Source organism: Monodon monoceros, unplaced genomic scaffold, assembly GCF_005190385.1.
Source record: "Monodon monoceros isolate NGI ecotype Baffin Bay Population unplaced genomic scaffold, NGI_Narwhal_1 Super_Scaffold_21, whole genome shotgun sequence".
NCBI lineage: Eukaryota > Metazoa > Chordata > Mammalia > Artiodactyla > Monodontidae > Monodon > Monodon monoceros.
In genome coordinates this window covers 2,844,295-2,916,383 of record NW_021703778.1, presented here as the reverse complement: position 1 = coordinate 2,916,383, position 72,089 = coordinate 2,844,295, and positions in this window count along the sequence as shown.

Genomic DNA, 72,089 nt, shown 5'->3' with positions numbered 1-72,089 from the left:
CCACGCACACTTAGAATTGGCCTGTTGTGTATATGGTAGGGAGCGTGTTTTTCTCTAGTAGATTTTATAAAGGACTAAACCAACCCATTTTCTTTGCTGTTTCTGATTAGCTATCCTCTATAACAGACTATAAATCATGCACCCCTATCAGGAAAACACTTTAGAGCATGTGTTTCCAATATTGGCACTTTAAAAATATTGAATATTAATATCTGTATTTATTTATATTGTGCTTTAGTAGGAACATATTATGAATATGTTCCTAATATTAAAAAAAATGTTTTTAAAGGAAAAAAGTTGAAATAAGATTTAAGATTTTGATTAGTGAAATTTTTGGTTTAGTACTTTGTGATATAGTGAGATCAAAACCAATTTGTAAACAACAAAGATTTACTGTATAGCACAGGGAACTATATTCAGTATCTTGTAATAAATTATAATGGAAAATAGAAAAAGAAGAATATGTATATATGTACTACATAACCGAATCACTTGGCTGTACACCTGAAACTAACACAATATTGTAAATCAACTTCAATAAAACAAACAAGAAACAAATTTCTGATGTTGGTTTTGAATTCGCTATCTTTTATTACTTAGTTATAATAAATGAAAACATGCTTCACAAAGATACATAGATTTAAGTGGAAGAAGCGCCCTTTTTTTCTGCACTTACTAAATTATGATACTGATTTTTTAATTCCCTCCGCTAATTATCCCAAGGTTTCTTATGGGCTAGTAAATTTCCATTTTTTCTGAATGTCAAATTGATGTTGTTGAAAATTAGAAAGTGTGGCACTTTTTTACATTTCTAACAAACATATTTAAAACGTGATAAAATTCTTCATTTGGAAAAACTGGGGGCAGGTTCGAAAATTCTGTTTCCAGAATTTTCATGTTTGCAGATATGAGTTTTTACATTGTTTGTGACAGTAAAAGCCATGTAAATCAGAAACATTCTCAAACATCCAGTTTCAAAATGCTCTTTCCGTAGCATGAATTTCTTTCCAAAGTTATTCCTTCCTCACTCATTTTAACATCATTTTCGCAAATGGACAGATTAAACATATTTACTTTTTGGAAATGTCTGCCAGACTGTGTGTCAACCCCTTATAACCACACCCCAAAAAAGCCAGCACATTTGGAACGTTTGTATTTGTAAAAGAATAATGACCATTTCAAATTTAATCACGTTTTTAAGCGCTTTGCCATCAAATATCTTACAACCATCCGAGGGCACAAGAGATTTTCATGGTCATTCCCCTATTTCTTTTTTTTTATGACATCCGGTAGCATTTGGGGGGTCTCTGGTTCAGTGTTTTTGCTGCAGTGACATCCTTGTGACTGATGCTGTCAACTAACGTCCAGGGAGGGACCAGGTCTGGGCGTTTTCCTCGGTGTCCTTTCTTTTTTTTAATTCTGCCAAAGCTACCGCTCCATGAGTGATTATACTTATATGATTACCACCCCACTCCCACTTCTTTTTTTTTCTTTCTATCTTTATCTTCTCCTTCCAATTTTATTGAGATATACTTGACATACATCACTGTGTAAGCTTAAGGTGTACGGCATCATCACGTGACTTACATCCATCATGAAAGGATAATCGCAATAAGTTTAGTGAACATCCGTCATCTCCTACAGATAAAAAATCAAAGAAATAGAAAAACAATTTTTTTTCCTTGCGATGAGAACTTGTGTTAGGATTGACTCTCTTAACAAATTTCCTATATAACACACAGCAGTGTTGATTCTACTTATCATGTTGTATGTTGCATCCCTAGGACTTATTTATCTTAAAACTGGGAGTTTGTACTTTTTGACCACCTTCATCTAATTAAAGAAGCCATACTTTGATGAGCATGTATCTTTGTCTGGTGCGTCTTTTCTTTGGCAGCCCATGTGAAAGCATTTCTGCAGGTATTTCATTATTGAAACAATCCAGCCGCTCAATTATGGAGTCGTGTTAGAAGGCTCTCAACTTTCATTCTTGCGGCAATCAGCCCACAGTTTGTAATTTTTTCTAACACTTTGCTTGTGTCTTCTAAAGGGTTTTCTAACTAAAGAGAGCGTTTTCATTTTTCATTATTGCTTTATGTAAATTATTTCTCTGCTGCAGTTCCTCTAACGGTGTATTTGCTATTAGATAAGAAACCTCAAAAGTAGCTTCTAAATATTATAAAAATTTAGTAAATTATTTTAAAATCCTGGATGGAGAATCACACAACCATACACTTCAAACAAAACAAGAGGCTTAGTTTTTTATATTCTGGAATTTCGATTTTAAATTGCTTGCTAACCATGATAATTTTGTTCTGTCATCTTCTAATATAGCAAAGGAACGCTATACACTTAGGTCTGTGTTCATTGTTAACAATAATAGGTGTAAAAAGCTATATTTCAAATATACTTTTTGTAAGAACTTTTTAATTTGAGAGAATTTTAGATTTACAGAAGAATTGCTAAGATAGAATGAAGAATTCCCATATACCCTTCACTGCAACTTCCTTTAATGTGGACGTCTGATATAACCATAGTAAATCCATCAAAACTAAAAAAATTAACACTAATAAAGTATTATTAACTATAGACTTTATTTGAATTTCTCCAGTTCTTCCATTATTGCCCTTTTTTTCTGTTCCAGGATACCATGTCACCAAAAGAGTCAGCAGCCAATGCCACGTAATAGTTTTGTGAACATTTGTTTAGTTAAAACTAGATGATACTGTTTGGCATTCCAGTTCACCAAGAAGAGCTCACTGCAAGTGTTACAAGATGCTGAAAGCAGGGGTGGCTTTGTCCCTTTCTTTCCTGCTGTGGAATCAGGACTCTGTTTTCCACTGGACCGGAAATAAGGTTGGTCTAGCTTGTCAGCCGAATTAGGGGCCAGCCTTCGTATGTTTATTAAATGTTGGGGAAACTTTACTTCTTCCTTGCCTTTCCTTTTTAAAGACAAAAATTTGTATCTGTAAAAATTCTCAAATTTCCTTTCTATAGCAAATGCCCCTGCTATAAAGAGAGGGCCAGGGTCTTCTGTACCCCCTGGAGCACCCACATCCCATTTTGGGGAACACGGCTCTATATTATATTCATGCTCCTTTGGTGGTCCAGAGAATCAGCCCTAAACTCGTGCTCATATTCACAAGGGCTAAACTGGGAAAACTGGACAATTTCAGTGTCTTGTTCTGACATGTGCCTGAATTATGGTCTATAATAAACAATTATTGAGTAACCTATTAAGGCAATGAGTACACCCAAATAAATTTCTCCAGGAAGCACCTCTTAGACCATCGCTCAACAAATTGTTAAAACTTCTGGTACTTGTGGCAGGGTGGTGTGGGGAAAACCCGGGGGTGGGGGCTGAGGGCCGATAGCCCTGGGGCACCGTGTCAGTCACACCATAAACTTGTGTGACTGGAAATTGAACCCTCGATAGCTATGTCATCCTCTTACTGAAGGAACAGATAATGTCGTGGATACCGTCCTGTGCTGTCTGGTCCCCCTTCAGGAAGGAGCGACTTCTCCCGCAGCTGCTGGGGATGTACTAGAAGGCCCTTACCGTCGACCCCCTTTGGGGATTGCCTCAGCTGAAGAAAACTGCCTCAGCCCAGGCCCACCTCCTCCCAGGACCACCCAGCATCCAGTGCCCGATCCATGGGGCATGAAGGCCTGGCCCCTCCTCCCATCTTGGAGCAGCTCTGAGGGGCCATCCAGCTTCTGACTCCCCAGGGGTTGGCTTTGCTGGGAATCCATCGCAGACCAACTTCTCCCTCCATCCAATCCTGCTTCCCCCCTCCCCTCCACAGGAGCACCCCCTAACAGATGTTCTGTACACGAGTCTCACCTCAGAGAATCTGCTTCCCAGAAGACCCACCTGCCGCATAGGGAAGTCAAACAAGCCAAAACAGTGTGCAAAGGAAAATAAGCACACCTGTGCTTGCGGATGCATCCAGAGATGGTCCTGAGTGTGTGAATGTGTACGTATAAAAAAAAAATACGTGTTTTGGGACTTCCCTGGTGGCACAGTGGTTAAGACTCCGCACTCCCAATGCAGGAGGCCCAGGTTTGATCCCTGGTCAGGGAACTAGAGCCCACAGGCATGCCGCAACTAAGAGTCCGCGTGCCACAACTAAAGAGCCCACGTGCTGCAACTAAGGAGCCCGCCTGCTGCAACTAAGGAGCCCGCCTGCTGCAACCAAGACCCAGTGCAACCAAATAAATACTTTTAAAAAATGTGTGTATGTATATATGTGTTGGCCATTTTCTTAGAAAAATTGTAGCATCTTATGCTTTTTTATTTATATCATATTTTAAAATCTTAAAATCTATTTTTACATAGTGATACATAAAGTTTTAAAATCACTCGGGCTTCCCTGGCGGCGCAGTGGTTGAGAGTCCGCCTGCCGATGCAGGGGACGCGGGTTCGTGCCCCGGTCCAGGAAGATCGCACATGCCGCGGAGCGGCTGGGCCCGTGAGCCATGGCCGCTGAGCCTGCACGTCCGGAGCCTGTGCTCCGCAGCGGGAGAGGCCACAACAGTGAGAGGCCTTCGTATCACAAAAGAAAAAAAAAAAATCACTGCCTACTATGCCATTGTATGGACACACCATGTAATAGCCACCATTTGAGTGCCGACTGTTTGCTGGGCACTCTTGCACCCTCTTTGTATTTATTCAACACATATTTATGGAGAGCCTGTTATGTGCCAGACACTGTTCTAGGTGCTATTCTCTCAGGCTTCACTTCAGCCTTAAAAATTAGCTACTGTGATTATCCTGATTTTACAGAGGAGAAAACTGAAGTTTAAGTAACTTGCCCAAGGTCACAGGATTAGTGAATTCATAACCAGGCAGCTGGTCTCCGGTGCTTCAGCTTTTAACCCCCCCACTAGCCCCCTCCCCAAGCCCCCTCCTGATGGGTAGTCAGGCTACATGCAGCTGGCGGCTGCTATAAGCAATGCTGCAGTGAACATCTTTTCTCATGTGTCTTTGGGTGCCGTTTCCCCACTTGTAAAAAGCACTGAGAAAGGGAAACAGGTGAGCTCATTATCTTACCGGATATCTGTTAGCAGTCCCAGGTCATTTTATAAGGTGCCTTTCTCCAAAATTAGGGATTTAAGGAATCAAAAAATACTACGTTCCATTCTTAATATGAAAATCTTGGGTTAAGCCTTTGAAATACTTCCATGCTGGCCCTGCGTGTTGGATGCATATTTGCAGATAGGGTAATACCTGGATTACCATCGCCAGCATCCCTGGTGGGAAATGGAATGTTTTTATTAAAATTTCTCTTGTTTGCGTTTCAGGAAAGAAATGAAAGCAGATCCACAAGCCAGGTCTGGTTTTAATCAGAGTCTAATCTTTATGAGACAACACAAGGCTGAGAATTTTTTAATCTGATATTTTGAAAGAAAAATCCGTGTTCCAAAATGATACAAACCAACCAGCCTTAGAAGAACGATGGAGAAAAGAAATCTCTTGCATAAAAGAGAAGCAGGAAATTCCAGAGAAGTTTCACAGTGAGGAGGGGAAAACCCAAGGTCTGTATCGCTATTTATGGTCTTATTTCTTCGTACAGGGTAATAATCTGGTTTTGTTGAACAACCAAAATTCAGTTTAGAGGGAATCACAGCATTCTGTCTCCCTGAAGTGAGAACATAACTGAACATATTACAGACCCACTCTGTGTCCCATGATCCATTGGCCCTTTAGATAAATATTTCGTCCTCTTCAGGGACTCTTCCCATTGTGGTCATAGATCCATCTCATATTAGATGATTTAATACCTTAGTAATTTGGAGCGTCTCTGTAGACATTGCTGAACTTTTTATATTTTCATGTACATTCCACGGCTTGGGGGCAAAAGTTCTGATTGGCAGGACTTCAGGGTGAGTTGTTGAAATTTATAATCATTTTCATATAATGCTCGGCTAGAGTGGGGATAGTAAAATCTCAATCTTCCAATAAGCTGCAAAACTATTAATGGATTTCTAGGTCATGTTGTTCAGGGTTAACACTCAGTGGAATATATTTTCCATTAAATATGAAAGTGCTCCAAGTACGTTTTATACCAGGTGTGTTAACTTTACTGTTTCCTGGAGTGTGTATGATTTCAAAATTAATCAAGTCTTCTTTTATGTGCTTTTGCATGAATTCTGGCTTTCTTTTGAACAGTCATAATGACTCAAAGATGGAGACTAAAAATTGGCAAGAAAAAGCCAATAAAAGCATAAAGTCCAGAGTTTCAGAGAAATGAGATTTACCAAATGATATACAGTATAGTTCCCTCGACCAGAGCTTTCAACGTTATATTTATTTGAAAGTGCCTCATTTAGTGTTTATTTTTGCCAGTTTCATAGCAGGAATCAGATCACAAAGATTCAATGAGCAAATCAAACACCATTTTAAAATTCATCCTTGGAGCATAGGCGTGTCTCTTCTCTTATTCCATTGTCTTATCTCTTTCCAAAGCAAGACATTTAAATTTTTATGTGACTAAAATCGTCACACGTCAGGATACCGTAGGACTTAAAACTCCAAATGTTTTGGCTTACATATTTCAATTTCCTAACTCCACTGCAAAAAGAAAAAGAACACTGGATAAATTAAAATAGCTGATGTCTTCCTATCGTTAGTCTCCATTTATTCCTCTTTGCGTACATTATGCGTGTTTACTCGGATAAATACAATTGCCTTTTCTTCGGTTGCTTAAATCTCTTTGTCTACGAAAAGTAGAAAGAGCTCATCCATTATTTAAGTTACTATTTCTATAACTGAATTAATACATACATCTACCCGAGCAAAGAGGTTCCGCTTGAAGTCCCACTTGATCTCTGTATGGATACGTAATACTGAAAGCATGTTGCCAGAAATACCAGGTTTTAGTGCTATGATGATGGCGTAAATGATACTGTAAGAGGAAGAGACCCTCAAATATTTTCAGCATTTAAAAGGATGTTCTCCTAGTTTAAAAGATGCCTCTCTTACTCTCTTAATTCTCCAGGGCACAGAGCAGGAAGTCAGAGCTGTTACATTCTGCTTTGCTGAGTGTAGGTCAGGCTGATGTATATCGATTGCCCTGGATTTTTCAGTATAAAAACTTGGAGTTTGAGCTTTCCTTCAAGTTATCAGTCCAACCTCGCTATGCCACTGCTTGGGTTCCCCCAACTTCAGTTTCCTGGCTGTGACCCCCAAGATTTACACTGGCCCCAGTGGCTGCCTCTGTGAAGGGAGGACGTGAAGCGGAAGAGAATTTCAGGGCAGCCCCGGACAGGGAGTCAGGGGAAAAACGTGAAGTTTGCGGGAAAGTAGGGTCAGGCACTTGCCCCACAGGCCTCCACAGCTGAACCTGCTTTCGTGTATTTGTTTCATAGATGAATTGACATACTTTAAGAGATGTATTCTCTTCTGAAATATTGCCTTGTACATTGCAGCTCATGGAAGATGGCCCTTTGTAATGGTAAAGTGAAAGTACACACACACCTGAGCTGTTGGCAACGTGTATTTTTAAAACAAATACATGGGGCTTCCCTGGTGGCGCAGTGGTTGCGAGTCCGCCTGCCGATGCAGGGGACGCGGGTTCGTGCCCCGGTCCGGGAGGATCCCACATGCCGCGGAGCGGCTGGGCCCGTGAGCCATGGCCGCTGAGCCTGCGCGTCCGGAGCCTGCGCTCCGCAACGGGAGAGGCCACGACAGTGAGAGGCCCGCGTACCACCAAAAAACACACACACACACACACACACACACAACAAATACATGGTAGGGGGGATGTGGGAAAGAAACAGAGAACAAAAGAACTGATCGGTAACAGGTGTCCTGCTTAGAGAGGTTCATTTAAGGAATTGGCCCATGTGATTGCGGAGATGGGCAAGTACAGCATTTACAGGGCAGCAGCGGGTAGGTTAGGCTGGGGCTCAGGCAAGAGCTAAGTTGCGATCTTGAGTCCAGAAGCCACAGGGCAGGCTGGCAGGACTTGTGTGTGGAGTCTTGAGGCAAATTCCTTCTTCTCCCAGAACCCTCAGTGTCTGCTTCAACTGATCGGATGAGGCTCACCCACATTACCAAGGGTAATCTCCCTCCAAAGTCAGCCGCTCGTAAGTGTTGATCATATTGACAAAGTATCTTCACAGCAACATCTAGACTAATGTTTGACCAAACAACTGAGCCCCATAGCCAGGCTGACACATAAAATTAACCCTCGCAGTATTTCCCCCAATTATAAAGGAGGAGACTGGGGCTTGAAGAAGGTAAGAACTCGCTCGAGGTCAAACCACGAGAGTGAAGTAATACTGTGCAACCTCAATGCTTATGCTCTTAATCACAAACCCTGGCTGCCTGCTTAGATTACTTGCTAAATTAGGGAAGACGCTCTAAAAGAGAGGCACTTGAACCTGGTAGGTTTTGATTTAAGGCAAGGGTTTGAAACACAGGGCAGACAAGACAGGATAACAAGGACCAGATTTACCCTCTTGCCTGAAATGACTGGAAACAGAGATAACGTATATGAAACAAGAGTCTGAAAGACCCTGGATATCGGGTAGTAAAGGATAGCGATCCTTGAGAGACGAGAAGCAAACCGGGATTGGGGTGGGGGGCATCCAGTTGCCCCAGCCCTAAAGGAGGGTTTCCAAGCAGTGGGGCAGAGGAGGGCACCCAGGCAGGTCCCTGTGATCTCCCTAAGTTGAGGAGACAGCTGAGAGTCTGGGGAGGCCAAGGTGGCTAGAGTTAGTGGGAGAAGAGGGAGCCATGTGGAGAAAGCCTCCAGAAATGTCCAGAGTGTCTCCCCTGAGGCTTCAGCTGACAACCTATCAGCAAGCGTGTGTGAGGAAACCCTCGAGGCTGGGGAAAGAGCCACCCAAGAGATAAAAGTAAGTACTCTCCGGAGATAACACAAGGCCAGAGCAAAAGAGGCCTAATTCATGGAGATCCAAGTGTTTGCCTTGGTGGCGAGGCAAAATTAGACCTGGACCACATTCTCTGTGGTTCTGCCCAACAAACCTTCAAAGCAAACTTGAAAGGATTGAACCATTTCCAAGTAATTTAACTGTGCTCCGGAGTTCAGAGTTCAAGAATAGTTCAAGCAATACAAAAACAGGTAGTACCCAGCAAGGTAAAATTCACAGTGTCTGGCATCCAGTCTAGATTACTAGGCATGTAGAGCAACAGAAAATTTTGACCCATAATCAGAGGAAGAAATAAGCTCATGGAAACTGATACACAGATGCCATAGGTGATGGAATTAGTGGGCAAAGATATTTAATAGTTATTATATCTGTATTCAGTGTGTTCAAGAAATTGGAGGAAAGATCATGCATGATTAGCAGAGACATGGAAAATATAAGATACAAACTGAAATTCTATGAAAACTACAACATCTGAGACTAGAAACACACTGGATGGGATCAGAATAGATTAGACATGGCAGAGAAAAAGATTAGTGAATTTGAAGACTTAGCAATAGAAAGTAAATACAGTGAAACATGGAGAGAAAGACTGGAAACAATAAACTATCTGTGCACTCTGGGACAGCTTCAAGTGGTCTGATATATGTGTACTTGGAGGTCCTAGTCTCGGCAAACTAGGCATTGAAGGGAATTCTACTTGATAAATGTTATCAAACTAAAATGTATAGCTAGCCTCCTATGTATGGTGAAGGACCGAACACCTTCCCCTGAAGATTAGAAACAAGACAAGGATGTTCACTCACCACCTGTATTCAGTATCGTACTGGAGGTTCTAACCAGATCCATCGATAAGGCAAGAAAAAGAAAGAAAAGCCATCTTAATTGGAAAAGAAGTAAAACCTTTTTTATGCGTTGATGACATTATCATCTATATAGAAAATCTTATAGAATCTGCAAAAAAAAAAAAGGCCAAAAGAACCAATAAGTGGCTTTAGGAAGGTTGCAGGATGTAAAATCAATATACAAAGATCTGTTATTTCCAAATACTACTAATGAACAGTTCGCTATTGACATTTTTTTAAATTCCATTTACAATAGCATTAAAAAGTGTTATATTCCTAGGGATAAATCTGGTAAAACATGATTAAGGTCTGCACATTTAAAACCATAAAACATTGCTGAGAGAAATGAAAGGCCTAAATAAATGGAGTGATCTACAAGTTTCATGGGTCAGATAACTCAATATACCGAATATGTCAAATTTCCCCAAAATTCATCTGTAGAGAAAAAAGCATTCCCAATGAGAATCCTTTTTGTATAAACTGACAAGCTGATTCTGAAATTCATTTGGAAATATAAAGAACCTAGGGAAATCAAAACAACTTTGAAAAATAGGAGGAAAGTTTTCATACTACGTTACTTTGATATTTATTATAAAACTACAGTAATTAAGATACTGTGGTATTGGCATCAAGATAGATAAATAGATCAATGGAACAGAATAGAGTAATTAAAATAGTATGATATTGGTGTCAAGACAGACAATAAGGTCAATAGAAAAAAATGGAGAGTCCAGAAATAGACTCACATCGATAAGGTCAATTTTTTTTTTTTTTTTTTTTTTTTTTTTTACCTAATCCTTGGGTTTAAAGTTCAGGGCTGCAGGTAAGGGGCAGAGTGGCAAGGCTGGTACAAATGGTAACAGTGGCAAGGAACCCAGCTGGCATTGGCAGGAGCCTGTGCCAGGGTGTTGCAATGCCTATGTCTTGCTATCCTGGCTCTCTCTTTCTGGTTTTCTTTCTTTTGGTAGGTGTCCTGTGGGATACACCGGAGACAGGTGTCAGCAGTTCTCAAAGGTCAACTTCTCTCGTATGTCTCTTTACACAGGTGTAAAGATAATTCAGAAGAAAATACAAAGTTTTCAACTAACGCAGATGAAACAGTTGGATATTCTTATGCAAAAAATAATTCCAGTCCAATCCTGGCACTTATACGAAAAGTAAGTCAAAATAGATTGGAGATCTACCTGTAAAAACTAAAATTACAAAATTTCTAGAAGAAAACATAGGAGAAAATCTTTGTGGCCTCAGGTTAGGCAAAGATTTTTTTTTACATTCAACGGCAAAAGAATAATACACACACATACAAAATTGATATATTGGACTGCCTCAAAATTAAGAAATGTTGTTCAAAGGGCACTGTTAAAAAGTGAAAAGAGAAGCCAGAGAGTAGAAGAAAATGCTTATAAATCACATATCTGATAAAGAACTGGTATCCACAATATATTAATAACTCCCAAAACTCAGCAATGAGAAAACAAACAACTGTATTTTTTAAATGAGCCGAAGATTGGAACACACAATTCATCAGAGAAGATATACAGACAGCAAATAAACACATGAAGAGGTACTCAACATCATTATGCACTATGGAAATGTACATTAAAACCACAGTGAGATACTGTTGTGTGCCTATTTGTACGTCTATAGTTAAAAAGACTGACCCTGTGAATTGCTGGTTAGGATGCGAACGAACTAGACCTCTGACACACAATGTAAAATGGCACAAGTACCTGGAAAACAGTTTGACACTTTCTTAAATAGTTATAAACACACACTTTCCATAAGATCCAGGCTTTCTCCTTCTGGATATTTATCCAGGTGAGATAAATGCCTATGTCCATACGAAGACGTGTATACAAATATCTATAGCAGACTTGTTTGTGATAGCCTTAAGTAATGAATTAACTAATGAATTAAAAGGAAACCAAGCACAATCCAAATGGTTATATCATCAGGTGAATGGATAAACAAATTGTGGCACATCCACACAATGGAATAGTACTTAGCAATGAAAAAGGAACGAACTGTTGACACATGGAAGGACGTGGATAAAGCTCAAAATAATCATGCTGGCGAGGAAGCCAACGAAAAATCAGCACAGACTGTATGATTCCATTCATACCATAAACTGACCTCTGGGGACAGAAGGCAGGTGCGTGGTTCCCTGGATTGGGAGCAGGGGGTGGGAGAGTGATCGCAAAGGGTCAGGTGGAAAGTTTGGGAGGCTGGGCATGTTGGTCACTTTGTGGGGCGGTTTCGTGGATGTACACGTATGTCGGCATTTCAAATTGCACACTTTTTTTTTAAAGAATTATTTATTTATTATTTATTTATGGCCGCATTGGGTCCTCATGGCTGCGTTGGGTCTTCGTTGCTGCGAGCGGGCTTTCCCTAGTTGCGGCGAGCGGGGGACTACTCTTCGTTGCGGTGCGCGGGCTTCTCATTGCGGTGGCTTCCCTTGTTGTGGAGCCGGGCTCTAGGCGCGCGGGCTCGGTAGTCGTGGCTCACAGGCTCTAGATCGCAGGCTCAGTAGCTGTGGCTGGCGGCTCTAGAGCGCAGGCTCAGTAGATGTGGCGCACGGACTTAAGTTGCTCCGCGGCATGTGGGATCTTCCCGGACCAGGGATCAAACCCGTGTCCCCTGCATTGGCAGGCGGATTCTTATCCAATGCGCCACCAGGGAAGTCCCCAAATTGTACACTTTTAAAACACACCGTGTACCGTTTGTTCATTATACGTGAAGCAACGTGGTGTTGGCCCTGCGACTGGAAGAGGCGAGACTGAGGCAGGAAGACCACTCAGGAAGATGCTGAGAAATCCAAATCGTCCTTACACCCAGAACCCGCCTTACAGCAACCAGTTTTACATAAATAACTCTAATATAAGCATAAGAATCCTGGTCTGTTAGGGGTGAATTCATTTGTATGAAAATAGGAGCTAGTAATGAGTAAGCAAAGCCTAAGCCGGTACATTTGGGGCTTTGGTGCTCCTTACAAAAGGACCCCTGGTTCCTGCTGCCCTGTCACCCGTCACCTGGGTGCCTTTGTGCAGTGCACAGGCCACACAGCCACCCACGGCAGCCCTGATCCTATAGACCACGTGGTGTGATAGAAACAGCACTGACCACCAAATCTTGGCTCTGCCATTAACCATATGGCCTTTGGTGAATCACCTAAAAGTCCTCATACCTTAGCTTCTTCATCTTGGATTCTGGCCCTGTGGGGCTTGGTTGAGATAAGGACTATGGTTAGGCTTTAAAAACAGGCATGGGCCCATCAACCTGTTCTGACCAGAGGTGAGGGGAGAAAGGCTGGTCTGGAGTTCATCCAGAGAACATCGCCGGGCTCTTTATTAATCTTTATTAAGATGTGCATTAAGCTACTAAACAGGGCTGTCTTGGATCAAACTGTGAGAGACGTGTTCCCACTTCTGTCCCCACTGCTACCTTCTGGGGCCTTTTGTGATGTACAAGCATCACACCCAGTTCCCCGTGTCACCCCCTCAGCGGCCCAGGGCCCACTGGGAATTCCCTCCCAGAGAGGTTTGCTGCCCTGAATTCCCGAGTCAATCCATTCCTTGCTTCCATCTTCCCATCCTTTCGGTGTGTAGATCACAGCTGGGAGGAATGAATATTACTAAATGGAGTCACGCTCAGGTTGGTATATACGACTAGGGCTATAGCTCTTTTAACCTTAACCTTTCAAGAGACACTTATTTTAAACGAGATGCTCATTTACTCCAAAGAATGACTGTCTAATGGTGGAATTTGATATCAAGTAGCTAGCTCTTTGGGCATGGGATGGAAGGGGTGTCTCTCGAAACAAATCTTCACATTTAGTGCCGCCAAATCTCCAAAACCATCTCCAAAATGTTAAGCCACTTACGCTGACTTTTCAACAAGATAAGTTTCTTTCTGTATAATCATGTTTATATCTATTTCTATATATCTGCTACAAACTCTGCACAGGAAATAATGGAATCAAATATGGATTTTTTTTAATGTAAGAAACTGATACACTGATTGAAGGCTGCTGTCAGTGTTTCAGATGCTGCTTGTGGCTGAAGTTCAAGTTGGTATGTTCCAGTCATTTAGCTCGATACACTTGTCAGTGATCTAGAGGATGAAGTGAATGGCAGTGTGAAAGAATTTGCTGATACAAAAGTGTTTAGGTTGGTAAGAGCTAGGAGGGTTGTGAGGATCTTAAGATGGCTCTAATAAACTGGATGACGGAACAAACATGAAGACTGATAACGTTTTACAGAGAAGGCCCAAAGGCAATAGATACTGAAAGAAATCATTTCAGCTCTACATAATTTAAGCAGTACACACCGATGGACTTAGAATTTATGTTAGTTTCAAAAGGAAAAGACTTGCTGTAGGAATCAAATTAATAAAAACATTTCAGGAAAGCCATCTAATCTGCAGTGCTCCTGAAAAAAAGGCCAGAAGAGTCTAGGTATGTACTCAGAAAATGCAGGGAAAGATACAGGGAAACATGAGGTGGTTGGGACTGGGTGCCGACCTAACAAGCTCCCTTCTGCCGACTTGGTCCTGATGTGTTCCTCCTGTTACCCTCAGCCCCAGAAAATGAATCAGGACCTGTCTAAACCAATAGTCCCCAAAGTATGATCCCCAGACTGGCAGCAGTGGGATGACCTGGCAACTTATTAGAAATGCAAATTTATTAGGCCCCATCCCCAATATACGAAATCAGAAATTTTGGTGGAGGAACACAGCAATCTGTATTTTAGTAAGCCCCCCAGAAGATTCTGATTCATGCTGAAGTTTGAGAACCACTGGTCTAAACCAGTTGTGATAAAATCCCATTCCCCTTTTTTGCCAATGAGTACATTAAGGATAAGAATGAACTCCCTTCAGGTCATTGAGATACAAGTGAAAGTCTGCTGGAGGAGTTTAAGAAAGGTATTTCTCTCGGATGAAGAGAGTAAAGACATTGCAGCCTTTGGCCTTAGTTCTGTGCAGATGTGATGTCTGGAGCTTCAGCATCCATCTTGTGGCTACGAGGAGGCATGGCTGAGGACCACAGAGCAAAAAGATCATATTTTTGTGCCACTGAATTAGCCAACCTTCCCATGACTCGACATCCAGGATGTCTGGCTATGTGAGAAAATAAACCTCACTTTTGGTCAGATACGCTATTCCCTGCATCGGAAAGCATCCCCCCAAAAGCACATGCCTTTCTTCTCCACTGTGGTACAGAGGAAGCAAACCTGAAGAGGTAAATGTTCAGAAATAGTGAAAAAAAAAAAAACAACAACCCAGATCTCAGCCCTCTCACCTGAACACGAGAGAGCTACATTCCCTAACCTTCAAGCAAGTATATTTTTGAGCCTCTCTGCTCTTATATACTGTATTAATATAACAAAGATTTACTTTTCTCATAGTTATCTGTAAAGCATCTTTACTAACAGAGCTATGTGCAAACATAAAAAATCCCTCCTGGGGTCAGCATACCATCCATCCAGTTCAGGGCTGTGTGACTGAAAGATACACTGGGAGGAAAGTTGGAAGGTGTGATCGTTCTTGATCGCAACCTTGGAAAGTTAAAGTTGCACACAGTGCACTTTCATTTCCCCCACATCCCGTTATGAATGACCATTTATGAATCTGCTCAGCTCTCCACATTCTTAGCCCTACTAGGAATGAAGAGGTCACACAGTGGACACACACCTCAACCCAAGGACCGCTTTCATGGGAAATAAAATGCCAAGACAGATGTATGGGTGGAAACCTCCACTTAGAGGAGGCAGAAGGTATCTCCTGCTGACTGTGTCTTCACACCTCGGCAACACACCTGTGAGCAAAGTCACAAGGAAGAGTGCAGAGTGCGAGACTCAGCCCGATGAGTGCATCCTTTTCTGTGCCATCCAGCTTAACCTCTGACACACTCTTAACAGTGAAGCCCCTCAAATGACTAACTGCAAACACAGGTGGGATTGTCATCATGTCCTATAGGTCAGGAAGATTGGGCTTTACAGGACTGACAGCAGGAATTGTTCCAAAATCAACTGTCCTCCTCGGAGAATTCCCTGTCAGCTGTCAAAGAAGGCTGGCTCCGTTGAATTCAGCCCTTGAAGAGTGCAAAGGGGAGAGAAGAGCTCTCAGAGACGAAAAGCAGACCTCGCAGGATTTTACGGCTTAAGACCAATACCTTCCCCTGCCCTCGGAGCCATTAGGGAAGCCAGCAGCATCTGGGGCCCAGATGTTCTGAGCAGATCTCCCTCTGGGCAGAGGCTGGCCTAGTCTTCCCTGGAGCTCAGAGCAGGTCACGAGAGAAAGGAGTCTTGCCCCGGCCAGGGAAGTGGAAGTGCAGCTCCTGGCCACAGTCTTTTATCTAGGCTGGAGCCTTGAGTTCAAGGTTTCTCCCATTTCCTACCCTTGGAAGGCAAGGCAATTCCTGTTGCCTGGTGGAGTGAGGATAAAATGGGACAGGGGATGGGAAGAGCACTGATTGTGTGGCTTATAAAATCCCTGTGGCAGAAAACACTGTTGTGAACTCACCCAAAGCTATTTCTCAGACTCCTTGGTAGCCAGGTGGGGTCATGTGACCGAGTCTTGGCCAATGGGATGTAGGTGGAAGTGAGTGACGTGCATCACTTCTGCGCCTGGCCCAGAAAGCACACCTGGGCCGTCTCGCAATCCCACTCGCCAGGCTTCTGGTCACGTGCATAGGATCCGCAGACAAACCCCCAGCTGACGGGGATGGGGGCCCACCCGATGGAAGGAGCTCAGATCCCTCATCGGCTTCACAGAAGGCCACCTGCCTAGTGGTCTCAGATTGTACTGGAATGCAGACTAGAGCTCTGACTGTGCCAAACCGTCTCAGAGCTTGTCGTCCCATCAAGCACTGTTTACCCTACTTAACGCAGGCTCGGAATGTGTCCCAGAGAAAGCAACTGAGAGGGTGACTGGAACCTGGGGCAGGGGTGGGGAGCCAGGGGTAGCAAATACGTTTAGAGAGATGGCTCACAATGTCCAGGTGGCATGTGGTCTGCCGCTCACTTAACGACCCTCCCTTATCAATGCTTTTATGCTCTGGATGAACCTCTGTGAGGCTGCCCGGGTGCCCCTCACCTCTGGCTGGCTGTCAGGATCTATACAGACAGCCAAGGAGGCATATTAAACAGACCTCAGGGAGTTCAGGATCTGAAAGAAATTAGCCGAGGCAAATCACCACCGAGTACATTTTTCTTTTTCAGAAGACAACATTGGCAAACACAAGCCACACCATCTCTTGAAACCTGTGTGTTCACTGCCCTTGAATGCATCCATGGTGGATGGTTGACAAGTGTAGGGACGGCTGGTGAATGTACAGCAGGTTAATATCAATTTTCATTGGCTTGGTAATTAACCTGTGAGATTTTTTTCTATATGAGCTCTACAGTGTTCTTATTCCAGAGATGGCAATCATTTTAGATAAATTTTTTTTTTTTTTTTTGCGGTGTGTGGGCCTCTCACTGCCGTGACCTCTCCCGCTGTGGAGCATAGGCTCCGGACGCGCAGGCTCAGCGGCCATGGCTCACGGGCCCAGCCGCTCCGCGGCATGTGGGATCCTCCCGGACCGGGGCACGAACCCGCGTCCCCTGCATCGGCAGGCGGACTCTCAACCACTGCGCCACCAGAGAAGCCCTAGATAAATATTTTCATGCAAAAGATTCTGCCAGATAATTTTTATGCATGAATAACCTGATCTGAACAAATTCATTTCTGATGCTCAGATACTACCTCACTTATTTTGGTATTTTTATTGTGGCAAAATATACATAGCATAAATGTACCATTTTACCAATTCTTAAGTGTACAATTCAGTGGCATTCATTACATTCACAGTGTTGTACAGCCGTTATCACTGTATATTTCTCAAACTTTCTCATCATCCCAAATAGAACCTCTCAAAACAACTAAGTAATAATTTCCCCTTCCCCACTTTCTCCAGCCCCTAGTGAACTCTGATCTATTTTCTGTCTCTAAGAATTTTCCTGTTCTAGATATTTCATGTAAGTGGAATCAAAAATATGTGTCCTCTTGTGTCTTACGTTACTTACCATAATATTTTCAAGGTCTGTCCATGTTGTATCATACATCAGAACATCATTCCTTTTTACAGCTGCATAATTTTCCATCGTATACATACACTTTGCTTATCCATTCATTTGTTGGTGGACATTGGGTTGCTTCCACCTTTTGGCTGTTGTGAGTAATGCTGCTATGAAGATGGGTGTGTAAGTATCTTTTCCAGTTCCTACTTTCAATTCTTTTGGGTATATACCTAGGAGCAGAATTGCCGGGTCATACAGTAATTCTACACTTAGCTTTTTGAGGAACTACCAAACTGTTTTCCATAGCAAACCTGCAAGATTTAAAAAACCCAGATTAAAGAAAAAATGTAGAAGAAGGCTCTTGTTATGCCAAGGGGATGCCTGCGTGATGAGTGCCAGCTGCGTCTGGAACCCTCATTAGCACAGAGCACAGTACCTCTTGGGCCAGCTCCCTCTAGGCAATCGCATTAAAGGCTTCACACCTGAGTGACTCCTCTATACGGAGGTAAATTGCCGAGCAGCTGATAAAGCTAAGCTTCGGAGCCCCTCACTTGCCCTGACTCCTTCCAAAGCCCTGGGAAGGGCCCTTACCATATGGTAATTTGTTTTTGTTTTTGTTTATTTTAATTTGCAAAAGTAAGAGATTTGAAGCAAAATCCGTTAAGACCATTGTCTGTTTTCACTCTAACTCCCCCTTGAATTGGGTGGTGTTGGGATGCCCGTGGGCATCTGGGAGAATGTTGATTTATTCTGGAAGCCACTGGAAGAAAAGACTCCCAGTTTTTGAGTCAAGTAAGTCTCCAAATAGCTATTGAATGACACTGCAGGGAGCTGGGTTAAGAGCTTAAGATGGTTGAGACCTGGCTCCTGCACTCCGGGAGCTTCCAGACTCAACCGGGATGGGAAACACACAACACTTACAATAAAAGTCAGAACTTGCAAAATGCCATAACAGTGTGTGATGGGTCCAAAGCAGGGAGAGATGGCATTGAAAGTGTCTGTGACTGGGTCCACTTGGGATGGACCTGGAGGGTACATTTCCCCCAGCAGAGAGTGGACTAGTGGAAATCAAGGCCCTAAAGGCAGGAGTGCCCAGGCTCTAAAGACATGAAACTGCAAAAGGAAATTTGGGACCACGTTTTAGAGCAGGGGTCAGCTGATGTTCTCCGTGAAGGGATAAATCGTATTTTAGGCGTTTCAAGCCACGTGCTCTCCGTCACAACGACTCAGCTCTGCCGTCACAGCATGGACGCAGCTGTAAACAATATGTAAATGAGGGGTGTGGCTGCGTGCCAATAAAATTTTATTTACGCAAACAGGCAGCAGGGCCAGGGCACCCAGCTAAGGAAACTACAGGCCGTGAGAAGCCACTGGAAGTCTGTGAGCAGGAGAATGACACTGAAACACGACCAGAGGTGTGTATTTGTTTGGTTTTTTGTTTGTTTGTTTTTTTGCGGTACGCGGGCCTCTCACCGCTGCGGCCTCTCCCGCCGCGGCGCGCAGGCTCCAGAGGCGCAGGCTCAGCGGCCACGGCTCACGGGCCCAGCCGCTCCGCGGCATGTGGGATGTTCCCGGACCGGGGCACGAACCCGTGTCCCCTGCATCGGCAGGCGGACTCTCAACCACTGCGCCACCAGGGAAACCCCAGAGGTGTGTATTTGGAAAAGAAATTTGGTTATAGGGCAATCCTTGAATTGGAGGATGTGGAATTGAGTGTGGAGACAGTTGCTGAGAGGCTTTTAGAGTGTCTGGGGTTAGAGGCTGGCATTGGGGCGTTGAAAACAGGAACTAGAAGTCCAGTTTGGTAGGGCAAGGGATCTTATTGGTGTAGAGAGAAATGGAGAGACACCTGGATTAAAAACGGGGCCTGGGGGACCGGGATTTAGGGAGTCTGCAGGGAAAGCTTGTGAGCGATGAGGCGCTTTGGGGTTGGATAGGCCCCTGGATGGTCTCTGTGCTCTGGGTAGAGTCGTTGGGCAGCTGGCGCCAGGTGACTGAGACCCCTTCCTGCCGCCCAAGGCCACGTGGGGCACGGCTGCCACGGGCCCCTGTGTCACCCCCAAGGCTCCGAGCAGACAGCGCCTGGCACTCCGTGAGTCTGGCCAAGCCTGGGCTCCGGGTGAGCCACGCCCTGGATCCCTGGGCCACTAGACACCTCTGAGGACAGCCAAGGCAGAGCCATTGCCGCCCCGCCAGAGGCGGGCGGAGGCCGTGCCGAGCGACCGTGGCTGCTGGGTGGGAGGGCCCGGCTGCTTTCTCATCACACGGTGCTCCAGACAAGACAAGGCTGTGTCTCTTGGAAAGCATGTATGCGGGGTCAGGGTGAGTCCAGAGGAGGTCAGGCCTCGTGGAAATCACAGCAGCCAGTGAGGTTACAGAATTCCTTAGCATCCTGGGGACTCTGTGTGCGACCCAGTGGCCCGTCAGGCACACATATTCTGGAGACTCGAACGCATTTAAAGGGAGCAGTGGATTCTGAAAGAAAATGTGCCGTTTCACCGCGAAAATCTTGTCATTTCTCCCAGGAACGTAATATAATACCCTCCTGGAGAAATCATGTGAAGGTTGGGTTTTTGCCTGGGTCCCATAGCAAGCCCCCTCCCCACTGCTCTGCGTAGTGAGACAATTCAGTGGAAAAGGAGCCGCCTCAGAATTTGCCACATTTATGTTTGACAAGGGGGCAGTTTACTCCCTCGTTGCGTGCTTTCTTGCTGAGTTGCGAGCGTGAGGTTGGCAGATACTGAAAATGCTATTTTGATACTTTGCGCACTTTCTTGGGAATTTATTTTAGAAGCAGAGTAATAAGAGAAATCTTACGATGCTACCGCTTGTGGTTATTTATTTCCGAGGCAATCAATGAGGAAGTGTTAGGAAATATATTCAGAGGGATTTCCAATCTGATTCCAGTCAAGTGAGTAATCTTTCCATTTTCTTTCCATATGTTATACGATTTCTTAAAAAGATGAAATGCTAAAGAACTAAAAGGCACTCCGGAACTCAGACCCTAACTATGAATATAAGATTGTACATTTTTTCAAGGAATGAAATGGCTTTAATTATGCTGAAACACATGTTGATAGTGAAACCAAATACCGTGCGTTGTGTTCATAGGCACAATATTTTATGTTATTTTAAAAATTTATTTTATTGAAGTCTAGTTGATTTACAATGTTGTGTTCATTTCTGCTGTACGGCAAAGTGATTCTATATATGCATTCTTTTTTATATTCTTTTCCATTATGGTTTATCACAGGATATTGAATATAGTTCCCTGTGCACTGCCGTAGGACCTTGTTGTCTATCCATCCTGTATATACTAGTTTGCGTCTGCTAATCCCCAAACTCCCACTCCATCCCTCCACCACCCCCCTCCCCCTTGGCAACCACCAGTCTGTTCTCTATGTCTGTGAGTCTGTTTCTGTTTTGTAGATAAGTTCATTTGTGTCATATTTTAGATTCCACATATAAATGACATCATATGGTAGTTCTCTTTCTCCTTCTGACCCGTCAATACTTCACTTAGTATGATAATCTCTAGGTCCATCTGTGTGGCTGCAAATGGCATTATTTCATTCTTTTTGATGGCTGAGTCGTATTCTTCCATTGTATATATGGACCACATCTTCTTTATCCGTTCATCTGTCGATGGACATTTAGGTTGCTTCTGTGTAAATAAACTGCAAATAGAATATTATAAGTAGGCTACTGTAAATAGAACAGGCACGATACTGTAAAATACAACTGGTGATTCCAGGCCTTTGGGCAACTCTTGCAGTTTTTTCAAGGTGAAGAGTCAGCCAGCTGGGATCCAGTCGCTTCAACTTGGTCCCAGGTGGTCTAGACCAAGTACATCCCCAGTCATTTGAACAGTTGAGTTTCCGTTGTACTTACACACCATGGGCTCTGCCTGTACTTTTTGGCAAAAGGGTTAAGAAGTGATTATGAGCAAAGGTTACGTGTGGGTCCTTTATGTTTCCTTCCCACCGGGGCCATCAAGGAGGAGAACAGACGAGTAGAGGAGCTTGCCTCGCTAAGTCAGGGAAGGGAAGAGGGGGGAGTGAGCTTGGTCTTCTTTCAGCCCTCTTTCTGTTAAGATCCTCTTCCTGGACCGGGTTAAAGGTTATTTCGGCCTTTTGGAGGACCTGATGGAAAGGGCCAGGTGGTTGGAGATTGGATCTAGTGCAGGTGCTGCTTTAATATTAGTTCTCCCAATTTGGAGACCCATGGGCCTGTGGATACCTGCCCTTGAAGGCACGTCAGGAGCAAAGGTTTGGAAACCCATGGCTGCGTCCCTGTGTCTATAACCAGGTGAATGGGAGCTGGATCTCACGATCGAGTCAGCTCCTCCCGGCTCTGCTGGGGGCAGGGTGGTCAGCAAAGTTCAGGGTGAACCGGACACAAAGGCAGCTTTGTTTGCTGTTGACCTTGGTGTGGAGAAAAGTAGCTTCCCATCCACTGAGAGCCCTCACCCGCAGGCCTGCTCCGCTGATGCCAAGAGAATAACCCACCGATGACCAGGCAAGGTGTGGCGTAGGTGAAGTTGTCTTCCTTTCCCTGCGTGTCCCTTCTGATGCCCTTCCAGATACACTTTTCTTTTTTCTGGGACCCACGGACCGCCTGTTCTTGACCAGCCCTTTCCCATCCCCGCCAGCAACTTCCTTCAGAGCTTAACCTCAGGCAAGAATCCGCACATCATCGAAAATCTCGTGGGACGTTTTCCACAAGCATCTTTTCCTCTTGGCAGAGTCCTTGGCTCAGATGGTAGAATTAAAGATTCCGTTTCCTGTTTGAGGTTTCAGGCAGCAAACTGGCAGAGGAGGACATATGAGGGACACGTCTGCACACAGATGGCCACCCAGGTTTGGCCCCAGTGTATCCACACCTTGCGCACACACACTTGGCAATATTTGGAGACACAAGATCACAAGACAGAAATACGCTGATTCTTAGAAAAGAAATTTGGATGCAGAAATCTAGTTCATCTGTGCAGATTTCGGTGAATTACATGGTTTGGACCACAGTGCATGACCTTTAGGAATTGAAGGCAAATGGAGATAATCCCCAAGTCACTCTCAACAGAGAGGAGGTATCTGCCTCTCTGCAGATCACAGACGCCTCCAAACACACCCTGCCTGGTTTTCCTGCAGTCCTGGTTTGGCCTCTACTTTCCCAGCCCCAGTGGACACCGCTCTTGTGGCTGTAGCCTGAGAAAGGAAGTGACCCTCTGAGATGAGAGGGTTCCCCGGTGACATCCATCCAGCTGGCCACAGTGGGGGCTTGTCTGGGGCCCACACAGGCGGGCTGTCGGAATGTGCCAAGATCAGCAATGATAAGGTCTTTGCACAGAATTCCTTCATCGTGAGGGGCAAAGAGGCTGGACTGAGTGACATATCTGAACCCAGTCCTTGCTTCTAACATCTTTGGCCAGTGGAACCAAACTACACTCAGAGAATAGTCTGGTTCAAGAGACAAAAGAAGAAATAAAAAGAAGCGGAAAGCCAAGGTCATGGCTGGAAAACTTCGCGTATTTTGCAAATCAGACCAAAGCAGCTATATCAGCTAAAAGGTCAAACATCTTATAGATAACTTCCCAATGGCTTTGATGCTGGTAAGTGGCTCCTGCCAGAAAGCTCCACTGGGATCTATAAGCGACGGCTTTTTTTTTTTTTTAATCTATTTAGCCCTGCACACTCCCGGACTTTATCCTTATTCTCTTCTAATTGGTCTTGATGCCAAGCTCAGGGACCTAATGAAGTTAGCCAGAGCAACTCTGAAGGGAAAGAAGAAAACCAACTTGTGTTTGGCATTTGATGAAATACCTGCCCTAATTGGATATGGAGCTCTGACCTGGTGTTGCCGGATCTTCCTACAATGGCTCTGTAGCTGGGAGGTGGAAATTCCCGTCTGATGCCCACCGGGGCTCCTTGGGGTCCCCCAGCACAGATGGTGAAGGCTTGAATCTAGTGGCCTCAGAGAGGTGACTCTCCACCTGCACCTCAAACTGTCCCTACTTGATTAGCTTCAAGAAACACGCGACCGTCCTGCCTTTGGAAGGAGAAATATTTGATGGGGCTGGAAAAGTGGGGAAAGGTTTCTGCTCATTTAGGGAGATGGGCTGTGCTTTCTGACATTTATTGTTACAGAGAGCAGGGTAATGACCCCTCGGGCTGGAGGACCACCCAGGCTGCCCAGGGATGCTTGCTGACACTCCTCAACTAGCTCTGTCGTCACAGGGACCCTCCACCAACTTGTTCTAGAAGCTGACTGTCCTGACTTGATATTCTCAGTCTCCACACTGGTGCCCTGGACCATTTGTTGTAGCTCGGATTCTCTCTGCATGCATTAAAAAAAAAAAAAAAAAAGCCACCTTGCCTTCTGTTAGTGCCCTGCCGTAGGAAACAAGGACTGAGAAAGTTGGAGGAGTTGAAGAGTAGACTTTAACTTTCACAACAGATGTTTTTGCATTTATTTTCCCCCGGGGAGGAGAGGAAATGCACATTGTTCATTTGAGCAATTTCCATCCTTTTGGATGGCTCCTATCCCCTCGCTGTGAAATGTGCATAGCTTCTCAACCAAATTGTATGGGATCATCTTTCTGAAGGGAGAAAGCCTAGTTTGCATACTTCAGATTAGAGGGCTGCGTTAAAGTGTGTGGAAATCAGAGACTCACACCATCCCCAGTCACAACCCACTCGGGCCCTTAGCGGGGGGGTGATGCTTGGTGCTTAGCGGTGGTAGCAGGAGATCTAATGACACTTGTAAAAAAAAAATGTACAGCTCATTACACAATGTTTTGAAATTCTCAGTCTTTCTGAAATTTTCAGATCTTTCTTATGCAGGTATACCAGGGATGAAACTTTCAAAGCCTCCCTCTGCACACAGGCTGTGCTCAGGCCAGCTCCCTCGCTCGTATCAAGAAAGGGGAAGGAATCCGAATTGGGTTTTCTTTTCCTCAGCATGAAACTACCTCTGCGGCCAAACAGCTGGCGCTCGCTTCCTCAGCAAGTTCAGTTTTCCCTGGAACTCCGAGGCCAGCAGAAAACTCCGGAAACTGAAACCATGAAACCTCCGGGGTTCCCAGAGGAAACTGGACCACCCCAAACCTTTCTAAAACGGGTGATCACCGACCCAATTACAAGTCAGGAAAATGGTCTCTGGGGGAATGAGTTTTCTGAGGTCTCAGAACGTTTTCCCTGCACTGAGAACATTTGGACTCAAGGTCTTGGGTTTGCATCTGGAACGGGAAAAATGTCTGGTGCCATTCTCTCCTCAGGAGATCAGAGCAGAGTGGCCCACGACTGGACCTGAGGGCTCCAGGGCAGGCGGCAAGGCAGGGCCCGCTCCCCACTCCTGTACCAGCTGCTAACGATGCTCCATCCCGTGACTCTCTCTCTCTGCACCCACTCCAGCTGGACAGCCACGTCACCAGCGTTTACCGCTGGGCTGGCCTTCCAGAAGCTCAATCCCATGGACTCTTGATGACAGGGATTTTCAGTGTTCAGCTAGTCAAGTTTCACTGTTTTTCTCCAGTGGATAAAAAGCCCTGACTTCCTTTGTTTCTAATTAAAGGCAGATGGGCAGCGGATGACCTGCTCCTTCATTTTCCCTCCGTGTGAGAGTATGGCCGATGGCAGCCCACTTTGCCTGTCACCAATCTGTCGGGCACTTTTAAACAAGTCACCTGGTCTCCCTGCAACGCGAGAGGAACACACACTTCTCGGTTGGGGTGCTGGGCTCTTTCCCTGTTGAGTGATGTTCAGCGCTCATAAAAGTGCCCTCGAAGCAAAGCCCTGGGTTGTCCAAATGCCCATCCATCACCATAAGCAGATTTATCCCATAACACTTCAGGTCTTTAGAACTAAATGGAATAACTGCAAAAAATCTCTTTGGAATAAAAGGGAGAAGGCTCAAGTAAGAGCCTGATCCGCGCGGTGAGTTAATGACCCCCCGGGAGCGCAGTCTTTTCCTACTTGGCAAAAGCTTTAACTCTGCTGGTGCAAGAGGCACAGGCTAGTAACACGTTTCTAGGCCACCAAACAGCAAGCTATTTGCTCGTCACTCTGTGCCTTTTCCCCCCGAAATATGCATCAACGCAAGTCATGGTTCTCGTACCGCAGCTGTGGTTAATGCCGGGTCTATCTTTCCAAATGAATCGGTGTTTAGTGAACATAAACTATGGGTTTCAGAGCTATGGGCCGGGAATGATATAACTGGAGAAGGAGTTCGCGTTTCCCGAGCATGTCCTCTGTGCTGGATACTGTGCTGACTGCTCGAGGGTCAGCTCACGAAATGCACACAAACCCGCGGAGCAGGTGACTCGGCGTCTCCACGAACCTAGACCGCGTGACCTCAGGCTGCAGCCTTCACACACGCTACCTGCCTCCAGGCGTCTTCAGCTAGTCTGATGGAGGGGACCTGCCCACGTTAGAAATCTGCTTCACTGGCTCTTCATCGACCCGGAATCCAGCGGTCGCTTAGGAAATACTAATTCCCTCTCCCGTCCTTTCCTGTCAATCCTATCTTACAGCCGTCAAGGAGGATGTATTTGGAAGAAAGACTCTTCTCCAGGTCGGGAAAGAGCAAGAGAACAATCTGTTTAAGAAGATCTTTTCCTCTACGTGGGGATTTAAAGAGTAGGGCCTTGTCAGTTACATCTCCACAAAGCTGGGGAGAAAATAAAGCGCCTTGCTTAAGGTAAATCAAAAGAATAAAGAAATGAAAAGTAAAAGGGTAGAGCCTTTCCATGTTTTTAAAATGTATGCGTTCCAAAATGTTGATGGCAGCTGCCCTAGGGATTCCGGTAACGATCCTTATCAGAGTCTAAAAAACTGAGTCACCCCCCTCAGTGTGACTCACCAGCAATGTGCTCAGAGCGTCTCAGGTTTCACACACTTGGTTGGAAAAGAGCTCCTCCACCTGCTGCTAACAGAAGCCCCCTGAAGTGGTTCCCTGGGGATGCAGGGGTGACTATGTTGCTCTGCCTTCCTGGGAGTGGCTTTTTGCTTTTCTCTTCAGGAAGGAGTTCAGAAGCAAAGAGGAAGTGCCTTTTCTGCCCTAGAACACACTGAATCAGGACTGAAACCTATTATCATTCCAGTCCCTCGGACCCATGTCCCCTGAATGAAACTATGCCAACGATCAGTGGACGGGCTCCACGGCTGGAAGGGCGGAGGGGAGAGGTGTTGGCAGGGAGGGGTTAGAAAACGGACTCCTGCACCGTCACACACCGGGCTTGGCCAGGTCCTTTCCAGATCAGCACCGAGAAGTTGTTGCTCTGGGTTTTGGCCATCACTCACGTCCGTCAACCTGGGACACATGTGGCTTTATCAGGGTACACGCTGTGTTTTTCACGGCCTTGCTGATGGCTATACATACTCAGAAGACCCTGAAAACCAAAAGCTGGCCGCCCGCTATGAGAACTGCCCCAAATCCCAGTTTCCACTGAAGGAGATTAAAGCAAAGAGCTGTTCAGGGGCTGTGTGTGTGTGTGTGTGTGTGTGTGTGTGTGCGCGCGTGTGTGTGCGTGCGCTCTTTTGTTTTTTTAAACTGGTTAGCACTGTTCAAAGCATCTGTAGGAGGCTTTTTGCTGGGAGCACTGGCCCTGCAGACCGCACACGGCCACTGCACCACATCCTGCCTGTCTTTCCCAGCTCCCGGAGCCAAACTGGGAAGTCTCTCACGACCCTGAGGCTTGGCCTGAAATTGCTACAGCTGCCTTTCCTGGGGCCTGCAAAGCCGGGGCTGCTCTGCTCGCCTATTCTTAGCCTCGCGCCACAGACCTCTCTGAGGGCTCAGGACGTGTTTCCATCGGGGCCGCACCCGGAGGAGACCCGTGTGCTGCCAGGTCTGTGGGACACCTGCACGGGGATCCCAGCAGCAGTTCGGTGTGGTTTGTTTCAAAGGCCAAAAGAAGAGAAATAAACGCCCGCCGCCAGCTCCCTCCCTGTGTCCCGAGAACAAGGGGCTGAGTTTTCTCTTCCAGCTGAGCTGAGGCCCTGGAGGGCGGCTGCGGGTGGACCGTGGTCACGCCGAAGTGCCAGAGGGGCAGGAATGGCACACGCAGGACAGCCACTCACGGAGCAACGGGTCAGGCTTCGGCGCGGAGCTGCCTCCCGGCCTGCCCTCCGTGCACCCCCCGATCTGACCGTGCGCCCCGGGCTCCGCAGAGCAGTGCTCCTGGCTTCTCTGCTCTGCGTCCTCAAGCCCCCGGGCAGACGCCACCACAGGCTCCATCACCTTGGAACGGTTGCTCTGTGGCTGTCACCCTCACCCGACGGGGCGACTTGAGGGACAGGGAACCACGTCTGTTCACTTTATCTGCATGTGTGCCCGGTGGTCCATGTATGAGGGGAGGGGGTGTGGCCATGAGGAAGGAGGCGTGGTTTGGGGGTCGGCTTCCGAGGCACCGCCTGTGACACCCCCCCCCTCAGGGAAAGCCCAGCAAATGAACCCACGGATGACGCACTGCGAGAAGATGTGATGATTGAAGGTCAAAACCCAGCAAATCGCCACGGTTAGCAAACATACAGCAGCTAATTCTGGTTTTACGTGTACTTTTCCAGCTTATTTGAGTTTAAGTAAGACTCTCTGGAGTGACTGCATTCATCCATTCAGGAGACCTACGGACCCTAAACCCTGGCAGGCTGGCCCAGGCTTTACATACGCAGCCTTACATTGTAAGACGGTGAACACACCATCTCTGACTTGTCCCCAGTGTCAGCCGTATTCAGGCCAGAACGTCACGTCCAAAATAATCAGGCGTGACGCTAGCAATGAGAAACAAAGCTCAGCAGTTCACGAGCTGAGGCAGACCGTTGCCGGTCACTCAAGAGTGACGGTCCAGCAGCGACCGTGCGGTGTTCGGACCGGAGCTTGGCCACACTGACTGCTGCACGGGGCAGAGCGGGAGGGCGGTGCCCGGCCCGGTGGGGCTGCGACCCTTCCGAGGCCTGCTTTGCGCCCAGGCCTTTAACTGTCCCCGCCCCCACCTGTGGGCACTTGATAAAGAACGTGCCCCCCACTCCAACCCCGTGCTCGGAAGCTGCTGTCAGAGCCCGGCTCACCCTCTCTGTTTACCTTCCTCGGTGGCGGGGCCTCCCTGCCCAGCACCTCCTCTGAGCTTTGACACTTCCCTAAATGTCACTTTTCTGACCGCTTCGGCGTCTCCACGTTCCTCAGCCCACAGAGACAGGTGCCCTGGGTCCCCACGGCACTGAGAAGGGGGCTGAGACAGTCATGAGGTGTAACCTCAGAGCCAACCCCAGAAGGCGGGCTTTCGGAGCCAGGGAAGAGGTCAGGGGACCAGGTAAGCTCAGCACAAAGGGGTGCCCCCAGCCAGGGACAGACTACAGCAGAGATGCCCCAGCCAGAGTCGGCATGAGAGAAGGTGGCCGGTGCAGGCCCGACCCCGTGCCTGGAAACAGGCCCTCGGGAGCCCGTGTCACCCCTGGCCCAGGGCAGCTCCTGACATCTTGGGCCAAGAGGGGCTTGTGGCCCTACTGCCCCACGAAAAGGAGCTGATTTCTACAGAGTTCTGGAAAGATCACTAGACCAGTGGTTCATCACCCAAGGGTATAATCAGAACTATTGTAGGAGTCTTGTTTTTTCATAATCCACACGCCAGGGCCTCTCTCTGGACCTGGCAAATCAGAATCTCGGACGAGTCTGGGGTGAGAAGAGCAGACATATGTGACTGCCCAGGTGACTCGGATACAACACCTGCCCCAAGGGGGACACCTTCCCAGCCGGGCAGTTTTGAGGCCAGAGACCATGCCTTTTCGAGGTTTTTAAAATTTACTGAAGTATAGTTGGTTTACAATGTTGTGTTCATTTCTGCTGTACAGCAAAGTGATTCCGTTATACACATGTATGTATTCTTTTTCATGTTCTTTTCCATTATGGTTTATCACAGGGTATTGAATATAGTTCCCTGTGCTCTACAGTAGGACCTTGTTGTTTATCCATCCTGTACATAATAGTTTGCAGCTGCTCATCCCAAACTCCCACTCCTTCCCTCTCCCACCTTCCCTCCCCCTGACAACCACAGGTCTGTTCTCTATGTCCGTGAGGTTGTTTCTCTTTCATAGATAAGTTCATTTGTGTCATATTTTAGATTCCACATATAAGTGATATATGTTTGCCTTTCTCTGACTTACTTCACTCAGTATGATAATCTCTAGGTCCATCCATGTTGCTGCAAATGGCGTTATTTCGTTCTTTTTTATGGCTGAGTCGTATTCCATTGTATATGTGTACCACATCTTCTTTATCCACTCGTCTGTTGATGGACACTTAGGTTGTTTCCATGTCTTGGCTATTGTGAATAGTGCTGCTATGAACATAGGGATGCACGTATCTTTCAGAATTAGAGTTTTGTCTGGGTAAATGCCGAGGAGTGGGATTGCTGGGTCATGTGGCAGCTCTGTTTTTAGTTTGGAGACCATATGCCTTTTCACCTTGCACTCAGTACAGTTCCTCCCACATAACAGACCTAAAATAGTCTTTGTTGATTGATCGAATGAATGAATATGTGAATAAGTGAATGAACACTGCCAGTGACCAAAAGAATTGTTGATGGTGCCAACACATACAGCGAAAGAATAGAGTTTCCCACGGTGGCTTTTAGCCCCAGCTGTAAGTCAGTCTGCCAGTTCCCCACTCGGAACAACAGCTAAATATGGCGACAGGAACGTGGATTTTAGGGACTCGTGCGGTTCGGCAGTATATAGTGTTGCTGCAGGAAACAAGGATTTGTATGAACATCGCAGAAGAGGGCATACAATGAAAGAGGGCACTCCACTTAGCTCACAATTAATCGTATCATCTGAGGTTTCATTCTGGCTCTGGAAACAATGGGAACCATAATTACATGTCTAAAGCCCAAAATGGAATCCCACAAGTGTTTGACAAGGAGAACAGAAGGATGATGGAGTGCTTTACCCATCAGCCTGACCACAGGGCAACCCTGGTGAGTCACGCTTTCAGGCCGCGGTAGGATTTCTCATTACCCTCCATTCTTCTCCCTGAGTATATTGAGCTCATAGCTATTTGATGGATGTGACTCTGTTTGTGAATCCAGGCTGGCCTGCTGTCTTCCTGGATCTGACCCCTATATAGAATAGCCATGTAAATTAGCATGGGCCTTGGGCCAGGAAAAATTAATCCAGGCCTCAATGCAATCAAGTAAAAGGTGTCAAAGGGCAAACAAAGAGGGAAGTGTGACTGGGGCCAGGGATGCCCTCTTTTACAGGTTTCGCTACTTACCACCTGGTGATCATTTTTCGTTTCTGTTTTTGTCACTAGAAAAGTCGCAAAATGTAAGAGGAGCTGATGGAAGTCTTTCCAAATCTGTATGGGATGAGAAAAGAGTTCTTGCTGAAAGTGGGATTAAGGCATTCGGGGAGGGCTTCCCTGGCATCAGGTCTGAATGGGCCTACAGGCCGGGACCCCTCGCCTTGACCTCAGCACCCAGACCATGCCTGGACAGCGCTCGCCACACTGGGTTGTTTATTCACGTGTTTCGTGGTGTTCGTCTGTCTCCCCCGTTGGACTGAGTCCCCAGGAGGCTGAGAATCACATCTGTCTTGCCCACCTCTGACCCCAGTAAGTGGCACAGGCGTTGCAGGAATGCACAGAGATGCCAGATGCTACCCAGCCTCCCTCTAACGAGAGCAGGCTCCAGGGTTGGCCATGCCCACGGTTCGCTGTGTGCCTGTCCTTCACAGAACCCCCTGCTGGCTGGCAGCTCTCACGTCCTGCCTGGGCGTGGGATTCCTTGAACACTCATCAGGTTTTCTTCTAGCTGCCCTGGCGAGCTGCCTGGTGCAACACCACCCAGAGAAACGGAGACAACGTAAGGAGCCCTGGCAAACTGGAGAAGGGAAGGCAGGGGCTGGGGCGAAGGGTGGGCTGGACCCAGAGAGTAGCAGGTCGCGAGAGAGCCGGGGGCCCAGAGGGGCTGGAGGTGGAGGGCAAGGCCACGTGGAGGGCAAGGAATCAGTGTAGGCTGAGCACGCTGGGGTGGAGACCCGGGCGCAGCAGCTCCCCGTGTCACAGGACCCCACTTCCCCGCCTGCAGAGGCCGGGGTGAGAGCAGTAACAGTAACTGGCGTCCACTGAACTCTCACTCTGTGTCCTCCACAGACTCTCCCCGCGGGAGTGACCGACCCAGGCTGGGGACGGGAAATTGTCAGAGCTTAGAGGTCACAGAGGTGAGGCTTTGACATCCCGGATGGTATCGTCGTTCGGGAACTAGCAGTGTCCCAAGTCTCTGTCAGTCAGTCCCCCTCCCATGAGGTGTGATTGTGTGTCACCGCGGAACACCTGTGATAGCACGCAAGGAACAGTGGCAGAATGGCAACCCAAATACGCGGCATTGTTATATCCCAGGGACCCCAACACAGCGCTCACGGGTTGAGCTGGATCGGAGCCTGCAGTCTAGACCGAAGGCCACACAGACACCAAGACCTCCTCCCCCGCAAGGAAATGTAAATGATAGAATTGGCGAATTACGACTGTCTGTAGGGAGAGAACAAGCACTTGCACCCAGCAGTGTCCTGGACGAGGTGCGTCAGAGGGGCCACTGCCTGGGAACACGCCCTCGAAGGACGGCGGCCTCTGAGCCTCGCCATTCTGTTGGCAGCTCTTCCTTGGAAGACAAGGATGTGTCACAAGGAAGGGGCCGGGCCAGGATGCAGGTGAACGGGCAGAAGCAGGAAGACACGGGAGGGGAACCGTCTTCCCCTACAGCAGTCGCAGTAATAGTAATGATGATGATAAATATTTAGACGCTATCTGCAGAGTGCATCTAAATGTACAGTTTCACCTATAGAATGATCATGCTGGGAGCTGTTCTTTGCCTTGAGATAAGCAGATTGCTTTAGTGACTCATCCAAGACCACAAAGCTAATAAGTAGCAGAGAGAGAACTCAGTACCACCAGCTTAATGTCCACCACATGGTAACCGAGTTAATCTCGCTGGGGAATGTGATTTGGATATAAGGACAGACCTGACACTGTGCCCATCATCCCAGCCAGGCCCTCTCCTTCCTACCACTGGTCCTTGCCAAAGCATCTTCCTTGCTGACTCCCAGTAGAGGAAATTCTCTGTCTGGCTATACCTTTCCAATTTACAATTATACGTAATTTAAAATCTTTCCAATAATGGATCAGTTCTTAAAGGTTAGTCACTAGTATAAGATTTATGGCAATAAGCACCATCTAAATATATTGGTAACTCGCTGTACATAGAGCAGCACGTCTAGGTGCTGGGATAGATAGAGCAATGAAATGGGCCTCAGAATATGACTGTTTATTACAACAAAAAGATGTCATTTCAAATTCCTGAGAGAAAATATGGACTTTATAATAAACGATGATAGAATAACTTGTCTGTTAAAAGAAAATTCAGTTGGATCTTTGCTGCTTACCATCAACATATAGATGCATCAAATATAAAAATACAAAGCCACAAATGTACTGGATAAAAGCATAGATGACTATTTTTATAATCTTGGAATGAGGGACTTTTTCATCCCAACATTATATTGATACAGCACATAATTTTAAATTTCATACAGCAGAAAATTACAAATAACATTTAAAGAGAAATAATAAACTGGGAAAAATATTTGCAAACTATATAACAGACTAAGAGTTAATATCTTTACTGATCACAGGTCTTCTACAAATCAATAAAAGGAAACAAATAGCCCAATGAAAATGGGAAAGGAAACACATAAGCTTTTTACCAAAGAAGAAATGCCAAACATATAAAAATATACTCAACTCTTAATAATAAGTATAGTGACACAAATAACTATACTGTTGTGTGTGTGTGTGTTTACCTACCAAGTACAAAGAATAAAGAGACTGAGCAAAGAATGTTGCCAGCTTGCTGGGAAATGCTTATTCTCATGAACTGGTAGTTGGCATGTAAACTGACATCACTTCTGGAGGAAAGTTTAGTAACATATACCCAAATTTAAAATATACACACTTACCCTTAGCCCAAGAATTTCAATTCAAAGAATTCATTTATTTTTCTTGTGGTAAAAGACAGGTACTATAAAATTTACCATTTTAACCATTTAAAAATGTACAGTTCGGTGGCATTCGGTGTACTCACATCGTTGTGTGCCCATCACCTCCATCTGCAGAACTTTTTTCTCTTCCTCAGTTGAAACTCTGCATCCATTAAACACGAACTCCCCATTCCCCCTGCCCCCCAGCCCCTGGCAACTGTGTCCTACTTTCTGTCTCTAGGAATTGGACGACTAAGAATCAATCTTAAGGAGAAAATTGTCTAAGAGCAACATATACATCCACGAAAGATGTATTCATTCAAAAAACATTTCCTGAGGACCTGCTGTATGCTAGGTAATAAACAAGATAGACCAGGTTACCTGATTTACGCACACGTCGTGACCAAGAGAAGGTAGACCGTGAACAAACGTGTAAGGAATAGAGCATTAAGTTGCCATAAAGACTCTGAAGAAAATAAACAGATTTATGTGACAGTGATTTGGGGGGGGGTGGGTGCTTTAGATAGGGCAGTAAGGAAAAATTCTCTCAAGCACTATTTATAATAGCCAACAAATCAGAAAAACTAAGCATCCAGGCAACACCCCTGCTAAGGCGGAGAATCCATCTGGCCAGATGTCACCATGTGCCAGTTTATTATAGACCGCAAGAGACTTTCTCAGAACGAACTCCCTTAATTCAGTGTGTCTTCTGTAGAGTATTTTCCTGGAGGGCAAAAGTTTCCAACATTTGGGGGTAGAAAATAATTTAGCAGGGGCGCACGCCAATGCTGCTTTATTCCGAGAAGGAATGTGTGGATGACAGTTTCAAGTGTTTGATGTCCAACCCCTCCTAAAACTGTAAACTAACAGCCAGACAGGGAAGAGGCTGATCTAAATCTTCTTTCTGTGGTTTTACGTTTGTTCTGGCAGGCTGAGCAACACGAAAAAAATTACAGTGCGTGCATGGGAAACATTCTCCCCTTTTTCTTGAGTAACTGACATGTTGGCGGGCCGGCGTGAGTTAGGGGCGATGGCGTTGCTGTGATACATGGACAGTCGAAATAGCATCAAGGGCCCGGCCTATCCTGAGCCCAGGCAGGAAATTCAAGGGTAATATAACACTTCACCGTTAAGTAATGCCATTGGAATAAAACCATGTTTGGGATGACTTTTGGCTTTCACTTGGAATTTCTGTTTCATTTGCTTCCAGAAAGAACTTTCCCCCTTAAAGTTCTTAACTTGCATTTCAAAAGTTTTTGTAGCTTTATAAATAGGATGTATACGAACTGGCCTTGAATTAAAGCTGTATGTCGTAGAACATGCTGAAAAACAAATCCAGTCCAGGACCTCCGTTTTCACTATGGGCTCCAGGGCAGCAGCTTCAGGAAATGGAAAGCGCAAGTCACAGGTTAGAGACCTCACTCTGCTACCTATTAGCCGGGTGACCCTGGGTGGATTCTTTGACCTTGGAGCCTGTAGAAGAGGAATAACAATAGTACCCGCTCAGAGGGGTTTTGTGAGGATAAAATGCAAGAGCATGAAAGGCTCGGTGCTCGCTAGCAATACAGCTTTTTCCTTCTTGCCTGGGCTTCAAAACTGAGTCGGGCATGATTGCCACAGAGTAGAAAAAGACTAAAATGGAAAATCAAAATTTATTTTTGTCTGAATAACTTGGCCATGGTTTGCTTTTCCCTGTTGGTTTTAAGCCATATTCCTCCCGTGCTGCCTCCTAGGCTGAGTTTCTGCATGATTGAAACACCATCTTCAGTTTCAAAGGAGCTCAGATGCACTGGAGCATCTCCAGATACTCGGATGGTGCAGGAGACTCAGACCCACGGCAGGAACTGGTGAAGGATCTGCAGGTATTTAACTGGGAGAAAACGCTGAGGGGACATGGGAGTTGCCTCCAAATACCTGAAGGGTAATATCATGTGGAAGAGAAATTAGATTAATTCTGCCTCTGGCTCCATAAGTGGAGACAGATTCTAGTTTTATGGATCGAAAACCTTAAAAAAAAAATCAGATTGTCAAGGAGACATGCTATCTTTTTTTTTTAACATCTTTATTGGAGTATAATTGCTTTACAATGGTGTGTTAGTTTCTGCTTTATAACAAAGTGAATCAGCTATATGCATACATATATCCCCATATCTCCTCCCTCTTGCATCTCCCTCCCACACTCCCTATCCCACCCCTCTAGGTGGTCACAGAGCACCGAGCTGATCTCCCTGTGCTATGCGGCTGCTTCCCACTAGCTATCTATTTTACGTTTGGTAATGTATATATGTCCATGCCTCTCTCTCACTTTGTCCCAGCTCACCCTTCCCTCTCCCCATATCCTCAAGTCCATGCTCTAGTAGGTCTTTATTCCCGTCTTACCCCTGGGTTCTTCTGATGTAGGGAATTCCAGAGGGATCCTATCCTTCACTTCGTGGGAGTCCTACAGGGAATTCTGCATCAGAAAAGGCTGGGTGAGCTGCCCTTTTAAGGTTCTTTCCAGGTCAGGGAGGCTGCAATTCAGGTAGCTACATAAATGCAACATTTTGCTGCAGGAACTTAAGGAAGAACAGCCCGGGCGGGGTGGGGGGGGGGGGTAAGGCACACGCGCGAACTTTCGCCTTCTATAACAAAAGAATGTCATGCCACGTTAGGAAAAAAGGCCTTTAACTGCGAGAAGCGAAAACGTTCATGGTTTAGCGGATCATATTTTACAGGTTCCTGTAGACACAGGGGCCAAATGAAACCAAGCCACGATCTTAGGCATCAAATTACACTTCACTTTTACCTTTTCCCCATGTGATTCTGACATACGTGATTAAAAATGAACCCGAACCTTTGACCTACCCATTTGGGTTTAGGGTTCCCCCTCCGTTTATTTTCTCTGTTCACCTGCAAACCTTTGCTGGTCGTTTCATAGAGACTTGGTCAACTGCTTTCAACAGCTTAACATTAAAGCCACTGAGAGCATAAACAGGAAGCTGGTGTTTAGGTGGGAGTTCCTAGGAATTTTATACCACTGACCACAGAGGCCAAGAGAGAAAGGAAATAGGAAAAACAGTGTAAATACCTGGGTGACTAATGACTTAGCGCAACTCAGCTGGCTTTTCTGAACACTTAGCAGGAAGTCCTTCCAGGGGAAACACCCTTCACATTTTTCAGGACCCCGCAAGGCACCGAAGGGCCAGATCGGGGCGTTTGCTGGTTAGCCTGCAGACTCTGCCCACGTCTCCAAAACGCCGGCTCTATTTGCATGCGCGCTGCAGACCGCTCGCCGAGCGCCTGGGCTCCAGGCCTGGGGCTGCAAAGGCTCGGAGGGCCACCCCCTTCCCGGTTCACACGGCGAGCGCCTAAGAGGATTTAGAATCAAGTGGGCACGTTTGCAGGCCTCGCTGTGAAGAGGCAGCTGGAGCGCGGCGCAGCCCCCCGCGCCCCGGGGCTGCATTGTCCTCCGAGGGGCCGCCGCCGGGGCTCCTTTGTGCGCGGGGCCGGCCCTGTCCTCCCGCCTGGCGCCCCCGCCAGCCCCCGCCCCCCCCCCGATGCAGACGGCTCCCTCCGGCCGCCGACCCGCCGGCTGCCGCGGTCCCCGCGCGGAGGAGCGGGCAGGGCGGCGGGCGGGCCATCTGCACGGAGACTGACGGCGGCCCCGGAAGGTCAGCGCCCCGACGACCGTCGTCTGAACAGCAGGCCACCCGGGCCTCCCAGCAACACAGGGACATCTGCTCCCCTTCATTCGGAGCCCCGGTTCCGATTTCACCAGAGGGCCCCCCTCCCGCCGACCCGGGCTCCGCGGAGGCGGGGGGACGGGGACCCCCGAGGGGCCAAGCAGACGCGCCGCCCGCCCCCCCCCCCCCCCCCCCGATCTGGGGCCGAGCGGCTGAGTCCGGCGGGGCGGGGGAGGGGTTCTCCCACGTGACCCAGGTGACGTCGTGCGGGGGAGGGGCGGCTGGCCGAGTGGGCGCGCGGGTCCCCCGAGCTCGCGGCGCGCGGAGGCGTCCCGGGTCTGCAGACGGGACGGACCCGGATCCCGCCCTGCGAGGAGGAGGGGTCGGGCAGCCCCGCGGACAGAAGGGTTTGGGGCTCTCCCACCCGCGCTGGGAAGAACCGGCGAAGGCGCGGGAAAGTTCGTAGCGAGCAGAGAGAGGCATCCATCAGGGATTCTCGTGCAGGGCCCCGGCGGGCAGTTGTAAAGCCAGCTGTCAGCGGGCGAGGCCGGAATCCTGCCTGGACGGCTGGCACCCAGACTCGTCCTGCCTTTTCTGCTTCGTATTTTGGCGAAACGATGGAAGGATGAGAGGACTGCGTTTCTGTTGAGTTTCCACCCCTAGATCATAAGCTCCCTGAACACAGACGCTGCATCTTATTCGTCATTGTCTCCCCGCCTCACACAAATGTTTGGACGCTAGACTAACGTGCGAAGGGCTTGGGGTGTGGTCCTTGTGACCTCTGGGTCCAACTGCTGTCGTTTTCCATTTGACTGAAACCAGGGCGTTGTGGAGAATGAACTTGTGGCTGCAGGGAGGTGTTATTTCATCACTTTGCACCCTGTTTCCTTCTTCCCTGCTTTTCCACAGACGTTTTATGGAGTGTCCCTGTGAACGAGGGAAATAAAGAAACGGGACACCCAGGCCTCAAGGTGTGGGCCGTTTGCCAGAGATGCTGTGCAAAAGTAAACAGCTAACCAGGACTCTGGGTGATGAGTGCTATTGACAGGAAATGAGGGGGTGGTCCCTAAAGCCTGCTTCTAGGGAGGGAAGGGGTCTAAGCAGAGGTGGGAAGCCGGGGTGGAAGTGTACCAGGAGAAGGCCTGCTGCTGACGCGGTTCCCTCTGCATGGATTCCCCCACCCCCACCCCGCCAAGATCGGTTTATCTCCTGTTCATTCTTTAGGCCTCGGGTGAAATGTGACTTCCCTGGTGCCTCCATAAGAGAAGGTCTTCCTATTAAGTGGTTCTGTAGCACCTGGCACTTTTTTTTTTTTTTTAAATACTCCTGACCAGTCCAGTTGGGCAATGTTCATCACCCCTATTCAACTGTAAGCTCTGGAGGCAGAAACCGGCCTTTCTTTTCATGAGCAGAGTCTCCGTGCCCAGCCCAGTGTTCCCTCAATAATTGGTTGGGCTAATGAATAATCAGGCTTTCCTTAAGTTAACGAGCAACTCGTTGCTCGAGTTTCTGTTCTGGGCGTGAGGGCAGGCGGTGAGCGTTCCACGCCGGTCCCCCCCCGGGGGGAACCACCTGGAACAGAGGAGCCGTGGCATAGAATGTATTATTTTCGTGGTCTTCTACGGCTCGGTGATCTCAGAACTGTTTTCTGTAGAACCGTCGTGAGGTCGGGTGCCATCATGAAGTGAGCCTGAGGACAGGGGCTTGAGGCGGGACAGACAGGGCTCTGCGCTGCAAGGAGTTTAGAGCCTTGACTGGCCTGCTGCCCTGTGTCCCAGCCAGGAGCATCTACGTAACACTTCGCAGCTGGGGGTGTGGATGGAGCTAAATAGTAACTTCGCTGCCCCGGTTCCCCCATCTCTTCATGGGCCCCGGGGCTGGAAGGGCCGGCCATGGGAGAGCCAGACAGGATTAATTTGCCCCCATCAAGGTTGGCTCCCTCATCCTGGCCTCTTTGTCACATCCTGGGACAAATCCCTCCTTTGGTTTTTGATGATAAGGGGAGAATCGAGGTTGTGGAGTAAAGAGGCAGACCTCAGTGGCTGGTGCTGCCTGACTTAAACTCCAGCTCTACCACTGCTTAGCTGTGTGACTTTGGAGGCCTTCCTTAGCCTCTCTGTGCCTCAGGCACTTTGCAATGAGAGATAATAGTATCGAATTTATGTGCTGTTATAATTTTTAAAACTCTGGTATGTACAGCTGTCCCTTGAACGACATGAGTTTGAACTGCGAGGGTCCACTTACATGCAGATTTTTTTCCCCCAATAAGTACAGTACTGCACGATCAGCGGGTCGTTTGACCCGTGGATGCTGAGTTGCGGATACAGAGGAACCTCAATTACGGAGGGCCGACTATAAATTGCGCTCGGATTTTCATGGAAGGTCGGGGCCCCTAACCCCCTGCGTAGTTCAGGAGTCAACAATATTAAGAATTCTCATGATAAGCATACATTTGACTTAAACGCTAGTAGCTGATTAATTAAACTTTGAATAGCCAACCTCCAGTAGGTTAGAGTAACTACTTAAGTCAAGTGTCAGTAGAACAGATCACAGAGGACTGTGGTCTGAGAGATGAGATTTTCTCCGCCATTGCCTTTGGAACTCAAATGATGCCTTCTGCACTTCATCATTGCTCTTCCAGCCAGAAGGATTCTAATTCTTTTTTTTTTTAATTTTTTAATTATTTTGAGATTTTTAATTGAAGTATAGTTGATTTACAAGGTTATGTTAGTTTCAGGTGTACAGCAAAGTGATTCAGTTATATATATATGTACATATATGTATATATGTATATATATTCTTTTTCAGATTCTTTTCTCTTCTAGGTTATTGCAAAATATTAATATAGTTCCCTGTGCTGTAGAGTAGAATTCCAGTTTTTAACCAGTGTTGGCTGAGCTCTCCCTCTAAGTAAATTTAGTTGTGATTCCATTACCCGTTATTCTCAAAGAGAGGGGCAGAGCAGCTGTAAATCAAGATTCAGAAATTTTGCCCGCAGTCCATATTCCAGGACTGACTAGTAGCCAAGGGCTAAGTTCCTCGGCATCAGGGTTGTGATCCAGGAGACCACACTATTTTAAACAGCAGAGACCTACTTACAACGAAAAGTAAATAGGATCTTGCCTTGTTTGTTGCAGCTTAATTTGACCATGAAAAAAATCAGGACTGGATTCTCAGAGAAGAAACATTTTCAGGGGTTGTAGGTAAGAGGACAGTGGGACAATTCACAATTGTTTTAAAATTGCACTTAAACCAGCCAGCCTAAAAGAAAGCTGCTTCTGGAAATTCAGAGGTACTCTGAAAATGAGTGTAGAAATGTCTTCTTACCCACATGCGTAATATGAACAGTTTCACTCCTTCAACTGTTCATTTTCTGCAAAGGACGTTAACTTGTGCGGAGTTTGCTAGACAAGATGTTTGGCGTAAATCTGTTTTCAGATATAATCTCCGACGCATTCATGAAGCGTCATACTTTGAAACAGGAAACAAAGGACATACTTTTCAAATATTGGCTCTATACATAAATAGAATCTCAATGCCCAGAACGGTGTGTGGCTCAAATATCCTCACATCACGTAACTCTTACTGGCAGGGGGGGTGGGGGGGTCACTACTTAGGGATTTCTAAAGATCAAAAGATTTTCTCTAAGGTGCTCTTTTAAAAAAAATGTTATTGAAGTCTAGCTGATTTACAATGTTGTGTTAATTTCTGCTCTACAGCAAAGTGACTCAGTTATACACACACACACACATATACACACATATTCTTTTTCATATTCTTTTCTGTTATGGTTTATCACAGGATATTGAATATAGTTCCCTGTGCTCTACGGTAGGACCTTGTTGTTGATGCATGCTGTACATAATAGTTGGCCTCTGCTCACCCCACACTCCCACTCCATCCCTCCCCCACCCTCCTCCCCCTTGGCAGCCACGTCTGTTCTCTATGTCCTTGAGTCTGTTTCTACTTCGTAGATAGGTTCATCTGTGTCAGATTTTAGATTCTACATATAAAATATGGTATTTGTCTTTCTACTAAGAAGATGCTCTTAAAGCAGAATCCAGTTTTAGACCTGGAGTACCTCGTGGGTACCACCTCAGTGCCTTTGGGCATCTCTTGTCCTTTGTTACAGCCACTGATGCAGGCTCTGAGCAGCTTCCTATAGGGGCCACCTGACAGGGCCCTGCCTCTTGCCCACACCTCACATCTCTGCTGAAGCTTCCAGCGTCTGCCGTGGAGCTTCTCTGGAGCCACATGGGGCCCGTGCGTTGACTAAGCCAGAAGTTCTGAGGAGTAAGTTTTGGGGGCAAACCTTTGACTGGTAGGGCATAAGCACTAATGGATAAATGCTTTCCTTTCGTCCCCCAGCTGGTGGGAGCGCTGTCAGATGATGGCCCTCAGCTGTTAGCCTCTGGGGTTTGCTGCAGCTAAAGGAATCTGCCTGGTGATCTGAAGATCACACCTCCTTCTAGTGACAAACTGCTTTGAAACGCCCTCTTGTCCTAATTTGGGACAACTCTAAAAGGCTGCCCCAGGTCCGGAGCTCCACATGGGTTGGCTGATGACTGTGTCACATCTCCACTTCTCCCTTTGTCTAATTCTGCTTCCTCCTTTCCCTTCACAAGTATTGATCCTGAGAGCAGCCCTCGATCAGCTACTTCCCTGGGAACACGACCTACAACAGCCCGTGAAACTTGGGTCGTGACCAGATGAGATAATTTGTATTCATAGGCTGGTGAGGTCAATGAACGACAAAACTTGGGTTATGAAAAGTACTCCATCTTATTAATACCAAACTGTAATTATGAGCGTCTTGCTAGTTGTCAATTGATTTTTTTTTTTTTAGCTGCTAATTGATTTTGGTTAAAATATACATATAGGGAGCAAAGGGGACTCTTTCTGAGAGTTCCTAAATACTTGCAGTCTGGACACACCTCACTTCAGATGCCAGATCTCCAACTCTGCTTGCAATTCTCAGTTTGGATTTTAGCCATTTCATAAAAGAGAATGCATTTTCACAGAGCTAAGTAGATGCAAACATTCCCTAGAGTTTTGATACATGGTCAGAAACTGTAGGACCTTTGTGGATTCATATATTCATGTACGGAATCCTAAGGTTCTGTGCCTCCTTTGCATGTATGGCTTGTTCAATCAGCTCTTGAAACTGAACCGTACCGATAAGGTAGATGCGTAATATAATTCAGATATATGCCAAGGTTCGCATTCAGTGGGCAACTGCAGAAACTTAAAAACATTAATTTTTATAAAGCTCTCTGAATATTTTCTTGAGTTATGACTCCGTATTTACCCAACAGCAGCTCTGTGAACTCTGTGGAGGTGTTGGGGAACTCAGGGTTGATCGGAAAGGTAGAATCGGTGTCCCAACCTGCCATCTGTTTGCACACGAGCCCACTTAGGTCGGAGTGCCTGGACAAATCAGCAAGGCACGTTTTTCTTCCTCGACCCTTCAAGTTCAGCTCTCGTCTCATCCGCAAGAAATGTCTCATCCCATTTGGGATCCTTTGGGAAAAGAACAAGGTGGTTCCTCTGAGTTCTTTCATGACCGAAAGTTACTGATCTGAGGAAGTAGTTTAGAAACCTTCTCCGACAAGTGCGTACAGCTCAGCACTGGTTATACTAATTCCACACTCCACTGCCTATTCTTCTGTACAGCCTCAGCATCACAGAGGGGACCGGTATAAAGAAAATGCACACACGATCACCGCTGATACATGTGATGGGCCTGAATGGCCGTGTCCACAGGCTGGTTCTGACAAGGATGCTGTGGAAGCTGGGCTCACCTCTTCTTTTTTTTTTTTTTTTTCCCTTAAATTAATTAATTAATTTTTGGCTGCATTGGGTCTTTGTTAGAAAGACCCATTAGAAAGCCTGCACGCGGGCTTTCTCTAGTTGTGGCGAGCCGGGGCTTCTCTTGTTGCGGAGCGCGGGCTCTAAGCGTGTGGGCTTCAGTAGTTGTGGCACGTGGGCTCAGTAGTTGTGGCTCACGGGCTCTAGAGCGCAGGCTCAGTAGTTGTGGCGCACGGGCTTAGTTGCTCCGCGCCATGTGGGATCTTCCCGGACCAGGGCTCGAACCCGTGTCCCCTGAATTGGCAGGTGGATTCTTAACCACTGCGCCGCCAGGGAAGTCCTCACCTCTTCTTAGGGCTTGAGTAAAGAACTGAGAACTTCTCCCCTTTTCATACGATCCTTCTGAGGCAAGCAAACTGGCTTTTCCACTTGATATCAAGCTTCTCAGATCTTTTACTGGAAGGGGCATGAGGGCTAATTAATCGAGGGACGCTGACCTTATACATGGTCCCGGTGAGCCCCACCTCCCATCTTCCCTCCCCACCTTCCTCCATCCGCAGCTCTGCTCTTCATGGTTTGCACGATCCTATCAGCTCTAAACATCTCTGGTTAGGAGGACTGTAAGAATGAACCCCCTCACGCTCCCCGTCTTTGAGGGTTGCCATGTGTGCTGCACTCCCGCCGTCACAGGGGCGGCAGAGGCCGGGAGCGGCGGGTAGACCGGACAGGAGAGGCCAGGAGAACAGAACAGTTCAGGGGAGTGATGAGCCCAGGTGCTGTCAGAGCCTGAGTCAGAGCTTGCTTCTGCTGGGCCCTGTAGTTTCTCAGTGAGGTTAGGCCGTCTCCCAGGGAGATGGTCTATGGGAATCTTGAACCCAGTCCTCCTGTTGGCCTCATCAATGTACATTTGGATGCCAACATCTTGCAGTTGTACTTGTGTTTGTCCTTTCCCTTGGACTTTTCCATTGAAAAAGCCACTGTTGAAAATGATAGTAGACTTTTCCAGTATTGGCACCTCTGTCATTTCCAGCTCTGATGGGCCATTGTATGGACCATCTATGCCCTCTCGTCAAGCCGGATTTAGCTCCTCACATAGTCACAGGTGGAATAAGGCAGCAGCCTCCAGCTGAAGTCTCTGACTTGACCCACATCCAAAACAATCTTCCTTACTTTCTCCAGGTTTGCTGTGCATACGTGTCTAGAATGGTTCCCTGTGGCCTGTGTATTCCAGACGATCAGGGACATGGTTTATGTTTTTCACCGCTGTTTCCTTGGCTGCTAGAACAGTGCTGGCACAGGTGACCCTCGGCTACTCTTGCCTGAGTAAATGAAGTCTGCTTCAGGTTCAAGCAGCAACCCTGGCAGTCTCCGGGCTGGGCTCTGAACGCACCATAGGGCGGAGTGACTGCATGGATGGCAAGAGATCAGAGTTGGGGACGCGGGGAAAGTGGAGAGACTGATGTTTAAACAGATCACTTCAGTACAGCATTTTTAAGAGCTATGAGGCTAGGGGTGAAGATCAGGGAAAGTGACCCAGAGTCCTGAGGACAGTAGGAATTGATCAATCCATCCACACTCCTCACGCTAGCGACAGGGGCCATTTGACATCTGTTCCCCTTCCTGCGCTTATCTTTTTTTTTTTTTAATAAATCTTTCTTTCTTTCTTTAATTTATTTTTGGCTGCATTGCGTCTTCGTTCCTGCGCGCAGGCTTTCTCTCGTTGCGGCGAGCGGGGGCCACTCTTCGTTGCAGTGCATGGGCTTCTCATTGCGGTGGCTTCTCTTGTTGCGGAGCATGGGCTCTAGGTGCTCAGGTTTCAGTAGTTGTGGCGCACGGGCTTAGTTGCTCTGTGGCATGTGCGATCTTCCCGGGCTCGAACCCGTGTCCCCTGCATTGGCAGGCGGATTCTTAACCACTGCGCCACCAGGGAAGTCCCCCTGCACTTATCGTTTTAATCTAAGTTCTCCTTACTTCCCAGCCAGCCAGCCCTTCTGTGCCAGGGAAGCTGATCTGCTTTCTGTAACCCCCAAGGACTGGCTGGATACTGTCTGGCCACTCGCATCCATGCTAGCCTTTCACTGTGAATTTATGTTCGTTACATCCCCAAAGGTTTTGCTCAAACCCAAGGGGACAGCCTTCCCTAATGAACTCTCTTCTGATTCCTTTATTTCCCTCCTGTGCAGAGCTTATGCTTCTGGCTTGTACAGTCTGATTCTCGGGGCCCAAATAAATCACACCGGCACAGAGTGTGAGCTGGATGTCTACAGATAAAAATCGTTCAAAGAAAGGTGTCAGGATTCTCCTCAGGTATTTTTATAAAGACAGGAAATGTAAAGCTTGTGCATTGCATTTCAATGTGGAAATGAACACCGTGGGAGGTGTCCACCTCCTTTTCCAGAGACTCCTACCCTCCCTCCCATCAAGACATAGTTCTGTATGTAAATTTAGCACTGTTTATAGATATGAATATTTGGGGGGAAATCTGGAGGGGAAGTGTATTAAAATGGGCTTTATAACCACTATCAAATTTTTATATTTGACTCCCAACTGAGTTATAGTCTCTTTAAGAATTTATCCATCTTTGTATTCCTATAGGAGAATAGTTAAGGAAACTAATAATAACAACTTTATAATTATGTATAGGGCTTTACAGTTCACATCTAAAGTAGATGTCACCTCCTCTGAGAAACTGTCCTGAATCTCCAGTACTCTAATATTCATCGAAACAAATCCGCAGATAAGTGAACCTGCACAGTTCAAACCTGTGTTGCTTTAGGGTCAAGTGTAATTTACGTTACATGCCTGACTCCTTAGCAGACAGACTTCTCCAAAGGGGAACTTGGCTTTTTCATTTGCAGGCTTTTGTGATCTGGCTCATGATAAATAAATAAGATAAATAAATGAATGAACGGATGAATGAATGAATGAATGATGTTCCCGGATTAAATATTTGATTATGATAGAAAAAAGAAAAAGAAAAGCAGATAAATCGCGCTAAGAACGGTGGGGAAAGTATTTGTGGGAGAAAGTTTGGAGTTGTAGATAAAAGTCAGTCTCTGAATTTTCCTGAGTTCCTTTATCCCTAGAGTAGATGAGGAGTTCGTGGTATTAATCGGGGCCAGCACTTCCGCAGTGTTGTGAGACTGATTTAATTCCGCCCTATCTTTCCCTAAGACTTAGGAAAGAGAAAGTGTTCCAAGATTCACAAAAGTATAGAACCGATAGCTGCCATGTGAATGATAGAGTATTAGGTGCTTCTCTGCGTATTTTCTCCTTCATGCTTAAATGTTAATCTCTGAGTTATGCCCTATAATAATAGATCCAACTGAAAAAGTGTTTCTGGAACTAATGCATAAAATATGTGCATGCAGTCTGAAGACTGAAAAATGGTTCATTCTTGGGGGGAAAAAGAATGGTATGAAAGTTACTGCCACTCTGGGGAAACAGAACGTGATTCTCTACAAGGTTAGCTGATTTTATATACTGATTGCCAAACTGTTCAATAAAATATGAATACTTATTATGGCAATCCATATCACTCGTTACATATCCTATTTCGGGGGTGATGTGCGCCTTCTTGAAGAAACGTACACTAACTAGGTAATGTCAGACATTGTAAAGTGAGTGGAAATTGAGCCTGAAGTTCTTCCTCCCTACTGGTTGCCCAACTAGACTTTAACCTCTAGGAAAAGACTAAAACTATAAACAATTCTTAGTATCCATGGTAACATGCATAAGAAGGTAATTATTTTTTCTTTCCATTCTTAAATTTCAGAGTTTAATAGCATATTATATGCATTGCCTCAGGCCCACAGTTCCTCCAGTTGGTCATTAAGTATCAGGAAATGCCCTCTCTACCAGTCATTGTGGCTTAAATAAAGTGCCACTTACAAGCCCGCTGAACAAAAGAGCTACAGTGGCAGTGGCAGGCACACCTTGACTGTTTAGCGAGTTGGTGTAGAAAGCGAGGACCCTCAGAGCACCTGGCCCGGGAGCCCTGCTGTGTCTTGAGAGCAACATTCACTAGGAAACCTTCTCAGTTACGGTTAACTGGACTCAAGAAACAGCTCCATCCTTCAGGTGAACCCACCAGAAGAAAGGTCCCAAGCCCACATTCTCATATGGTCACTGACTGCAGGAGCAAAGCATTCTGGGCAAATCCAACCAATGTACATTAATTCCACGTGACTACGAAGAACTACTCTCTGATAGGCCAATTAGGAAGTTGTGTTTTGTACTATTTAGCTTTTTTTTTTTAAAGGAAAATTCATATTCGCAACAAATCAGATAATTGAGAAGGTATAAAGGCAGAATTTACTTAGCAAAATCTATCTGACGTGAGTTCTACACAGGCAGAGTGATGACAGTATTTTAAACGAATCCAGAAAAATCCAGTCCAAGTTGAAACCAAACTCCCTTCTTGATTACAGAGGATCCTTTTTCCTTGGCCCCTGGGCACCTGGGTGTCTGACTCCGGACAGGTGCCCCGTCATGGCTTTGGTTTGCCTGCAGAGACGGCCTCAGTAAACCCGTACCCAGATGACTTGTGCAAACAAAAGGAAAAATACGTGCTGAAAACCAAGAGCTAATCTAGGAAGTTCTAAATTTAGATGAGACATTTTCTTCCAAGAGTTTGTTTGTAAATCAGTCTTTGGAACGCAAACATTTTCCCATAAATGTGGCTGTGTAAATGTCACCCTAATGGAAATGAACAAGTACACATTAGCAAAAGCATCTTTTATCAGCTGTGTTTTTTTTCACTCTTTTCCAGCTGCGTTATGGGCTGCTCTGGGAGCTAGACTACCATGTGCAATGGTTTCTATGGGAAATTACTCCAACTCAAAAAGCTGGATGAGAGGAACTCTCCTCCCACTGCCAAAACTTCACAGAGAACAGGAATTCTCTCCAGCGGTTCTGATAACGCCACCCACAAGCAGGAAGGGGCAGCCCTTTTGGTGGAAGGGACATTCATAAATTTGGTGTTTGTACTTTGGGAATTGCCAGCACTTAATTTAGAAAGTATTACAACTGTAATTGGCTGGAGTTGAACTTCACAGAGTTTAGACTGGGAAGTTGAGTAAGAAAACATACACAGTAAAGCAAAATATAGAACCAAGATTTGAACAGAGGTAAACCCTGGAACGAAGAACTTCAGAGCAGGGCTATGGGCAAGACCAGTGTTCCTGGGCCAAACAAGGCAATGCATGCATTTCTTTACTAGGAAAAATAGAGGAATTCAAGGGTAGCAAAGTGACGGATCGCGATGCGGATAACAGCAAATCGGTTCTTCTTTTGTCTCTGTCTGTGTTGACTGTAGAAGTTAGTAAGTCCTGAACAGGCTGAGCTGCCATGAAGTCCTGTGGCCACTCTGCTCCCCATCTGTGACCCGCGTCCCAGCTGCTTGCCCCACCCCAAAAAGCTGTGAGCAGCTTAAGCTCTCCTTCTAGACAATTCCCCAGTTGGTTTTGCTTCCAAATGACAAGCATGATAGAGAATTGTTTTTTTCAGCCAGAATGAGTGGTGAGGCAGGCTGGGGGGAGGGGAGCAAAAGATGGAGCCACAACCCATGAGAAAGATGAGTTAAGAGACCGCCAGGGACCGGAGTCCTTTTGGAAGACAGAGAGCGTAAGTCTGGGGAGCGGAGTTAAAGCAGAGCGGAAGCAGGAAGGCAGAGGAAGGCTGTGTGCGGGGCATGAAATGATGCTTGGAATCTTCCAGAAGGAGAACACCAAAAATGAAAAATGTGTGTGATGGGGTCACATTTCTTGTGGTAGCTACGAGGGAGCGGAATGTAAATTCCTGAGCCAGGGCAGCAGCTGTGAGGCTCACCAGGGACTCTGCAGATGGCCATGGCTGGGAGTCTGTGCCCAGATAACCTCAGATCCAAGGTGCACAGAGGTCTCTTCGTGCTCCTGGGGAGTAACTTGGCTTCTCTCTTGTTCACCCTCCAGCTTGGGCAGCTCTGGGAGCTTGAGTTTATGCTCCCAGCTCTAGCCATGACCCCGAGGAACCACACCAGCTGGGTTGGGGTCCAAATCCCCTATGATTTTGAGGAAGTGGAGGGGGATTCAAACACTGCGTCCTTTGACATCACCTGTGTCCTATCATTTGGGGCAATTTATTCCAGTTGCCACCAAGAGAACAAAATGGCGGATGAGAGAGATTTTTCAAAGCTGTTTTTTTTTTTTAATTGAAGTATAGTTGATTTGCAATGTTGTCTTAATTACTGCATACTGCAAAGTGATTCAGTTATACATACATACATTCTTTTTCATATTCTTTTCCATTATGGTTTATCACAGGATATTGAATATAGTTCCCTGTGCTCTGCAGTAGGACCATCCAACAATATAGGATGTTGTTTATCCATCCTATATGTACTACTTGGCATCTGCTAATCCCATACTCCCACTCCATCCCTCCCCCAACCCCCTCTCCTTTGGCAACCACCCGTCTCTTCTCTGTGTCTGTGATTCTGTTTCTGTTTCACAGATAGGTTCATTTGTGTCACAGTTTAGATTCCACGTATAAGTGATATCATATGGTATTTGTCTTTCTCTTTCTGACCTACTTCACTTAGTATTTATAATCTCTAGTTGCATCCATTTTGGTGAAAATGGCATTATTTCATTCTTTTGTTATGGTTGAGTAGTATTCCAAAGGTGTATCACATCTTCTTTACATGTATCACATCTTCTTTATCCATTCATCTGTCGATGGACATCTAGGTTGTTTCCATGTCTTGGCTATTGTGAATAGTGCTGCTATGAACATTGGGGTGCATGTCACTTTTTGAATTATAGGTTTGTCCTGATTTATGTCCAGGAGTGGGATTGCTGGATCATATGGCAACTCTATTTTTCATTTTCTGAGGAACCTCCATACTGTTCCCCACAGTGGCTGCACCAACTTACATTCCCACCAGCGGTATAGGAAGGTTCCCTTTTCTCCACACCCTCTCCAGCACTTGTTATTTGTAGACTTTTTAATGATGGCCATTCTGACCGGTGTGAGATGGCACCTCATTGTAGTTTTGATTTGCATTTCTCTAATAATTAGCAATGTTGAACTCAGAGCTGTCTGGAAATCACTTCTCAGCATCAGTTAAGAAAAGGCCCACATAATGTGCTATTTCCACTGCACCAAGACACAAAAGTGGCTGTATGCAAAGATGCTGTTGGAAGAGAAAGGGAGATAGCAGTCTGATGGTTCAGGTAGATTGAAAGCATAAGGTAAAATGCATCGATGATAGGAGATTTTCCTGCTCCTTTGGACCTGGAATTTTAAGCATCTGTGGGACTGGTCCCTGTCTTATTTTTCAGTTTAGTGCTTTCAAATACGTTAATTTCAGAAAAACGCTTCTTGCTACTTAGTTCAAATAATTCCTCCTGAGATGAATGAAGAGAAAAGGAACAGGAGAGTCAATTTTAAAAATCCAGGACATGGAAGCAACCTAAGTGTCCATCGACAGATGAATGGATAAAGAAGATGTGGCACATATGTACAATGGGATATTACTCAGCCATAAAAAGAAATGAAATTGAGTTATTTGTAGTGAGGTGGATGGACCTAGACTCTGTCATACAGAGTGAAGTAAGTCAGAAAGAGAAAAACAAATACCGTATGCTAACGCATACATATGGAATCTAAAAAAAAATTGGTTCTGATGAACCTAGGGGCAGGACAGGAATAAAGACACAGACGTAGAGAATGGACTTGAGGACACGGGGAAGGGACAAGTGAGAGAGTGGCATGGACATATATACACTACCAAATGTAAAATAGATAGCTAGTGGGAAGCAGCCGCATAGCACAGGGAGATCAGCTCGGTGCTTTGTGACCACCTAGAGGGGTGGGATAGGGAGGGTGGGAGGGAGACGCAAGAGGGAGGGGATATGGGGACATAGGTATATGTATAGCTGATTCACTTTGTTATACAGCAGAAACTAACACACCATTGTAAAGCAATTATACTCCAATAAAGATGTTAAAAAAAAAGATGCGTCCCAAGCTAATGAGATTGTTTGGAAGTCTGACTTGGTGGGAAACCCTAGCCTCTGGGCTGTGGGCCACTACAGCCATGCCCTATGGCACAGCGACTTCTCAGCTTCACGATGTTTGGACAGCACAGTTTGGACACACGGATCATCAAAATATATTATTAGTCTCCTGAATATTCCACCCAGAAAGTTCACGGTTAGGGGAACCCCGCCCTTGACATCTGCCTCAGAAGGGCTTCATCAGAAGGGGTTGTTCTATGCTCTTGCGCATTTCAAAACAGGATTTGCGTCGGGCAAAAGGGATTGTATTCGTTATCCTGTCCGTTATTCCTAAACCTAATTGTGTTTATTAATGTATATTATCAGAGTAACTTTTTAAATCCTCACTGATTCGGATAGGCTGGAAGCAGGTCTTTCTGAATCGCCAGTGTCTGGGTGATGGAACCATTTAGAGCCCGCATGGAGTCTGATTGTTTTAAGTAGTTCCACTTGACCATTTATTACACTTCCATAAGCAACAGTGATTGAGGAAGCTGCGTCAACAAAAGAATGTGATTTGTCTTGACTCATCCATCTTTTGCTTCTACTCCACCTGTGCCCTTGAATGTGCCTGGGTTGCATTCTCTGCCTCTGAGAATCATCAAGAGATGGAAAGGGGGCGGGGACCATTTGGTCAGGGGCTGGCAAACTTTTCTGTAAAGGGGCAGAGAGTAACTGTTTCCACCTTTGCAGGCCATATGGTCTCTGTCACAACTACTCAGCTCTTCCCTTGTGGCAGGAAAGCGGCCACAGGTAGTACAGGAACAAACGAGCATGGCTGTATTCCAACAAAACTTTATTTATAAAAACAGGCAATCGGCAGAATTTGCTGGTGGCTTTTAGTTTGTTAACCTCTGATCTAGTCCAAATTCCTCACTTTACAGATAAGGAAAAAGAAACCCGGGAAGATTGGGAATTTCCCAAAGTCACTAGATGGTTCAAAGCGAAGATCCCAAATCTAGACATTGAATGTAGAATCCAGCTTTATTTCTACCATGCTGTATCAGTCTGTCTGATTTCATGAAGCTGCTTCTGCCCTGTAGGTGGCATAGGTTTGAATCAGAAAGTGGTATCTGAGGAAATGATGCTCTGGTAACGTCAATTATTTAATAAAAAGTACTTCGAAGGAGAGATTTTTATGGGAGATTGTCACTAATTATTGACACTACTCTCGTGTGCCATTGTTATGTTTCAAGATGGCATCAAGGGCTTCCCTGGTGGCGCAGTGGTTGAGAATCCGCCTGCCCATGCAGGGGACACGGGTTCGAGCCCTGGTCTGGGAAAATCCCACATGCCACGGAGCAACTAAGCCTGTGCACCACAACTACTGAGCCTGCGCTCTAGAGCCCGCGAGCCACAGCTACTGAGCCTGCATGCCACAACTACTGAAGCCCGCACGTCTAGAGCCTGTGCTCTGTAACAAGAGAAGCTGCCGCAATGAGAAGCCTGCGCACTGCAATGAAGAGTAGCCCCAGCTCAACGCAACTAAAGAACGCCCGCACACAGCAACGAGGGCCCAACGCAGCCGAAAATAAAAATAAGTAAATAAATTTTAGAAAGATGGCGTCAAAGGAGTGAAAAACGGAAAGATTGTTATTATGTCATAGGGTCTCATTTTAAGGAGGCTTTTCACTAGAGTTGATTTGAATAAGTCTAGAAAACTCGAGGTTCCCATTCACCAAAGAACAACCAGCCCCCAAAGCAGAAGTTCTTAACGTGGAAATCAGGAGGTTAATGAAGCTCTGAAATTCACGCACTAGTTTCTGTGCATGTACGTTTTTTTCTCAGGACAGGATGCACTGTTTTCTTCAGATCCTCGAAGGGATTTGTGACCTCCCCCCCCGCCAAGTGACAGGATTCTAGATGGTGAAAGATTCTTGTCCAGCCAGCCTGCCTGAAGAAAGAATAAAGAAGCTCTAATCAACCAAGTTCCTTTCTTCACATGTGCCCTCAGTGGCTGGCCCTCCGGAGTGAAGTTAGCTGGCCACCAAAAGTGTTCCAGCGGGGAAGGGAAAAGTAGTCACGATTCGGTCAACACGTGTGCATGCACAATATAACCAGTGGGGTGAATTCAGCATCAGAGGTCCCAGGAGCAGTGATGCTCAAAGTTAGCGGACAGCGGTGTACTAGACAGGTTAGCGGCTAGCTCAGAGCAAGCCCTCCATCAGTGACTGACACGCGGAAGGTGAAATTCAACCCCCAGAGGCTGGTACGTGGGCTCGCCTTCTGGCAACATGGTGGAGCGTGTTGACTCATCCACTCCTTCAGGCGCAAATACAGTGAGATCCTGGATGGAACAGAATCTTTAAAAAATTGTTGTTTAATGCAAGTTGACTTTTTAAAGAAAGAAATGGAAACTCTCATACGCCAGAGGCAAAGTGAATTCAAATCAGAATGTGGTCCACTTGAGCTGAAGCCACATGGCTAGAATGCAATCCCGTGCACAGATAAGAAATGTGGCCCTGAGGCTTCTCAAAAGTAGAAGGAAGAGAGGTTTCCGCTGAAAGCCAGGACTCTCGAAGGGCTGCTGGTTTATGAGAAGGGCTCCAGGAAACTCCATCCAATGGCCCAGACAGGTATTAAGAAAGCGCTGTGCCCTGTTCAGAGCTCTGAGTAGGAAAGAATGTCTACTGTGAATAAAATTAACTGCCAAGGGCTTCCCTGGTGGCGCAGTGGTTGAGAGTCCGCCTGCCGATGCAGGGGACACGGGTTCGTGCCCCGGTCCGGGAAGATCCCACATGCCGCGGAGCGGCTGGGCCCGTGAGCCATGGCCGCTGAGCCTGCGCGTCCGGAGCCTGTGCTCCGCAACGGGAGAGGCCACAGAAGTGAGAGGCCCGCGTACCGCAAAAAAAAAAAAATAAATTAAGAGCCAATCTTGCACTTCATATTCAGGGGTGGAATCTGAATTTACACGACACACGGGATTGGGACTCCAGCTGCAGGAAATATTGTCCAAACTGGAGAATGCCGGATGCCCAGTGGATACAGAACCAGGGCACGGATCTCAGCCCATGGCACACAGCCTCCCAGAGGACGATGCTCTCCACTGAGGATGAGCTTATACAAGAAGATTACACACACACACACACAGCTGAACCACCATGGGAGAAACAAAACCTGAAAACGACTGAAAGAGACTATAAAGTGAGCATTTAAAAAATAAATGTATAAAAAAATATAAGATGTTGAAACCATTAGGAAAGAAGAAATGAATAACAACAACAAAGGTTTGAAAAAGAACCAAACAGAAATGATAAAAATGAGAATCATAATTACAGTGAAAACTTCCATGGACCTGGAACACAGCAGTCTCTCTCTGGCTGAGGCAGAAGGCAGACCTGAGGGAATCTCTCTGAATACCCCGCAGAAAGTTAGAGGCATGGAAATCTGATGTGAGTAAGTCCGCAGAAGCCCAGGGCCGCTGGGCCATGACGGCAGGACCAACTCCAAACCCATCCAGTAGCTTCCTCCCTTCCACCCCAGGGCTAGGGGTCCTGCTGAACCGGTCAGAACCGCTTCAGGAGGGAGGGGGGCCTGAGGCTGAGGGTCTGGGGAGCTCCCAGTGAGTAAAGCTTGGGGAAAGGGGGCATCTTCCTGTCGGGCCTGACGCACCTGCCATCACCTGTCCACCCAAGGTCGTCCTGTCCTGAGATTAGCTCCTCTCTGGAAAGGATGAGGGAATCATTCAGCTTCCTCTGGGTTTTCCTTACCAGGCCTGTGGTCCTCCCTCCGGCTGAGGAGAGCCTCACCGGGGCCTTCAGAGCTTCACAGATGGTTTTCTAAAAGCCATGCTGCTTAGTGCGAGGACCTGACCCCGCGGGGTTGTTGGGGGACAGTCACCAGGCCTGGGATAGATCTTGTTAGGAGCCTCTCCTGAGCAGGGTGCCCCACGAGAGTATGAACTCAAGTTCACTGACAGCCTCTCTCTGTGGAGTCCCTGGGCCAAGAGTCAGTCCCTGACCTACTGCCGGCCTGACCCCTCCACCCAGACCCCACTGACCCCTCCTGGTTCGGCCCTCAAATAGCCACCCTCTCCTGCCTGCCTCTCCCAGGCCTGGGACCACCTCGGCTTTGGCCCAGCCCCCGGCCCTGGCTTGGTCACACCCTGAGTACGAGTTTTGCATAGCCAAGCAGGGTCTTTCCAGAAAGCGACCTCACTCTTTGCTTCTGTTCCTAGGTATCCATTCTTCTTCTGAGAACCTCTTGACATACAGGACAGCATTAGAGGAAACACACTTACCCCAGGGGTCCTGGAACAACTTGATTTGGAAGTTGGAGGTGAATTTTCACAGGCTCATCACGCAGGAGAACCCCAGAGAGCTGGGGCGATGAGCATTTGGCAGTGATTTGGGTCACGCACGCTAATGGCCCAAGAAAATAACACCATTAGCACCGTAATGGTGCGGCGTCACCTCTGTCCTCAGGACTCCCGTTGACTGGAGAGGGACTCAGCCACCAGGTGATGTTAAGATGCCCTCTGCCCCTTTCCTTGTTCAGCGTGTACTGGTTCCAAAGTGAATCAGCAGTCTGAACTCATCCTGGAACAAAATGAGGACCTTTGTTATCTGAAACTACTTGTGCCATCTAACTCCCTAGACAAGGCCAAATGTCTCTTAATCAGATCACCCTAATTTCATAAGTATGTAGCACATTATCACAGCGAAGATTTTATTAGGCTACTGGAAGTTACCCTCAGAGACTGTTAAAAGGGGGGCACAAAGGATGTCAATTTAGCAGGGGGGAGGCTGAGGGTCCAGTTTCCTACCAGATGCTAAAATCCTGACTCTGTCTATCTGAACAGACCTTCCTACGAAATGATATCTCAACCCTAAATCTGTGGTCAAGATAGTCCTTATTATAATCCAATATAAAATCCCAAAGAAACCTTCCCTAAACAGGCTGCTTCTGTCAAAGGATGATGAGAATCAAATGTTTCAATTCAGTTTTTGCTCCTATGTAAAAAGTCACAAGGAAATGGTGTCTGTAGTCAACAAGACTGTTTTGCACAGTTAAAAACTTGTTAAGAGGGTAGGTCTCATATTGAATATTCTTACAACAATAACACAAAACAAAGCAAACAAAACGAGTCACAAGCAAGCAGACGGCCTGTTTCAGCTCCCTCCTCCCTCTTCGCCATCAACCAGAGCCAGTGCATTCTGGGCCTGGCCTGCACTCTTCATGTGTGCGCACGACACGTTTTCCGAGGTCTTTTGGTAGGAGTGGAGCCAGAGGCCTGGACCATTTGGAGGATGGGTGGGATGCAGGGAATAGCAACGCCCTCACTGGCGAGTGCCTTCTAAGGAAGCGGTGAGGACGGAGATCCGGTCCTGCCCTGAATGGGCTGTGTGACTTTGGGCCATCGCTTCACCTTTCTGTGCCCTGGACTCCTCATCTGGAAAATGAAGAGAATAGTCTATCTCAGAGTTGTTTGAAGGGTCAGCGTATAACACCTGTAAAGCACTGACCTTGTAACCAGCTACTTATTAGCGAAGTGGGCCTCCCTTCGTTGCCAGAGTCAGTACGTAATACCCCACAGCCGAGAGAGGGGTCCCCACTAAATTGCGTGTGCAGAGGAGATCTGTTGTGGCCACTGAGGAAGATACAGACATTTCCAAGAACATTTTGGCATTCGGAACCAAAAGGACATATATTATTAATCAGGGAACAGGATTCTGGTGGATTAGGGTTGTAGAATATCAAGTAGGGACTGTTTAGACTGTCCTAAATGCAGGTTCTTTTTTTTAATTGAGTCGAGTTGATTTACAATGTTGTGTTAATTTCTGCTGTACAGCAAAGTGATACAGTTATACATATATATATACACATATATATACATTCTTTTTTATACTCTTTTCCATCATGATTCTAAATGCAGGTTCTAGATTAGCACCGCACTCATAGAGTTATCGAAAACTAAATACAGTGGCCCACGTAAAGGCGATTAGCCCAGGGCTTGGTGCAGCAAAGCTCTCTGTACACGTCGGCCGTGCGGTGTCCTGAGTCAGACTTACCCCGGTCCACTGCAGAGTGCGTCTTCACAGGCGAGGAATCAGGGGCCCGTGGCCATGAAGGGAGAGTTTACAGCAGACGCTGGGGTCAGCGCGGGCCCCAGGGCTGTGGGCTCCCTGGCCAGCGGGTCCCACAATAGGCCTCTCTGTTCTTCCCGTGGTATCCTGAGAGAGCGAGGGCCTTCTGACCCAGTCACAAGACGTGACTCCCTTATGGGGTAGGACTTTTACTGTGCGGCCTCCTCAGCCAGCAAGGTGGCCGGAACCTACCCGAGTAACTCCTGCCTCTGGGGACTCAGGGATGCCCTGCTGGGGGGCTTGCCCACAGCTTTTCAATGATGGAGTTTTCATTTCTTTTCTTTTTTAATTAATTTATTTATATTTTACTTATTTATTTTTGGCTGTGTTGGGTCTTCGTTGCTGCACGCAGGCTTTCTCTAGTTGCGGCGAGCGGGGGCTACTCTTCGTTGCAGCGCGCGGACTTCTCATTGCGGTGGCTTCTCTTGTTGCGGAGCACGGGCTCTAGAGCGCAGGCTCAGTAGTTGTGGTGCACAGGCTTAGCTGCTCCGCGGCATGTGGGATCTTCCCGGACCAGGGCTCGAACCCGTGTCCCCTGCATTGGCAGGTGGATTCTTAACCACTGCGCCACCAGGGAAGTCCTGATGGAGTTTTCTTCTCCTTTCTCTCACCTGCTGCTCATACATGGAATTCATTAATTCCTGTTCATTACTGCAAATGACCGCAGAGACTGGTGATGTGGTGTTTCTCACGTAAGAAACTCAAAGACCTTAATGATGACAGGACCCAGCCGCCTGGCTTTCTTGTTTTTCTAAACAAACAAACCAAAAGGAACAGAAGGCAGGGAGGTCCCTAAAACCTATACTTAACCTGCACGTGGATCTTGGCATCATTAGGAGAAAAATGCTGACGAGCATAGAATTATGGTTCCATTTGTTGATGAATCCGCCTTTGAAGTGGCGACTGGCATTGTACTGTTCAATTTAGAGAGGATTTTCGTGAGCATCATTGCACGTGATTGTACCAAAACCCTGTGAAGTTGGTAGGAGATTCTACAGATAAAGAAATGGAACCTCCGAGAGGACGGGTGACTTCCCAGGTACAGAGCTCAGCGGGCGCTCTGACTTTTGGTCCATCACCCAGCATCCCAGCACAGCAGAAAATGTAGCCAGTCCTGCATCCCAGCAGCCCCCCCGGGAGAGAGATGCAGTGAGAGCCTGGGCAGGTTATTAGAACACAATTTGAGCAGCTTGATGGGATTTAATTGTTTGGAAGGTATTCAACACGCTATTTCCAAACGCAAAAGGAGAATGCTGGAGACTGTTTTCCCAGATAATGACGCTGCCTTCATTTCGGAGAGTGCTTTCGTGTTTACAAAGCATTTTTGCAATTTTCTTATTTGATTCCAGATGCAATCTGGGATTGGCGTGAAAGGTTTCATTTTCATTAACAGATCGGACAACGTATTGGAAAGAAAAAAGATGATGGGGGTGAACAAAAGGGAGAGAGGCAGGCCTTTTTACATCACCTCCCTCCCTGCTTACCTGCACCTGCAGGCCAGGTGTGCCGATGGGCAGGGCATGGAGCCCAGAGCTGTTCTTCCTGCTTATAGGCACCACCCACTTGCCTCTTGCTGAGGAAGCTTTCTGACCTCAGAGGGAGCCGCGTTTTGCTGCCTGCGAAGGTGTTATTGTCCACAGGGGCTTGTTTGAAACAAGCTTATGGGTGAGTCAAAGAGTACAGATGCAGCTGCTAGGAGAGAGGGTCTGCAGAATGCGTTGCAGGCCTGGAGGGGTCTTAAGGAGGCCTGAGGTAAGAATCCTCCCCCAACTGTGGATTTAAAGGACCCCCAGGTCTAAAGCTAGCTCTTTTTTTTTTTTTTTTTTTTTTTTGTGGTACGCGGGCCTCTCACTGTTGTGGCCTCTCCCGTTGCGGAGCACAGGCTCCGGACGCGCAGGCTCAGCGGCCATGGCTCACGAGCCCAGCCGCTCCGCGGCCTGTGGGATCTTCCCGGACCGGGGCACGAACCCGCGTGCCCTGCATCGGCAGGCGGACTCTCAACCACTGCGCCACCAGGGAAGCCCAAAAGCTAGCTCTTTTTAAAAAGAATCTTTAGCTAAGGGGATACCCTCCCAGGCCTTGGTTGGATGGATTTAGCTGCAAACGCTGCTGAAGCCTTCACACCAGGAGGCTCTGAGAAACAAGTGGGAAGAGATGGGGCGACTACTGGGACCCCAGCCCGGGCAGAAGGGCTCTGAGGGCCTGAGTGTGAGACGGGGAAGTGATGCCGTCTGCCCTCAGCGCGTCACTGTCTAACCCTCCCACAGCCGAACTTGGTTTGAAGGTGGTGGCCTCACCATTCATCCCCAGGCAGGGCTCTCACTGTGGTCACACCCAGATAAAGGGGAGGCTCTCTCCATCCTCCCCTCCTGGCTGGTTCAGACCACATCCACTATCACTGACAGCTTTTTTCTTGCTATACATTTTGGGGACACAGACAAGCATGACTTGGTGCTTCAGAGCACACATCAGAATCCGATTCGATTTTAGCAGATGGACACTAAAGAAACGTGCTCCATCTTGTTCCAACCAGAGGAAGCTCTCTGGGAGCGCACGCTTCCCTCTGGGTTATAGCACAGGCTTCTGGCTGGTCGTTCCCCTCCCTGTGCTTGCTCTTCTGCGGTCTGTTGTCACACAGCAGCCGGAGGCATCCTTTGAAGCGGGTCCTGGCATCCCACTGCTCCAGCTGGTGTGACAAGCCTGCCCCCGCCCCCGGTCCCGCCCCGCTCGCCCATCCCCGCCGCGTGGCCTCCTCGTCAGTCCTCTCACTCCATTTGAGGGGCTTTTGCTCCAGCCGTAGCCTCTGCCTAGAATATTCCTCCCCCCTGAAATTCACAGCTCCTAATGCAGCCCTCCCCGTGGGCAGGGGCATCTCTGCTGGCCTGTGGAGGTGTCCCCGGGGCCCATGTCACGTCTGCCACACGGTTGCCCTTCAGTTAGCCTTGGTTGGGTAAACGGATGGCATCCAGCAGGCTGCCTGCAGACGGACGGTCCTTGGTGCCCAGTGTCCCCCTCATGTGGGAAGAGGACTCTGCTGGACACTACAAGGGGCCACGTCAGCCTCCAGGCTTCTGGAGGAAGGGCCAGAAATGCTACCCAGAGGGCCTGGCTGTTGTTTCACAAGGACCCGAGACTCTGGGGGTGGGAGAGGGCTCCGGGACGGGAGGCCAGTACCGGCCCAGGGTGGGGCAGGCAGACTCACTCTTAACCCCTCCGCTGCAGACATCGCAGCCCTCGTCACGGGTGGCTGGAGTGCTCAGCGGGATTGTCCCCAGTCGTCAGGGCCAGCGGGGAGGAGATCAGGGCCAGACCTGTTATTACCCACAATTTGTAGGGATCAGAGTCCAAAATAAAAATATGGGCTGGCCTCTTGTTAGGAATGTATTCAGGGGCTTCCCTGGTGGCGCAGTGGCTGAGAGTCCGCCTGCCGATGCAGGGGAATGCGGGTTCGTGTCCCGGCCCGGGAAGATCCCACATGCCGCGGAGCGGCTGGGCCCGTGAGCCATGGCCGCTGAGCCTGCGCGTCCGGAGCCTGTGCTCCGCAACGGGAGAGGCCACAACAGTGAGAGGCCCACGTACTGCAAAAAAAAAAAAAAAGAATGTATTCAGAATTTCAAGATGCCGACAGCCCAGCATTAAACTGGGCTCAGGGCCCTTCCGAGGACTGACCACGCTCACAGCCTTTCACAGATCTCCCTGGGGAAAACTCCCCTCGGCAAACGTAGATCACTGGCGCCAAGGTGTGCAGCCTCCTTCTTTGAGGAAGGAAGCCCAAGGGTGCAGTGCGGGACAGTCTCAGAGAAAACCTGAAGGTACCAGAAAACGGTATGCCTGCAGCGCACGAAAGGCCCTGAGGTCACGTTGCAGGCGGGGGAGGGGGGTGAGGGGGGCAGGGCAGGTGACATCAAAGTGGCATCCGGGGCCAGACAGGGCTGATGTCCATGAACAGCCAAGACCCCGGATCATTCTCCTCTCACAGCGGTGCTCCGTGTTCAGCAATGGGCGAGAGGAGCGGGAGCAGAAGACGCGACCAGAAGAAATAAAGCAGGATTGGGTCGTGCGGTGCTGGCTTGTCGTGCTGGGAAGCCCAGGCCTTTCCCCGCGTCCGCTGACGGGGGGCGTGTCCTTACACGCCTGACAGCGCTCAGCGGGCATCCGTGGATACTGATGCTGAGGCAGGCACTACCTGCTTCCATTTGGAGGACGCGTTACAGTTTTGAAAGTGCCTTATGTGATTTCAGTGGACCCTCTCCGTAAGCCTCTAGCTTAGCCGAGTGTCGGGAAGGGCCAGAGAGGATGCTGGAACTCGGTTCTCCTGGTGCTGAATCCAGCACTTTCTTCCTTTCCTCCACGATGCTCCAGCCCCCGGTGGCTGCCGTCTTCCCAGAGTCCAAGGCCAGAGACAGACAGACAGATGCAGGCCAGGGCATCACAGGCACATGGCAGCACGTCGCTTGATTGCCTCCAAAGTACCAGTGACCTGCCAGCACAGCCAAAGGGATCTGCTGGCGACGCAGAAGACTAACCCCGCCCACAGGAAAAGGTAGACTTTCAGAAGGATCGGATGTTTCCCTCCTACAAACATTGCGGGAGCTGCTTTCCGGGGTCATCCAATAAATGTGAACGGCAGATTACGTGAACATGAGTAAAGGGATGCTATTCTGAGCGAGCGTGCATTTTGAAACGGCCCATTAACCCCTTGTCAGGAAGGATTCCTTCCTTCGAAACGTTGGTGGTTTCCTGCACTAAAAGGTGTGAGGATGATTTGCCAGATCACGTTATGATGTGCAGCTAACGGCTTTGCCAAAACTGGTACCCACAGATGTGAAGTCAGTGGGTTGAGTTCCATACCTCAGCCACTAACGTCTCCTCTAAAGACTGACAAGTGCAATTAGCCCGTATTAATGGAATAATCTCCCCAGGAGTTTTTTTTTAAATCTGAAACTCCATTTGAATCACACAAAGAGAATATGCACCTTCCAATCATTTCCGTTTTAGGACAGGCACATGTTAAAAACAGCTGGCCTTATTTTTCCCCCTCTTCAAATTCTGCCAAATTCACTCCCAGGTTTCCTTTCTAAGCCAAGTTTCAGAGCTGAGCACATTTTTATGGTCTAGTTATAAACCCTAGAAAAACAAGGTTTATAGGAAATGTTGACACAACCTTAACTAAAGTGGTGCTAGGTGACACCTCTCTACTTTCAATTTGGGGATTTCTACTGGGAAAATATAAACGCTAATTCAGCAGAGGAAGCCAACGATAATAAAAGTGTTGTAGTCTTCCTGTTCACCCCACGAAGCTCGGCTTCAGAAGATGCCAGGGCAGCGTGGAGGGGAGTTAGAATGAGGACGCTCAGTTTGCGAGAGGCACCTGCAAATAGCTCAGCCCCCCAATTACTATAGACCTCGCCTGGGAATGCACGACCTCACCGTGAGTCACCTCTGCGCGTGGCGGCCCAGGAGGAGGGGTGGCAGAAGATTCCGGATCTTTACGTCAAAGGTGCCTACCACCCTCCTGCGACCGACTTCCAGAGCTACCCTTGAGCTACATTGAGGCACCTCGGAGTTTTCATAGGCCAGTAAGACCAGCCCCCAAACACGCAGAGAAGCCCAAAAGGATGAAAGTTGGAGAAAAGGCAGGCCCCAGAGGTGGATGTTGAGTGATTTCGGCCTCAGGCTGGGGCCAGTAGCAGTGCCAGGGGGACCCAGGTGTGAGGGCAGCCCGAGACCCGGGGACAGAGGGCCAGTGACAGTTCCCGTTTCCCCAGTCCCGCTCCACAGCCCAGCTGAGAAGGACATGTGTTCCATATTTAGGCTTTGGGGTTTTGTTTGTTTGTTTGTTTGTTTTTCTCTTCTGAAACAGGAGGTGGGAGAAAGGAGTGAAGTTTGACTCAGGTCCAGAGATAAAGACTGACACACACAAATGGCCCGTAATAGGGGGCAAAGCGAGTTAAGCCGGAGTCAATGTTTTCAAATCCTCAGCTAAGTAGACTAAAGAGCACTGGCCGAGGAGCCGGCAGGGACAGCTGCCGGCCAGGCGCCCCCAGCGAGGAGACAGGCAGCCTGCGAAGCCCCCCGGGTCCCCCTTTGTCATCTGTACAATGGGGGCCCGCATCCGCCCAGCCATCCGGACAGTGCAGACAGTAAGGCAGGTCCCCGGTCGGGCTCTGCAAAGCTGCCAGGCGAAGGGGGAGTGTCGCTTGGTGTTGCTTTATTCCTACTCTGGAAAACTACGTTCAGAAAATAGAAATGTTTTCCATCGAGGGAGCAATCCATCAGGATAAAGGAGAGCAAACCTCTCCCTGGCATATTTGTAATTGCTTTTTGTTCATCCTGGGGCTGATCTGGGGCTGCGTCCGCTGCTGATGGCTTTGCTTTCCTGTTCGGTCTAAGACCCTACTAACGAGGCCATTTGGGTTAATGCCCCGATTACCATCACATACTTCTGGCCGTGCCCAGCTCACAGGGACCACTCACTTACGCATCTTCAGGGGCACAAAGTATTCTTTCGGATGATTATTTATTTCCTCCTCAGTTTCTAAGCCCATTGGCAGAATTTTCCCAGTGTTTTCAAAGCTTTCACAAGATATCCTCATAACATTGGCAAAAAGAAAAAAAAAAAAATAGGAAGCATACTTCAATGCTTAACTTCTGCAGGCCCTGATTTGTTTTTTTTTTCAGGTTGAAAGGGAAGACTGAGTTTCTGGATGTACCTGTCAAGACTAAATGATTGTTCATTTCCTGTGAATTGGAAATCACGTAATAGCCTGCAGCTGGGGAGCTAGGCTGGGTTTCTTGCTTCTTCCTCTTCCAGAAGCGGGGTCCATTACCAGCTGGGAAGTATTACTGTACGAATGTGCTGAAAAACTTAAGGGAAATGAGAAGGGGAGCGTTCTCGATGTCAGCAGTTTGATGGTCTTACCTGTACCCACCAGAGAAGATTCTAACAGCAAACGTACAGAAAGATTAATTGAACTAGAAATGAGCTCAGGAGAGAAAAAAAAATAAAGGATTTACAAAGCCACAAAAATCCTTCTCTAGCATTGAGCTGATCAGAATGAACCCTGCTAAAATGGTGCATGCTAGGGATGGGGTGAGTTGGAGAGAAACCATTTAAGATAATAAAATATTTTCACCCAAGAGAAAAGGATTACTACGAATCAACATAGTCATGTCTTGCTAATGAAGTTGTTACCTGGAACCAAAAAAAAGAAAAAAAAAAGACCCCACATAATTTCAATGCTGAGTTTAAAATTGGAATTCAGCAAAATGTCATCCCAGGCACTTACTTGAAATGCACGCTTATATCTTTTTGTATAATAAATTTCATTCTGTGTTTCATTAGTCATTATACTACTCATGGTGATTGTGTTAGATGTTAGCTGCTGAGAGATGGAGCGGACATTTACTTCAGGTGGCTCCTATTCCAAGTCATCATAACAATTAATTAGAGAAAGAGGAGGTAGGGTGGGAGCAGAATTGATGCTGGGAAGGTAGCTTCTCCTGGGAAGGTAAGGAAAAGAAGGAGAGGCCAGGGCCAAGCAAAGTCACTGCCAGTGGAATGTTACAACATCGCTGCCCATTGCACCCAGACGTGTGCTTGGGAGAAAAGAGATCTGGGGTCTGAATGGAGTGTAGGGTTAATACAACGGCCCTGAATCACCTGGTGTGTGGTTCCCAACCCTGGCTGAGCAACAGGATCGCTAGTGGAACTTTTAAACATAAAATCCACTGGGTCCTGTCCAGTCCTGGGCTAAAGCTTTGCATGACTTCTCTATGTTTAAAAAATGTTTGGGGGCTTCCCTGGTGGCGCAGTGGCTGAGTCCGCCTGCCGATGCGGGGGACGCGGGTTCGTGCCCCGGTCCGGGAAGATCCCACACGCCGCGGAGCGGCTGGGCCCGTGAGCCATGGCCGCTGAGCCTGCGCGTCCGGAGCCTGTGCTCCACAACGAGAGAGGCCACAGCAGTGAGAGGCCTGTGTACCGCCAAAAAAAAACGTTTGGGTGTTTGTTGTTGTTTTGTCAGTACATAGTGAAAATTTCATTTTATTTTTTCCAGTTTTTTAAAAAATTAAAGTATAGTTGATTTACAATGTTATGTTAGTTTCAGATGTTAGTTTCCTGTGTTAGTTTAGATGATTCAGTTATACATATATGTATAAAAAGAATATATATTCTTTTTGAAGAATGCATACATGTGTATAACTGAGTCACTTTGCTGTACAGCAGAAATTAACACATTGTACATCAACTATACTTCAATAAAAAATTTAAATAAAGAAGGTATATTCTTTATCAGATTCTTTTACCTTATAGGTTATTGCAAAATATTGAGTATAGTTCCCTGTGCTACACAGTAGGTGCGTGTTGGTTGTCTATTTTATATATAGTCGTGTGTATATGTTAATGTCAGCCTGCTAATTTATCCCCCCACTCCCCGCCTTTCCCCTTTGGCAATCATAGGTTTGTTTTCTATGTCTGTGGGTCTATTCTGTTCTGTAAGTAAGTTCATTTGTATCTTTTTGTTTTTAGATTCCATATGATATCACTTATAAGTGGGATCTTCAAAAATGTATGTTTTTAATAAACTAAAGCCTACGATTAATTCTGAGTGCTGAGTCAGGGTTGAAAACCATGGGTAGGTGGAGGCTGGAAATAAACCAGAAGGTGAGTTTGACAGTATTGCACTTTATCTAAATCTCTCTTTCATCTTGTTTGAATCCAAGGAAGAGCTGTATGTCCTGAAGTTTATCACATAGACATAAGATGATAAGGATGACAATAAAATAATACCTAGCACTGGCTCTCTGGGGACTCTTGCCCTAGCTGCCAGAGCACTTACACGTGCGTGATGTCATTTCTCTCCCCTCCTCCCCTCCCTGGATGCTGCAAAGCGGGCAGTGCAAGAATCATCACCCCATCTTACAGAAAAGAAAAGAGGCCACATCCAGCCGAATCCCCCAACAGTGCTAATGAGTGGGCTGAGTCCCCTGCTCTCAGGGGGCCTAATGCTCGCGGAGCAGAAAAGAGGATTCAGCAAACATTCAGCTCCCACGTTCACTGCAAATGGAGAAGTGCTCTGTGCCTTGCTTTTACCTTAAAGAGTTGGCTGGACTTCCCTGGTGGCGCAGTGGTTAAGAATACGCCTGCCAGTGCAGGGGACACGGGTTCCAGCCCTGGTCCGGGAAGATCCCACATGCCGCGGAGCAGCTAAGCCCGTGAGCCACGACTACTGAGCCCACGTGCCACGACTACTGAAGCCCACGCACCTAGAGCCCGTGCTCCCCAACAAGAGAAGCCACCGCAAGCACAAGCCCGCGCACCGCAATGAAGAGCAGCCCCCTCTCGCCGCAACTAGAGAAAAGCCCGCCTGCAGCAACGAAGACCCAACGCCGCCAAAAATAAATAAATAAAATTATTAAAAAAAAAAAAAAAAGAGTTGGCTTACATCCAGTGTGTGTGATAGCTTTTTGGCTTTCCCTTTTACACAAATCCTTTCCTTAAGTGAACACCTCATGCCTCCCAGGTCTCTTCCGTTGCTTCCTGGGGTGCAGTAGAGAAGAGACAGGAGACAGGCACACAGGAGGGACAGTAGGTAGCCTGCCCCACACCTGCCCCCCAGCTTCTTCCACATCCCGAGAAGGAGATGGTCCCCAGGTTAAGGATGGCAAAGAAGCTGAGAAGTCTTCCAGTCCTGTTTGGGTTATTTCCCTGCCACCTGTGTAAGCTCTTAGTAGCCTTGGGCTTATGGTTCAACTATTCCAATGGAAAGAAATAATGATCACAGCATTTGAGGCTGTTGATGTTTAGAGCCGGAAGTTACCCTCTTCTGAGGAAGGCTTTTCTGGGAATGGACTTGAGGCTAAAGATGTTACAGAGCATGACACTAGAATCTAAGCTTTTGCTGTTACAATTTACCTAATAATCAAGTTACTTTGCAGTTTATGGTAACATAAAAGAAAAAAACCTTCCTAGATAAGATTATTTTTTGAAGACGATTATTTTTTCGTGATGGTCTGATAGCTACTGCCATGGCAAAAAGCGCAGCGTTAAAGTGTGATAGATAAGCAACAGGGATATATTGTGCAGCGCAGGGAATTATAGCCATTATCTTGTAACAACTTTTAATGGAGTACAGTCTGTAAAAATACCATATCGCTATGCTGTACACATGAAAATAATATAATATTGTAAGTCAACTATGCTTGAATTTAAAAAAGTATGATGAATCGATCTCCTCTCAGATACTAATATTTCACAGATCAATAAAACTTAACTGTGCTTACGGGTTTACTCCATTATACAAAACTATATTTATAAAAGGTATCACTCAGGTTTTTATACATGGGTTGGCTGACCATTCATTTTATCGTATTTTATCTTCTACATGTGTGAGTTTAAAAGATTGGTGGTGTTTTAACTATGTATAATCACATCTGGTTTCCCAATAACCTATTGAGAAACACTTTTGACAGTCATAAAAAGACATTTTCTAGAGAGCTGAATATATGGAACGTAGCTAACTTTTTAAACCAGGTCTGTAGAGCTATCTTGGGGGACAGGAAGGGCAACTATGTTTCACCCAAGCGCCGACCCACTGGCCTATCACTGAGGTGTTATCTCTGGAAAGCTGGTCTGGGCTTAGCAAGCAAGTATGCCGAGACTGACTAGTGACGCCTGCCGGGTAAGAAGCGAGATCCTGGTACCATGTTTGCAATCTCTGCTGGGGGGAGAAAGGCAAAAATACTGAAATACGTAATGAATGCCCATCTCACTGGGAACAGAGACTGTTGAGATATGTAAAGAATTCTCCCGATGGCACAGTTTTTGCCAGAGCCAAGCCTCAGTCGATAGTCTCAAACCGTTTTAGATATAAGAACATTATTTAAAATGCTTAATGCATATCTGGGTGTCTAAAAGAGTAAGGATTATTCACTTTTCTCAACACGCTACACCGTTATGTGAAATTCTGGAATTAAGTCTGTCATCGTCACGGCGGTGAATGTCAGTCAGGATCTTCCAACTGTTTAAGCTGCTCACAAATAAGGCTTTTTCCTTGAATTCCATCAGCACTCAAGAGCACGTCAGCCTGGTCAGTTTCATTAATGTCGTTTTCATTGCACCCAAAGCAGTTGCCATCTTTTCCACCGGTGCTAATTGTGCCCATGTGTGATTATGGCGCCCACGGGGAAGTCATAAAGCCCATCATATTTCTAAATTCCATCTTACAGTGTTAGTGAGGATACTAGGCTAGTAATGTCGTTTCTTTCCTGTAACGAAGTGGTAATAATCCCTCTGGAGAAACCCTGAGCCTAAGATGATTAATGGTGCACAGAAATAACTTCCTTAGTGAATAAACGGTCCTTTCATCAGAGTGAGTTGTCTTAAATTGCAAAATTTAATTTAAGAGGGAAGAAAGCACTCCTCAGTTATATGGTAAATACTGACATATTTAGACACACAGCTTTAAGCACGTTTTCTACCAAAGAGTTATCATTTTAGATCACCTTCATTGTGTGTTTCTTAGTTGCAGATTATCCCTCTTTTCAAATGGATGGGCACTTTGTATTATCTATTGATTGGTCCTTGAAGACATGGGTTGACTTGGAAGGGGTTGGTGCTGGTTATTTTAGACACAGCCAGGCGGGTGAGCAGAAGCCTCTGGGAATTTGTCATTTCTTTCTATATACTCTTCCTCCTCTTCTCTATGAGCCATCAAATCCATTTTCTGGGACCCCGATCCCCACATCGTAGTTCCATATTTCCAACCGCCATTTAAACGGGACCTTCGATCATCTTGCCACGTTCTCCAAACCAGCGAGAGCCCAACCTGAGGTCTCCTGACTCACGCCCTCCTTTTCACTGAAGGCATTCTTCATACAGGGTTTTGTGAGGTTTGTTGGGGGTTTTTTTGCTTTAAATTATGAAAGTAGTTTGCTTGAGTTACAGGAGGAAGCAGGGCATGATTTTTCTGAATTCGTACATTACCTTTTCTGTTTCCATGTCTCATTGGTCTTTGGGGGTCTCTGGGGACTGAATGCCTTTGTGGTCATGTTTTCAGAGATGGTTGTATTCACCAAAAAGGAAGATCTCTTCGAACTGTATGCAGAACCTCGGGCAGAATAGATGTGGGGGATATTTGGTCTTTATTCAACCCCAGAGGGCCAGCACAGAAGGTCCCCCTGGCAAACAGCCTTCGTCTTATATGGAGATATTCCAAGCTGGGTGAGCAGAAAGTGGTCATTTGCTTTCAGTCCAGCATTTGAGCAGAGTCTTCCTTTCGAGTCTGTGTCAGGACTGCTGGTGCCTCTTCAGATCCACCCTCCCTTCTTACCAGCAATGCACCCGATGACAGAACTCCATTTGCTAGCCTCCCTGCAGGTAGGGAGGGCAGTGGGGCACGGAGATGGATGCCGATGTTGGGGGTAGAACTTCTTCTGACTGGTCCTCAACTCCCTCCTTTCATCCTCTGTCAGCAGATTGCTGAGCCCTTAAAACTCGTCTCAGCTCACATCCATCCCTGCAACTGTGAGGCTTCGCCCTTCCAGGGAGCAGTCTGATGAAGGTTGTTAGGAAATAGAAGGGGCGGGAAATCTGGTCACGTTAATGCCACAGCCTATGAAACAAAAATGCAAAGATGTCACTGAGGATCTTACTAATTTAAATCTGATTACAAACACATTGCGTAGGAAAAATTTAGGTATAATAAACCCAAGTGGGGAGATTCCATTTCACCATTATCTGCATTAACAAGGATAGATCTGCTAGCTTAATAGTTACCAGCAATAGCGCTAAGAGATGTGGTCTGGGACTTTCTGGAGTTGTCAATCTAATGGGGGAAGGCATACAAAATAGGCAATCAGGGTGAAGATGTACAGCTGCACAGGGTGTGCACTGGCCAACTTCAGGGGACATTATTCCCATAGACTATGGTATAAATGGCCCCCCACTGTAAGGTGTGACCTGTCCAACCGTAGATGGTGACCCTTCAAGCAAAGCTTTCTAAAGTGAGCTAAGTAATCCCGCTCCTGAGCATATACATCCATACAAAACTATAATTCAAAAATGTACACGCACCCCATGTTCATAGCAGCACTATTGACAATAGTCAAGACATGGAAACAGCCTAGAAGTCCATCAACAGATGAATTGATACAGAAGATGTGGCACATATATACAATGGAATACTACTCAGCCATAAAAAAGAATGAAATCGTGCCATTTGTAGCAACACGGATGGACCTAGAGATGATCATACTAAGTGAAGTAAGTCAGAAAGAGAAAGACAAATACCATATGATGTCACTTATATGTGGAACCTAAAATATGACACAAATGAACTTATCTATGAAGCAGAAGCAGACTCACAGACATAGAGAACAGACTAGTGGTTGCCAAGGGCGAGGGGGATGAGGGAGGGATGGATTGGGAGTTTGGGATTAGCAGATTCAAACTATTATACATAGAATGGATAAACAACAAGGTCGTACTGTATAGCACAGGGAACTATATTCAACATCCTGTAATAAACCATCATGGAAAAGAAAAATAAAATGAATAAAAAATAAAGTGAGCCAAGTGAACAGTGATAGGGGACATTTTGTGCACCTGACCCAGCCGAGGAAGTGGGTTCTTGGGGTAAAGGACATTACTGTTGGGACTTAAGGATCAGCCCCAGTTAGCCAGACCGGAAGGAAGATGAGCTGTCCAGGCGAGGGAGCAGAATGTCCAAAGACCGAGGACAGGGGTTGTGAGGCTGAGCTGCCCGAGGGATGAACAGGAGGGGCACCGCGGCTACTTCGTCCTGCTGGCTGTCTGGAAGCCTTCTTGCTCTACCTTTACAAATCCAGATCAGCGGCACCCAAACTTGATGGATTCCAGAAAAAAAAAATAGGGAGGAACTCCTCACCTCCCACCTCTGTTTTCTGACTCTCTTAGCAGCATTTGTCCCCTACAGTGCGGGTGATTCAAAAGCTTAGACTAAACGTAACACTCGGGGAAGATCCCCTGCCTTCAGACAGATGGGGCCCCGAGGCTGGCTCCGTTCCCGCCACCTGTTCAACTTTATCAATTGTCAAGCCTTTTGACTCAGACAAACTCCTTCAACCTGATGGTGACACTCCTCTGCTTAAAGTCTCCTATTTTAAGGCTGTGGGCATTTAAAAACAAAACGAAACATAAAAACATTTTGAGGGATAAAGTTCCAAATTCTTAGCGTGGCTTACACGGTAGAGTCATCTCGCATGGGGCAGGGACTCTTTCTCTCTGGTCCTCTCTACTGTGCTCTGTCATTGGATTGAAAGCAACTTGGGGACAGTGGCCTTGGTGCGAATGTGGTGGTGAGTCTGGAAGAGAAGCAGCTGGGTCCCCGCACACCAGACGATCCAAGCAGTACTTTTCCATGGCTGCCATTGCCGGGAACGCGGCAGAGTCCCTACACATATTTGTTCTAAAAAAAATAAATGAATAGAACATTTAGGATAAGTTATATACTCAAACCACATAATTTTTATTTTCCCATAAAGTTTCTCTTCCTGAATTGGGTGATGGTATTTCGACTTCATCTCCTTGACAGTTGATATAAGAAACATCTTCACAAAACTCATTGAGAAAACCATAATTCAGAAAGAGTCATGTACCACAATGTTCACTGAAGCTCTATTTACAACAG